We start from the raw sequence: 72,089 nt of genomic DNA, 5'->3' as shown, positions 1-72,089 counted from the left end.
CGCCAACAACTGACCTGTGTGTACGTCTCCGTATATTCCAAACATATTCTGTTTATTATATTTATTGTAATAAAGATAATATCTCTAAGAATGGCGTGCTGTTCCATTCGGTGATGTGGAGAAAAACAGCAAAACATCTAATTACAGAAGAAACGGAATGAAATTTCATCGTTAATGAAATATTAAATTGTAATTTTCGTCCATTATGGCAGAGCTCAAGTTAACTGGTTGATTTGAAGTGAAACAATTGACGAAACCCGTCAATGTTTCGAATTCGGGTACGGCAGAATAGTTTTCAAACAAATTAAACAACATTTCTCCCTCTCTATTTCTCGTTATATACTCGATGGGTACATGCAAGCGAATCCTTAAAAAAATAACAATAATAATCCCATGGTGAAAACCTATATAATAATATGTATATGAAATAGTGGGTCAAGTCGAGTCAAGTCGTCTCCTTGGTATAATAAAGCCACATGTGCCCTACGTCAAAACTGCTTTTAACACATAAAAGTCGGAAAAATAATACGAAGAATAGAAACAAATTGCGTATATGAGAAAATAGAAATTGTATAACTACTCTTTGAGTACAAAAAACTTGTTGACTAATTTCGTTCGTAGAATTTTGAAATCTCTCTTTGAAATCGCAGAAAAGTTGCAATTTTGCTGATGTGGTCTTATTACACCAAAGGTGCGATTTATTACTTAAGCATTACTAAACTGTTTATGGTACAATAAATTGTTTACATGTCTCATACACAGTTCTCTTTAGGTGACTACAAATTTGCAAAAATTTTGACGATCGTTATATTCACTCGATAATTTGCTGTATTTTAACAATCAATAAGATCTGTCTGCTAACAGATTAGCTCTATTTTATCGATGGTTACTGTCGTCGGTCTGTCGGTCGGTCGATGGTCTGTTAATCATCTATAAAATATATGAAGGTAAAAACCGAACAAATTTATAGGTACATACATTGACCTACCAACAAATGGACGTCGGGTCTAATACAAAAACAACGAAAAAAATGTCCGAAGTTAACCTATACAAACGTAGTGACATGTAACGAAATTTAAAAAAACTAAAACATTTAATTTAAATTGTAAAGTCATTGAAGTACTGCCTAATTTTCCTTGCAACAATTTAAGGGCCCAAAAACACTATATTCAGCTTCTACTGGAAACTTAACAAAATGCACCATATTTAGCTTCGACTAAAAGTTACTTGAACACAAGAGTAATGGAGCAGCCTTTATTGTAAATATTAATTAATATTTATATCGACCAGCAGATCGGACGCGACGTGCATCCATCGGTTACCCGCCGCCCTTACCAGGTCATCCGTCCATCTAGTAGGGGGCCGTCCCACTGAATGCCTTCCGGTTAGTGGTTTCGATTCAAGAATCTTTCTGCCCCAACGGCCGTCAGTTCTACGAGCTATGTACTCTGCCCACTGCCACTTCAACTTGCTAATCCTTCGAGCTATGTCGGTGACTTTCGTTCTTCTACGGATCTCCTCTTTTCTGATTCGATCACGTACAGAAATGCCGAGCATTGCTCGCTCCATCGCTCGTTGAGTGACTTTGAGCTTTTTTATGAGGTCCATAGTAAGTGACATAGGTCACGTAGGTGAAGTAGGTCATCGCTGGCAACACGCACAGCTCGAAGACTATTTTCTTCAAGTACTGCGGTATTGCGGACGAGAAGACGTCCCGGAGCTTCCCGAAATCTGCCCAACCGAATCGGATTCGACTTCGATTGACCTCGTTCTCAAAAGTTGGCAATGCCTAATTGGACGGTTTGTCCGAGGTAGACATACTTGTCAACAGCTTCAAAAGTAGAGGTTCCCACTGTTATAGGGGTGGGTACGACATGGACATTCAACATAAGTTTCGTCTTGTCCATGTTAATTTTTAGACCCACCTGCTGGAAAACTCCATTGAGGTCACCATGCATTGTGCCAAGCTCTTTCAACGGAAAGAAGAATCGTTATTCTGCCATGTCCACGACATCGTCTGCAAATCAAAGGTGAGTGATGTACTCGCCATTAATGTTGATGCCGAGTCCTTTACAGTTCAGTAACTTGAAGGCATCTTCCAATGCAGTGGTGTGGCAAATAAAATACATTTGACACAATGAAAATCCAACCTGACGTTATTTGGGGCAAATGTATTTTATGACTTCTGATAGATAATCACAAGCCGTAAAACAAGTACACCAATATTTCGTTAATTAGTGCTAATGTTTTATAAAAAATCATTTTAAAAATAAGTTCAAAATCAAAGCGACTCTACAGTTTCTTTGTCCTAAATATTTCAATCGTTTGTAGTTAGAACAATTGAAACTAACCAAGAAGTTCATATAAGCTTCTTGAAATTGACACCATGGTTCTCTTTCCATTTTCAATGTGTAGAAAAAGGACAGTTAGCTATATAATTATTTTGTTTGCTTTTGTAGTTTATATTTACAATTCATTTATATATAAATTAAATACTATACAACTGTACAAACTATGATAATACAATATATTTGTTTGGTGAAAATATGACACAAAATCCTGTTTGTACACTTTACTGCAGTAATTTTTACAAGTTATTATTACGTGTGGCGCACTATAAGTTTCCGGAATGAATAAGAAAAAAATACTATAAATGGACAAAAATGAATTTATTGTTTCTCAAAATATTTCCCGTTAGCGTCAATGCACTTTTTCATATGAATGAATCAATTTTTAAAATATTTATGCCACTCCTCCGTGACAATCTCTGAAACATATTTTTCATACTCTTCGACAGCCTCTTAGGTGATGAAAATCGTTGACCGCGTAACTGGTTCTTAATTTTTGAAAATAAATAAAAGTCACAAGGTGCTAGGTCGGGACTGTACGCGGGATGGCTCATAAGGTCAACGTTGTTCACTTTTAAAAATTCATTTGTCTGTCTGGCCGTGTGAGAACTGGCATTATTGTGGTGCAAGATGATACGGCGTTTACGGTTATTGTTACGGTGTTTGTCAATAACTTCCGGCAAACAAATGGCCGTGTACCAATCACTATTCACTCCAAAACAACAGTAGCCACGTGTACAGTTTTTTTTAAAAAAGAAGCAGTTATCGGGTTAGAGGCACTTTCCACGCGCGTCACTATGGTTTGTTTCGGCTCATCTTGAAAGACCCATGCTCGGTTGATGCTTTGTTTTGGGATTGTAACTATAAATCCATGTTTCGTCACCTGTTACTATGTCCCACACCAAATTTGACGCCCCTTCGTTGAATCTGGTAAGCATGGCGTTGCACTAAGGGACGCGATCCGTTTTTTGAGCCTGAGTTAAATTGTGTGAGATCCACTGAGAGCACGGCTTTTTTACACCCAAGTGTTTGTGTTTAGTACTAATTGCATTTGACTCATGTCTATGCCTAAAGATGCCAATCTCATGATATGTCTCATGCCTTTCTGTTTTGATCATACGGCCCACAGCATCGATGTTTTTGTTGTTCACAACAATGGACGGACGACCATCACGAAATTCGTCACTGAGATTCACACGACCGCGTTTTAATTCTGCAAACCAACTATAAATAGTCGTCTTACATGGTGCTACAAAATTTTTCGCTAGCTAAATCCATGGTGGTGTAGACAACCAATTTCTAAAATGACGCCACAATGTAAAAACAAGTGACATTCAGATGAAACAAACTGTATTCTATAGCCAAAGAGTTCCATTTTCAAATCTTGTCATTTTTAAACATTGTTTATGTAAGTGGCCAGTTCCGGAAACTTATAGTACGCCCTATGTATATAGTATTGCATGATTGACAACCGCGCTGTCGGTCGAACAAACGAAGACTGTTGTACGATTGACGCTCTGTATGCGATTTTAACGCCCTATAACTGTGGACACTTTTAGCGCGAACCCGATGTCCATTTGTTGGTAGGTCAATGGGTACATACGCCTAATTTATATTCCACAGTTTCGATCCACAAAAAACACGTGTTGCTTACATTACTTACATCAAAGGTTCGGGACGGGATTCATTGTTAATATCGTTACATACAAAAACATCGTCGTCGACGATATTTTGCCCGTCCCGTTCCCGTCCCGTATACTGCGGCCTTAATTCGTCGATCGCCAAAAAATATGATGTCGATCACCTGTTGCTTACACATTTAGTCATTTGTTTGATCAAATTTATCAAAATCTGTAGACATTTTTTCACGGGCAATCCCCAGTGGCAGGGACCTCATTCTTGAAGAAGAGCTATATTGAAATTCTTAATATAAGTTTATATAGAAAGATCAGTAGAGGTACTGATAACTTACCGTCGTTGCAGCTTGCAGAGCAGCGAAGCCACGTTTTCACAGTTCCGCTTAGTTGGGCAAAAAACGAGGCAGGAGCCCTTTGGGACTACTTCAGCTACCAAGCCCCCCAGCCAGTCGGGGTCCAACCTCGCGCCCGCCGCAGAGTACTAAATACAAATGGTAGGTTTTTAAAGTTTATGCTGTAACGGTCCTAGAGTTGTACTGTAGTCACTTATAATTATTACATCTTCATTGACAATTAATTATACATCGCACTGCGGTCTACTCTACTCCGAGTATAGCCGCCAGACCCAGAAGATGTAGAAGATCTCGATGAGCTCGTTGAGTCAGACGGTCTATAGTTTGCTATAGTATATTAGGAATAGATAGCTAGTTTACAGACACAGTGCTGGTGATCGTTAAGAGCAGCGGTTTCTTTGGGAAGAACAAATTAAAATAGGACGGTGTTTTTTACCTTTGTTAATTTGTACAAAAATTCGTTATGTATGTAGTAAGAACAACATTTATAATTATGGTGTTAGTTTATTGGAGCAAAGCAGTACCTCCCGACATGCATGATGTGCCCTTGACGCGCGTTTTGTCACTGCTTCGAGCAGGAGTTAAAATTACAAAAATTCTGTTGCGTTCGCAACAGTACGGGCTTCGCTATGTCGTGAAGTCTCGGGCACTTAAATTTAGGGGTTTTAACACCCCTAAATTCCGTGTTTGACGACCCAATATTTACATTTACCGAAAAAATGTACCTCTCATAAAATATTCGGGAGACATGTTGTTTCTAAACTATGCGTTGTCATAAACTACCTACAGCAACTTAAGAAAAGTAAAGTTTTCTAAATAACCCTGTCAGGAGTACAACTAATATTGTCTGTCTCATAAGATAAGACTAACTTAAATAAACATAACTAAATTAAGTAAACACGTTCTACAACATGCGTCAAATAGTTAAATTACAATAGTCTCGTAACCCTTAATCCGGCCCTAACGTAAAATAGTAAATTAAGGCACTCAATCACGTCCCTTATCACCGCTTAGAGATGCACACTTGATACCTGTTAACTGTTTTTGATAGCATAATCAGAAGATCGTTTTTTTACTAGTCTATTTTTCAATGCATTTGGAAATACTTTTAATTTATTTTACAAGAATTTACTAACTTTTAAACGAAGAGTACATTTTAATGAGATCAACATTTAAAATGAAACTTTCTGTTAACTTGAGCTGAGTAGTTGAAATTTTAATAAATGTAATGTAAAAATATATAAATCGGTTCTCAGAGGGCTGCAGAACACCTCCACGGTTCGTTTTCTTATTCTTGAGTATCGATTATCACATTGCTAAATTTGATTATTTATTACAATTTATTAAACGACCTGTATTTAATTTACTTTTACTTTTGAATTGCTCATGGTACTTATATCAGACAAGACGATTATAGCGAAACCTATTTCTTTATCATAATTGTCTTTTTAAAATTAACATTTAGATATTTAATAATCAACGATTTCCGACGCGTACGTCGCCGCCGCGCGCATCTCTATGCAGAGTTGCCAACTAAGCGGCTTTATGTGACATTTTGACATTAAAAGCGTCTTTTATTTCTAGAGACAAAAAATTTGCTATTTTTTGGCACGTATTTAATTAGGTTTAATCGTTTAAAATTTAATATTATTTTAATCTTAGTATTCAGGAGTCTTTCGCCTGTACTGTGACCATAAAGTTCTGACCAATTAAATGGACCTTCTGTTTAGTGATATTTGCTTTAGTCTAGTTGGCAACACTTTTTCATTCATAAATTAGTTCAAAATGCCTGGTTGTATGGTAACTCGTGGACTCATGTTTTTTTCGTGTTTACAACACAAAACAACGTTTACTTATTAATTTTCGGGTTATTGAAATAGTGCCGTTATTAAGCAGTGTTTGTGTTAAGCATGGAATTAATAAGTACTTCGTACAACTGGAAGGCTTACTGTGTATTGAAGCGTGCGCCGAGCGAGATGTCATAAATCTTGGTCCGTCTCTTTCTGACTAACAAACAGAGATGACGCCATATTATTTTAGTGTTGCCTAATGTAAAACAAATAAAACTTTCCAATAATATTTAAATATCGTGAAATAATATAAAGACTTTGATTTATTTGCGACCTATTGCATTCATAGTTGGTATGGTATTATTTACAAACATCTTATAATATTCATGGACAAAATGACGTATTGTTTTTATGCCAATTTTTTTTTATAGTCAACTACCGTATTGTATCAAATATCTCACATGGCAATTGTGCGAAAGGGACACACCAAGAAAGAAGATGTCTCACTTGAGCTCAGATCTCTAAGGAGATATTGGTTATTTAAAAAGTATTTTATTGCTATTCATTTAACGTTCATTTTGATATGTCAAAATAATTGCAGTGAGCTTTCCAGTTGTACGAAGTACTTATTAATTCCATGGTGTTAAGCAAGTAAAGTGTATTAGCGTGTTTGTGTGGAAAATCAGCATGTGACCGGCACACCCAGGAATGTGTCTGGAATGTCTGCAAGAGTAAAGGGAACGTGGACATATAAAACATCCTTTTAATTTAAAGTAAGTTCAATGTTTTTTAATTGCCTATTCAAGTGAGAACACGTATTTCTTCTGCGAGTGCCAATGACACGAACGCCGCCTGTGCGGCAGTAGATGTACTAACACGATTGATTCGCTTATTATACTGTTGTTGTACCGCGAAAGATTTAAATCTGGACGAACATTTTTCAACTGCTCTGATTTTACATTTAAAGTAAATAAAACTCCTATATGTAGGGTTCTTAACGTGATATTTTCAGCTATATCGGTCGTTCCGTTCCACCCTATATGTATGTACATATACAGGGTGTCTCACGGCTATGCCACATGGAGGGAAAGTATCTTAAATACCATTGATACAACATTTTACTGAAAGAAGACTTCATTGTGATTTTAAAAACAATTCGAACTGCATTCAAAGATTGTTAAATAATCGCTTATCTGAACCGGGAATCGAACCCGCAAAATGTGAAAAAAAAACCACCTGTAATTTTATTATACTGATCGAAAGACTCAATCATAAGGATTGCTTTCTTCTAAATAACATAACATCTTAAATAAAAGGAAAACTATGAAATTTCACTATAATTTGAAATTTTGTTCAGGACAATGGACAACTTTTTCTCTGACTATGCCGCGCTCATAACAACATACATTATCATTTCAAAGTATTACTAATGAGTTGAAACTTGAAAAATACATATCATTTCCATATTATAAATGCATGATAAAATAATAAGGAAATTCACAAAGAAGTTCACAATCACAAAGCGGCTGGCTGATTATAAAATAATAATTTGAAAATGTGTTCCATTTTCAAACGTCTAATATTATTCTTTTGTTTTTTTTTTAGTGAATTTCTTTTTCGATTTCTTGCATTGCAATTGTTGTGTGAATTTACTTACCATGGCGTATCAACATAATTTGGATTTAATGGAAGCATACTATATGAACCACAAAAACATATCACTAGCTTTGCAGTGGTACCGCGAACGGTATCCCGATAGAGAAACACCATCTCGATTTATTTTGAAAAGGTTGATGGATAATTTGAAAAAATTAGGACGATTTCATCGTTGCGTACCGCAGCCACAGCACCAAATGATAAACGTTAACAATGACGAACTCGACATTTTGATTTACTTTGAGGCGAACCCGAAGAATTCAGTGAGGGAAGGTGAAGAAGAAATTGGAATTTCAAAAAGCAAAATACACCGCATATTGAAAAAATACAAATTCAAATTTATGTTGAAAGGCGATTACTTCAAAAATTACGACCGGGTGATGCCGAAAAACGACTTATTTTCGGCCACCAAATCGAGAGGCTCATCGGTCAGAATCAAAATTTCCTGACTAACGTTATTTGGTCAGACGAGTCAAACTTCAGTAACAATGGTATGTACAACCGGCGTAATAATCGTGCCCAGACAGAATCCCTTACGAATCCGCGAGACTAATGATCAAGTGCGTTTTTCGTTCAACTGTTGGTGTGGGATTGTGAAAAACCGGGTTCTCTTAATACATTTTTATGAAGGACATCTGAACACTGAAAAATATTTAGAAATACTTGAGATTTTAAGGAGCGAGATAATAATCTTCCCGATGCAGAACGACGAAGTCTCATTTTATCAGCAAGATGGGACTCCGGCTCATAATAGTCGGAGAACAGCGGACTTTCTTAATGAACATTTTCCTTCCTGGATCGGTACTCATGGACAAATGAAATGGCCTCCGAGATCCCCGGATCTAACCCCGTTAGATTTTTTTTATAAGGATATGTAAAAGATTTAGTTTACAGGAGCCGGTATGAGAGTGTGCAGGAGTTACAAACTGAACTTAGACGTATTATTTTAGACATTCACCATGAAAAGATAAATAAATCAACAGGAAGCGAAATTATGAAAAGAGTGAGAATTTGTATACTACATAATGGGAGACATTTTGAACATTTGATAACTTAAATTGATTGATTGTAAGTTGCAATGAAATGTACCTAATTATTTTAATTAAATTTCAATTTCATGGTCTTCCTTTTATTTAAGACGTTATGTTATTTAGAAGAAAACAATCCTTATGATTGAGGCTTTCGATCAGTATAACAAAATTACAGGTTTTTTTTAAACATTTTGCGGGTTTGATTCCCGGTTCAGACAAGCGATTATTTAAAAATCTTTGAATGCAGTTCGAATTTTAAAATCAAAATGAAGTCTTCTTTCAGTAAAATGTTCTAACAATTGTATTTAAGGTACTTTCCCTCCATGTGGCATAGCCGTGGGACACCCTGTATAGCCAAGCTGTAGCTGTTACCATTTCTTTATCACAATAGTTAACTAATTAATGTTAGTGATTTTGAGATGGATGTCTTATGGCCTCTCCATACCCGCGCGCGATTCACGCGCGAAGCCGCAAACTACCTGTGAAGCGTGAGTGTGGAACTCATTCGCATAATCTTCGCGGCTCGTTCCCGCTTGTTGTAGGTATTTTGTACCGCGACAGGTTAGCGAAGCGAGAATTTGACGTGAACGCGACAAGGCTCCACATTCGCGTCGGCACAGTTATCTGTAAGTAAATGCCGCGGACTGTTGTGTTTGTTTGTATTTTTATTGTTGACTTGAACGTGCTTAAAATAGCCGTGGATTGGACAAATGATCTAGAACTGATATTTTTATATAGTTGTGGCATTTCTTTTTTCTTTAAAAAAGCGTTATTGCAAATCGCCAAAACGCAAAGTTGTCCCGCAGCAACGACAGCAACTTCGGCGTCCATCTTCGTCAAGCGCCCGAACTATACTGTAAACCAGACGCGCACCTCTGCGAGTGTGGAACAGTGGCAGTTCTTGCCGCGATCCGCACCGCGATTCGCGCCGTGAATTCGCGCGTGGATCGCTCGCGAGTGTGGAGAGGCCTTTAAAAAATGCCTCATAATATTATGATAATAGTCATTACTCACATTAAATGCCAGTTGTCTATCAGGTACAATTTCCATTCCCTCACTACTCCACAGGATCTTGTGCAGTACATCGCCTAACTTGACGTACTCCTTCAGTTGCACTGGTCTAAAGTCTTGCTGGTACACTTCCGCCTTGAGAAAGCGAGCCAGTTCGGGTAGGTTGCCGATTGTCGCGCTCATACCCACGATTTGGATAGCCTCTGTCACAGTGACATAATATAACATAGTTTAATAGCATTACAGAAATCCTAAATCTCAATACTAAAATTTCAAACTGTGACTAAACGGCATGGGAAAGATGTCAAGATAATATTTGAAAATATTTTCGATGCAAACGATATTTCTTTTTATGATACCAAGTGACGGGACGAATAAGTCGTGCGCCTGGTGATAAGCGACACGCCTGTCCATAACAGTTGCAGTACCATTCAAAGCTTTAAATCACAACGATCTGAGGGGCTCCGCCACTGCACCCGTCGCAATGAGACGTAAATTGACAAATCTCATGTGCCAATTTCGCCAGCAGCCAGAATTATTATTGACCGACTTTAAAGAACGGAGGACGTTCTCAATTCAACTGTAATTTCTTTTTTCTATACATGTTACGCGATAACTCCGCATTTGTGAACCGATTTTGATGACTCTTTTTTGTTTGGAAAGAGGGTACCTCAGTAATGGTCCCATTTAAATTTGAAAAAAAAATATTCCACCTCTAAGGGTGGCAAACTGGGGAATGAGTGACTTTTGAGGTCTGTTTTTTAGTACTGTGTACTGAGTTTATTTTATTTTATTTTTTTATTTATTGAGGGACAAACAGTTACATATATATAAAAAAATACATATTTTAAAATTAACTTATAAATAAACCTATAGTCCCCTAAATATATATTAAATAAAACAAAAAATAGGTAAACAGACGATCTGATAGACAATACACAACTACCAGTTATTAATAGATATAGCCATAAACATATAGATATAACACATGCAACAACATCATAACTAATATAAGAAATACAACTCATAATAGAAAAATCATTAAACTATTAACAAAGCTTTGAGTGAAAAAAAAAATTTAAATAAAAAGAAGTAACGTTTTTGCAATCCATCAGTGAACCAATTATACTATTTCTAATTTGTGTTGTAAACAATTTATAATAATAATATTGCTATCACGGCATGCGAGAACCCGGCATTATTGTAAATAACAAAACCAATACAACTTACTGGTAGCAAAAATAACAGTTGATAAGAGAGTTTCTAGAGTACCTCCTCTACCCGGTTCTCCTATCAGATGTAGTTCATCCACCTGCAATAAAATCCACAAAGAAATATCAATTTTACGTCTATATGGTGGGAAGAAAACAAAGGTAGCGAAAGTCGCGATGTGCACAGAGAACGATTCTGACTACTGTTCAAGCAGGCACCCAAGACTGATCAACTGAGGTCTAAAAGTTAATTTAAATTGACTTCTTTAAACATTAAATTAGAAAAGAAAACACGTATTTAATATTACAGTCCAGTCTATTCTTGAATTTGTTCATATTTATAACTATAAGTTAGAAACAAAGATGTATCAAGAACTTTGAACAATGTGTCCACCATTCAATTAAACAATGCTTGTAGGAATTGCTTTACCATGACATAGGAGTTTAAATTTATGTCCTCTTGTGTGCATGTTTCATTGATCAGTTTAAAATTCCTACTGTATTTTGAATATATATTTTTTATGATACCAAGTGGTGGGACTAACAAGTCGTACGCCTGACGGTAAGCGACACTGCAGTGCCGCTCAGAGCTCTAAATCGCAAAAATCTGAGGGAAACTGCCACTGCGTGTGTCACCCTGAGACATAAGTTGAAAAGTCCCATGTAATGCTTCTATTACTGCTTGGCGGCAGAAATAGGTAAGGTGGCAGTGCTTCCCTTGACGAACTCTTTCACAAGGAGCTTTACTGCTACTAAAATATAGCAACAAAAAATAAAAATAAAATATAACACAACTTACCACAATAAGGCCAATTTCATCCAGTCGATTAAATTCAATCAAGCTTCGAACTAACGCCAATCCTTTTTCTATAGTAGCTATGTAAATGCTGTTTTTCTTGCGTCGCTTTTTAGGCGGAATATGACCTTTGCCTCCGGCATATTCTTCAACTAGGAACTCTAGTTGAACGGCGAATGGAGATAGGGACCAGATCTAGATGAAATTCAGAAATGTGGTTATTTTAGACTCTGTATGATTGTACTAAAGGGACTGAAAGATGTGCCAGCAGATTCATGAGTATATTGTAGCTGTAGCTGTGATTAGTGACCAAGAGCCTGCCAAAAACAATTTTTTTTCTCAGACATTCCGTTTTTACCTGTCAGCAGCAGAATAGCAACATTATTTTATATGTGATTTGAATTGTAAATGCACCAAAAACATTAAAGCCAGCATTAATAAATGGCTTCTAAGTATGGTATATTTTATCCCATTATGTTACCATAGGTATATTGGCTGAGATGGCACTCAGATTTCGAGATATATCCTAAAATCTTGTGATTTAGTGATCATTGGAAACCTACGTTTCATTCTATACAACTTAATAACAATCACGAGCCATAGATGTGTGACATTTATTAATTAATAATTAATATGCGCAAGTCGAAGACATTTTAATTAATAAAGTGTATTTTACAATTTAATAAAAAGTTGTGTTAAGATATTTATATTACACCTACACTTAAGATCGATCTATTAATAAAGGCTCAAAAGTCAAGAATGTGATTTGATGTTAATTGAAACAAAAACCACTATCTATGGCATATGTAAGTATATCAAAAATATGGTATAAGGAAAAGATAAAACAATCTGTACTGTGGCACCTTGGAACATAATTTAAACCTAAAATAAAAAATAGGATAAATGTTATTATACCTTCTCCTGTACAATGGCAACAAAAGGCAGTATAAATAGTGCATTCTGTTTCCTATTTAGCACTTCTCGGAGCATAAGCACCTCGGCTACAAGTGTCTTCCCGCCACTAGTTGGTAACGCATAGATAAGGTTATGCCGATTTCTGATTGCATCTAGATTTAAGCACTCTTCTTGCCAATCTGAAACATAAATGTGACTTTGATAAGGTTCATGTATTACTTGTAGCCAAAAAATTTGTCACTAATATTGACATTCCTTAAAATTCTGTGATACAGTGTTGACATTGAAAAAAGTAGTCATTGATTCCCAGATCATAAAGTAATAAAAGATCTAGAATGAATGCTAATATCTATTTATTTTGTTACCTGATGTAGCTAGTCAGCTGCCTGAGTCTGTGGACAACTATTTATTTTTATACAATACTAAGTGTTAGGACTAATAAGTTGTGCGCCTGGTGGTAGGCAACACACCTATCCATAACAGTTGCAGTGTCACTGAGTGCTTTAAATCGGAAAGATCTTAGGCACACTACCACTACGCCCGTCACCCTAAGACTCAGTTCACAAATCCCATGAGCCTGTAATTTCACCAGCACCCTTACCCTTCCAAAACGGAATGCATTACTGCTTGGCAGCAGAAATAGGTAAGGTGACAGTACTTTCCTGGATGAACTCTTTAACTCTTTCACAACAATCATTTATTTATTTTGCTATGGACACTGACTCGCTATAGAATCTACTAAAATCGGAACTTTAAAAAATCCTTATTTCATAGTTATGCAAATTACACTTCAAATCATCATGTTGATTAATTTCTACTACTCATTTATTAAGAGTCTCCATTGAGACGAATGGTTAAGAAACTCCAGGAGTTGTTCTTTGTAAATAAACATTTCTATACATTGATCATTTACATTACTTATTTCAAATTCCATATGTTGAAACAACCTGTAAGAGATAAATGGGTCACCATGGATTTTTTGAAAAATTACTAGATGGTAGGATAAATCTTTCCGATGTTGTGACTTGGCCATCCAATTGGCCATCCCTGACACAATTATGTTTTATAATGTAAATGTTGTACAGTATTGATATTAAATAACTTACCATAAAACTTTTCTATATTCCTATAAGTTTTAAATAAACTTTTTGTTATAATAGGTAATCCATAAAAGCTCTTGTTATCACATAATTTACTTTCCACAATTTTAAGGTTACTTGTCTTTGGTTGATTATCTTTTTCTTCTAATACAATACTGCTTTCTTTGATGTCTAGCAGAAAAGAATCTTTGGTCTCAAATAAACTACTTCTGGCCTGATTTTCTTTACTTTCTAAACCACATATAGATTGATTTACTACTTCAAAAGTGTGTTCAACTTTTTCTTTAAAAGTTTTTTCACATTCTGAAGTCAATAAAGCATTGTTACCACAATTTATTTGACTACATTCCTGGTTCAACTTCGAGTAGAAAATGTCATCTGATATACTCTCTATTTCATTAAATTCTCTACATACAGTTGATGAAACTTCATTTAAAACAGTATTTAAATCTCTACTAACAAAAGACTCCCATTTCTCTATATTCCTTATCACGGAACAGTCCAAAACACCAGGCGAACAAGGGATATTACTGGATATAGAACTCGTGTTCCCGGAGTCACATAAATACTCGATTTGATTACACGGCAGGGGCGGGTCGTCAGGTTTATCAAGTGGTGACATCGGTCTACTATTTGAACTGGCCAAATCATGGTTTTCTATATCTAAAATATGAATATTACGCTGTAACGATCTGTCTATACCAAACCGTCGTTTTTTAGTCATTGACGTATTCTCTTGAAATGTCTTGTTTACAGGCAACATTTTATAGGTTATGCTTAATATTTAAAGAGCAACATTAAAGAAAATACAGAGGATAATAAAAATATTAACTAAAATAAACAAATATACAACACACTTGTTTCACACGCGCCATCTTCAAATTTCCAATTAGAAAATTGACAATCAGATCTTCGTTCCAAAACGCCTTACTTCATAAATCAGCATCCGACTCAGACCTAATTTTTATTCATAATTTTGGCCTGGATACAAGTCTTTTGAGCCATGTCTTCGTTTAATTATGCTTCTGTAAATATGGCCGCCACAAAGAGAATAGGCAATTTGAGGCGGTGTGCTTGGATTGACTCGGGATTCCTTAGAACGGGCCTATACGGGTATTTTGGTCCGAGATTCGTCTATTGTCGCGTTTTATTCTTCGATTAAGGCACAATAGCACTTTCCTATTCCACTTTAAACTAGATTTCACAAAATAATTGAAAGTCAAAATAAAAACGAAACTTTTCCCTCCAAAAGGCCCAGAGCGAATGGACGCAGACCTAAACAAACGTATCCCAAGTAGTGTTGGGTGGGTCATGTCTATAAGTCTTTTCCGTTATAATATAAAAGTAACGGGATTTACTCGTGTAGTATTTTAGTCGGAAGCGGTCCGACTAGTTTCGACCATAATCGATGGTCTTCTTCAGGGGTTGAGTGCAAAGTTCGCGACCGCGTCACGTCTAGCACTGCGCGCTGCGGCTCTCTGCGCGCGCGCCGATGACGCAGTCCGCAGTGGGGAACTCGGGAGGCTGATACGTTGCGTCAGCACGTCCTGGAACTCTTCTTCGCTACTGCTGTCCGTAGGATTGTTGTCGGGAACAGTCCAGCACACAGAGCTCACCACATCGTTACCACTAACATCTGCAGCTGCATACCGAGCGCCATGAAGACACGGCTTCCAGGTCGATGGCAAGCTCCAGCCTCCGTCTCTATTAAAATTTGGTCGCCTACTTATTTCAATAGCCTCTCGGATTTTGCGGGGCACAAAATACTTCTCCCGCGCTAAAACCTTAGCTTTATCAAATCTAATGTAGTGACCAGCACCGGAGCTCAGAAAGTGGTCTGCCACCGCAGATCCATTGACATCTTGGTTCTTCATGGATCGGATATGCTGAGCTAGCCTAGTAGCCACGTTCCGACTCGTTTCGCCGACGTAACACTTGCCGCAGTCATAGGGAACCATATAGACACCGGGAACCCCCAGAGGGTCTTTGTCCTTTGGAGAGCGAAGCAATTGTCGCAGCTGTGTGAGAGGAATATTTAATAATAATAATGAAATAATAAAAACCTCGTAGTGAATTGTTTTAATAACAGGATATCGATAATATGTCTGTTTACAAGAATAACACTATCTGAAAATAATCGTTATCAACAATCATCAAAATATACTAACAACCAGGCAATCTAAAGTAACCAAAGCAAAATTCGACAAGACTTATGAATAAACTACTTAAATGAGTCTAATTACATGAGATATTTGGGCTATTGTATGATTTATAGGCAGAAAAATAACACATATGTTCTACTGCCGCACCCCTTAATGCTGCAGCGACGCATTTTTATCAATACTTAATTGTTCTCACTGTCAATATTTTTGTCAGTTTCATTACAATTAATGCGAATAATTCACTAAAAACATTTGGCCAAACATTGGTTTTGACATTTGATGTACTACAAAAATGGCAAAATGAGTACAGTTGGCATTTAAGACGACGTTACGTATCTTCGATTCCCGTGTTTGGCGCAGACCAATGTATTGCTATCTCTTTTGGCTTACGACGGCACGCAGAAGTTAAACAAAGATAATAACATGTTCATGTTTCAATGTTGAAATGCATCATATACATATAACCTTAGAATAATAACGCATAGAAACCTAGTCCGCACACTCTAAATGAGGCAAATTGAAGCGCGCCCAAAGGGCCTACACGAGCAGGCGGGCCTTCAATGCTCAAGGTCGACTTGCACCGCGAACAGATCAAGAATTTTAGCTAAAAATGACGAAATGTGCGGTAAATGAGTGTAAAAATACGTCAGACAAACATAAAATAGATACTAACATCACATTCCACAAGGAAGTAACGCGTTTCAACTTGTATTTTTATATAAATATTCACTAAAACCGAAAATTAACCTACTACTAAAACTAGCCTACATGAATTTGATTTTTGCCTCACTTGTGACAGATCGTTTGATATGAAACTATCATTCTATGCGTTATTATTCTAAGCATATAACGTCTGATTCAAAAGTTGAAGATACTGAACGAAAACGTTGGAGTTTTTTTTAGATTTATCTTATTTTAAAGCTTCAAACGATATTTCTAAACTAAAAATGCAAAAAGTAAAAACTCGCCGTATATTAGACTTGTGCCTGAACCATAATGGCCTGATCGGTCCTTAGCGGGAGCGATCCTAGTTAGTTCAATCGGTCAACTGAACTAGGTCGGTCTTCTAGTTCATTTAGTTCATCTAGTTCTTTAGTTAGTTAGTTCATCTTGTCCTTACTCGGACATTGAACGAACGCTCCAAACTAGTAATTTTATTCCCATGAACTACTACGGACTTCCAGTATTATGAGGTCAATACTACACTGTACTGTCTGTACTAAATATTTAAAAACACAATTTGTATGCAATCGGTACTATTTGATTTTCCTTCATATTTTAATTAAATATCCAATTTTTTAAATAAGAATTTTAGTTTAGAATGGTGTGTTTAAAAATCAATATTTAGGTACAAATATTTCATATACTGGTATATGTAGGTTGATATTATACATACAGATACCTACCAAAAAATGTTACTTTTTTGCACGCTTGTATTCTAGAACTCTACTCAATGCTCAAGTCAGGATTTGAGTATGGTTTAAAGCACTCGAAATCATACTCAAGTCCCTGCCATTAGGGTCGTAGTTCCAGTGCTTGTGTTTCCAGTACAATCCTGTCTTGAGCATTAATTAAAGTTCTAGAATTACGACTCTTAGGGTCGTATTCCAGGTAATACTCAAGTCAGGACTTGAGTATTGCAGTGAGCACTGAAAATCATACTCAAGTCCTTGCCATTAGGGCTGTATTTCCAGTGCTTGAAATCATATTCAAGTCTGCTCAAATCCTGACTTGAGCACTGAGTAGAACTAGAACTCTACTCAATGCTTAAGTCAGAACTTGAGTATGATTTATAGCACTAGAAATCATACTCAAGTCCTTGCCTTTAGGGTCGTATTTCCATTGCTTGAAATCATACTTAAATCCCGACTTGAGCATTGAGTAGAGTTCTGGAATAGGACCTTTACAACGAGTTGGGAACTTTCAATCGTGCATCCCACTCAAACTTGTACTAAAAGTAGTGAAAGATCGCTATTTGTCCCGCTCGCACCGTTCCTGCTGTATAAAAGACAGGTGAACTATCAACGCAGACAGTTCCTAGTTCGTACTGAATTAAAAATAACGATGAACTATTATAACCGTGCAAGACGAACTAGTTCATGTCTGTCAGTGCAGGGCGGGCATATATTCCTAATAGTTCGTAGTTCATGAACTATACAAGCCTGTAGTATATCTCTCCAATAACATTGGGTCATGAACGACGTCCTTGATATTTCAGTCTTGTGAGACTGTAGAAGTGTTGAGGTATAAAAAGTTATTATGAGCATCCACCACAATACCATACAATGCTTTGTAGTTATTAATAAATAAATAAATAAAATGTTTATTTCAGTAATACAATTAACTTTACATTAACAGTGGATGGTACCTCCTATTAAGCTTATCAAGTCTGAGTCAGGAGGCACCGCTCTTCCATAGCTATAAATGCACACTTAGCATTTTTAACTTATACTTAATTTAGTATTTAATTTTTACATTCCAAACGACGTCAAACGTTAGTTATTCATGTTAAGACAAATAAAATAATGTTTCCTTTAAATAAAATTAGTTATCTTAAGTATTTAAGTCCCATTGATTTTTTCCAACCTTTATAAGTACCTACCTGCAAATTGAAAAATTTGAGGGAATGCTTCGGCTGCAGTACCACCATACTCGTTAGAGCGGCATTGTTTAAAGTCAGGATTGCCATGATGTTGTCCAACCTCTGATAGAAGAGGAACCCTAAGAAGAAGATACCTACAAATGGAGATGTACGTTGTTCGTAAAGCCATCGGCAGCAGCGGTGGAGTGTGATGGTTTTTCGACCGGCGGCGGCGGCGGTATGACCGGAGTGGCATACATTTTTCAGGTACTTAAAAAAACAATAAAACATGTACACAATTTCAACTCTTTTTTACATTTTAACTTGTACTTACCAAGTACTTAACTATGTAGATTGAGTTCGTAGAGTTACTAAAATATGTACACAGAAATAATTTTAATTGTTTGGAAATATTCTATTGAAATATAGTAAATAATTAAGAAAGAAGCTGGTACTTCATTAAAATAAAACAATATTTCGTCACGCCGATTTTACGCCGGTGAAGTGTGGAGAAATAGTCAGCGACCAAACCAAAACATCGGAATTTAGTAGAAGCAGAGCTCCTTGTGAAAGAGTTCGTCCAGGGAAGTAGATACTGGCACCTTACCTATGATCTCCCGCCAAACAGAAATGTGAGCATTAATGAAGAGCATTTTTGAAGGGTATTGCTGGTGGAATTACAGGCACATGGGATTTGTCAACTTATGTCTCAGGGTGACTGGCGCAGTAGTGGTGCCCCTCAGATCTTTGCGATTTAAAAGTATGAGCGACAGGAATGTCGCTTGCTTAGACTATGGAAAAAGTAGGTAGACGCTTGCCACCAGGCGCACAACTTTTTCTTCACGCCACTTGGTATTTTGTTGGTAAATCAATGTTTGGTAACATAAAAAAATGAATTCCGTTTATATAAAAAATGGGGTACCTACCTATATTTTTTCTTGTAACTTTTATTTACTTGATCAAATGAAGATGCGAATGAAGCTTCATACTTGGTACTAGTCTTTTAATTTTGTCGAATATTACTTATTTGACAGTAATTGTTTCGAACGGATGTCGGACGGAAATCGAGAGTAGACCCCCAGGGCCGGAACTGTTTGAGGAGAGTGAACATCCAGGTGACGTGTGGTAATGATGAATGAAAGACGAAATCATACGTATAACAATGATGAATATCTAAGGCCATATATGTATTAAGTGTCATGGAATTATTTCTATCAACTTCAACGTTCTAATTTGCTATCCAAACTTGTATAGCTTAACCTGTGGACGAGTGTACCTACTATGGTTTCCTAAAGTATTGTTAAGGTCAGTAAAGTAGTAAAGCTTTGCCCACTATTTCCACATCTTGTTAAAGGTCATGTACTGAGTAGTTCTCAGATGATCTGTTAGAGTCATATACCAGTGTTTAAATCTCATGACGTGGATTAGCGTGTTCGGAAAGATTAGCAGTTGGTTAATAGGATAGGTACACACGCAAAATAGGCGCTTTGTCGTCGAGTTGCGGATACCAGCCCGTTGCACCAAGTACCAAGTACCAAGTAGGATAGGTAAACCACGAAAGCCCGTCGCATCGGCAGCCACTGCGACTGGTTGCCGCGACACGCGGATTACACGACGACGTCGCCGGTCGCTGCGTCCCTGAGCAGGTCTCTAGAAACCGGAGCTGGCTCGCGATCTTCTCAAAAATGACCGGCGCTAAATATAGGCCCGGGGCAAGACGCGCGGGCGGCATGGCGGGGCGCGGCCGCGGGCTCTTCCCGCGATGTGCTACGCCAGAGCCGCCCCGGTCGCCGCGGACTCCACATTCCAACGTCGCTGTGCTGCCGGTTGAGAAACCAGTGACTGAGTGACCGTCTTCTTCCCGTGCGACGTAAGTGCAGTGACCAGTGCGAGTGCAACCTCTGTGCTTTTGGACTTGCAGTGGTAGTTACGGAAGTTGAAGATGAGATTTTATCTGTGAGATAGGTGGTCTATAAATACGCGCGCGCGGTGTGCCAAATCCGGGCGGTTGCGCGGGCGCCGCGGAAATAGCAGCGCCTTGTATAGTGCGGGATTATGTTACCGGCCACGTAACTCCCGTAAGGGCTGCAACACCGTCGGGCCAGCGGGGATATGTGAACATCATCGAAAACCTTAAAATACACAATATTACATTTTGTTGACCACATTCACACTCTCCTCACAGTTACTTACTTTGAACGTTCATACAAAACTTTTAGACTGATAAAATCGTAAAATGTATTTACTCTTAAGGTTCAGATACACGTTGGAATACACAATTAAAGAATAGACAAGTTTTCAAAAGATTTTTGAAATTTATTTTTTATTTTAACTACGGATAAAAATATTTATGAAACTCCATATTTTGATACCTACTGAGTGGATACACCTATCGACAGATTAATACTAAACAAATAATTTCGCGCTTGTTACATCATCAACATGCTTCACCGAACTTCGTCTTACACAAACACCGGATTCATTATCCAAAAATAAGGAAGGTCATAGAGACCGACTTTGTATTCAGGTGATATGAAGCAACTTTAGTTCTAGTTCTACAAACATACGAAAGTAGTACGGAGAGAAGAAAAACAAAGCAAAGAATATTTAAGAAGATAGATAAATGTATAACGAATAAATCAAAATTTAACGAATTAATGGGACTAAAGGCAAACTGAAACGTGTTCGTGTTGAAATTAAATGTTTAAGTTGGCTAATAAATCTACAGATAAATAAAGTGGTCCATTGAAAATCTAAGTAGAATCTAAAAAAAAATCGTAAATTAACGCTTTTTTTTTCAATTGATGGATTTCTAGCGAGTTAAAACATAAATATTCGAAAGTTAAAAAAGAGTTTGTTGAAAGTTACATAAAAATTAATTGTTGTAAGACCATTTCAAATGGATATAGACTGTATCAACTGGACTTTCACGATTGTTGATCCAGAAAGTATTTGAGTAGGACTAAAATAAATAATTCCCAGATTTGACTATTATTATACCAGTTAATGCAAAATGTTTGTTAAGTAGGTAGGACTTCTTAAGGTAGGAGTCTTAATTAAACTTAACTTAGAACAACTTAGTATTGCAACACTTTCACTCAAATACAAAATCCGTTGAGTCTGTACACGCGTGCCGATCCTTACATAGTAAGCCTCTGTCTAAATTCAAGGCTCAACGAAATTCGAATACTGGGCAACATTAAGTCGGATGCGGCATCCAATTTTACACCTTTCTTTGAATCAGTGCCAGCTTGTTGCGAGGTACGTCCCACAAGAGATATCGGGCTAAATAAATCACCTCATAAACAATAAGCACATTTCCATGTCACGTTCACTGCACCTACGCGAATTTTTCAACATCTGGCAAACGTATTTGGCTGTGTAAAATGATGCTTTCGACGTTTTAATCGCTAACGAAAGATGTGTGAAACTGCATAATACATTTATGCCAATTGTTTACTTATCTACTTATGACATGAAAATGATGAAATACAGAAATACGAATTCATTGTTGGGTACAATGACCTAATAAAAATTTAAGAATTCGTTGCATAATTACCAAGTGTTACAAACACCCTATATATCAAACTGCAATAAAAGTTAACTCCTTCAAAAGTAACAAAATACAAACGCCACATATTTGTTAAATCCGAACAAAAGTGTATTTACGATGTTAAATAAAAAGGACTATTAATTAACAATTGGCAACTAGATTAATCACTCGATTGGCCCGAATGTAAACAAAGTTGGTTGATACAAAAGTCAAAATGGATATAAATAAGAAAACACGTCTATATATAAGACACTCAACCATTTCTATAACAGACGCCACCAAAACCGCGGACAGTTATCATCGTAGGAGATTGGGTTAATTCAATACATTTTCTTTTGCAGACTAACAAACCAACAACATGTCTGACGAGGAAGAATACTCGTAAGTACAATTCTATATTAAAACCGAACTACAACTTTCAAATACGCTATTTACACAAAGCTGTCAACACAAACCATATTCTATTTTATTATTTTCGTCTATATCTTACATATACGAGTCCACTCCCAAGTGTTAATTTACCTTTATGTGCTAACATTTCGCCGACCCTGTCTTGTATATTCTGTCAACCCTCTTTGACCCCTGAGTGTCCTTACTGGTATACGATTAACGGTTTACGATCACCCGTCCAATGTAGTTTTGTGTTAAACCCTCATCTCTATTACAGTGGGTCTGAGGAGGAGGAAGTAGAAGAAGTCCCGGAGACGTAAGTACATCATTACGGCACCAATCGTCTTTCTCAAAATTTAGCTCAACTTAGAAACTGGTTTGGTTTTTGAACACTGCAGCTTATCTGGGGCTGTTACAAACTTTGCCTTGGCAAAACTATCATTTTAAAAATTCTATTAGAGTAAACTGTACATGCTATTAGACCATCAGAGTGAGATTTTTTGAACAAAGTGTGAAGGATTGAGACATTGCAGTTTTCCCGTTCAAAGGCTCCAATTCTTGGGCTTATTGCACGCCCTCACCGAACCCTATTATCTCTTTTGTTGCAGGAAGTAAGTGGCGTGCTACCCGGCACACACACTCACTTCGCTCACTAGGCTAAGTGTAGAGCGTCCCTAACGCTTTTAGTGCTTAAGTCGTCGCTTCTCTTGCTTTCAGACCCTCACCAATCGATAGGTGCAGCTTTATCGCAAAATACGCTTATCTAACATCGTATTCTCGCTCTTAACAATGTAGGGTCGATGTATCTGACTCTATATTAAAGATCAGTCCATATTCATAAGCGTAAGTAAAACTGATCTTCATGTAATTTTGTGAATGAATAATGGTGTGACTGACTTTGGTTGTACTTCAGTTTTCATGTTTTAACACATATAGGGAGTGGGGCACAGTGGATGTTTTTATTTGGTGAGTATTACTGACAAAGGTTTTCGAATTTAATTGTAAAACAATTAATAAGTACACAGTGTAAGGGGGGAGTTTATTTAGGTTTATAAATTAAAGAAATAATATCTACACAACTTTAAAGATAAAAAGCATAACTTGAGCAATACTGGCGTATTGTTTCCGAAATAGGGAAATAATAAACTGTACCATTTTGAAATTTTACAAAATGTTCTGTAACATTATCGAAGAGTATAAATTATTTCAACCCGAATATGTACATAAGCCAAAAGGAACATCAACTAGCAAATTAGGTATCACAGTGTAACAAAAAATACTAACGGTTCTTCTAGAACGTGATTAAAAAAGCTCGTTTTATTATGATTCAACAAAAAATAAATAATAATAATAATAATATGTTTATTTCTCCACAAAAACACGTTCAGAAGGTTCTCAGTAATTTAAGAAACATTAACAGATTTTGTAGGAGCTGGGGCCTGTTAAAGGCTTAACTACATTACAAAAATATGTACATGAACCGCCTTTGACACTGCGGCCGGTCATTACCTGTACACACCAAGTTGAGGCCTAGTAACCTTTGGCAGACGAAACGATAAACTAATATAGGTGCCCTGCGTTCCTCACCTATCGGATTGACCTGCTCAGTTTTACAACTACTAGGCTGTTTAAATGCACAAGGGGAAAGGTCACTGCAGGGTTTAAAGCGGCATATATAAAGGCATCAAAAGTGTTGCCATTATAGAGACTATCGGAATTGCGCTGGCTGCAGAGTATTAGTAATTATTCTACGAGAGACTTCTAGTGTGCTTTCGTAAATCCTCCTTCAAATTTTGTAGGGATACGTCGTAAATCCAGTAACAGCGGTGTTTTTCTTGCAACACCTGTGTTGTATAGTTATTATAATATTTTGACAATTTCTTTTATCTTTCTCACTTCTATCAACATTACGAGTACATTTATTTCGTCCAAATTTCCGTCCTTACAGTCGTTTACATGGCCTTTGTATATTATTGAATAGACAAATAATTTAACATTTGATCCATTGCACCCCAATCGTAACTAATCCACTATGTCCTAATAAATATTTTAAATCTAATCTGAATTTTAAAAAAAGGCATTTGTCACTAAAACTATACTGTTTAGATATTAGATTACTTACAACATGCGCCAACAAGACAAAACGAATCATGAGAAATACTTTTAAAAATCAATAAGAAAAACATTTTGGTACTTGTGTACTTTTTCAAGAGACGACTGCAGCGCATTCTTGAGTGCCTAGAGCTCAACTAGCAAGCAGGGGAATAAATAACCCAAAATTATTTAATTTCAGGCTACCCGTGTGTGTTTATAACGCTACTATTAGCAATATTGCTTTCGATCTGTTCATAAATATTCTATTTATTTGTCGCTATACGAATCATGTTTTAATTATGAATTTATTTCTTTTTCATCGATGCTGCCGCCGATGTGTGTAGACCTGCTCCTAAACAAGAGTAAGTAAAATTTCAAATGGAATACAATTTACGCTTAGCTTTCCGACAATATTTTGGTGGCATAAGCTGTGATTGGCATCTTGATTAACATTATCTAGAATACGATTAACTGAGGTTTCAAAATTCTAAATTTAAATCGCTTATAATGCAGAGTTTGTGTTGTGGATGTGCGAATAATCATCACATCAGCTTACGTCTATGGAACTTGCCTTAGAAGTAGTTCAAGTATGTATATGATAAGCGAAGTAGAGGCTGACTGTTGTTTTCTGTTTCTAGGGGTAGACCGTCGATCGTGTAAGTTGCACCGCTGTTCGTGGTGTCACTAACTGTGATCCTCTCATTAACCCATATGGTGCGGGCACACGGCTTTCCAACTCATTCCTCAAATTCCGAATTTATCGCACCAGATGACTGCTTGGTAAACTAATAACCGAGCATCGTCGTCGGTTGCTATTTTTAACGGTAGTTACGCGTTCTATTTTCGAAACTGTACTCCGCTGCGCCCGCGCCGCTCCGAAAAGAACCAAGATATCGGTCAGCGGGCGACTACATGTCATTCCGCGTTCCTATTCCTGATTTTTTGCTTGAGAGGAATGGCATGATATCAACGCATGATTATTTACCAATTATATTATTGTGGCCGTCCGTACATCATATGCACAGTAATTACATCATTAAGTAAAACCAACAGCAATATAGAACATGACAAGAAACCCTATCCATTTAACGCTAAAATATTTTTCCTACACGATACAGGTCAAGTATACAAAGCTAAACTTAGCTATAGTAACAGAAAATACAATTTTAACAGCGCTGATAAATAATATAATGTGCGTTTACCATAAAAATACTAGATTACTTTAACAAAATGTACAGAGTCACTTGTCTAAGTCCCTGCTTGTACGCTGCTGAAAAAGCGTACCAGCAGACAGTACATTTATTAACGAAAATAATACAACATCAGACAACATATAATAAACAATAGAAACAATCACCGTAACAGAAACAATATAGCCTCTGTATGTTTAACCGTTATAACAACGGTTGTCTAACATTAACAAAAATATTCTTTGAGATTCAACAATAACTGATGAGCTTATGTTTGCAGGGGCGAGGGAGATCCAGAATTCATCAAGGTAAGTTAATTTCGACTCGAAAACAATAATACTCAAGACGTTTTTGCGTTATTTATCTACAGTTCATCAACTATAATTGCAAATATTCATTTATCCATTAGGTTAAACGCAGACTTGCACCTGGACAGCAAACCCTGGGTCCGATTCTTAGTGATATTCTTGATCTTTTGTGTTCTAAACTTACTTCTTACTTACTAAACCTCTAAACTCTATTAAACTCTCGTACAAACTTATAAATTTCTGTGTCTGTATGTATTGCAGCGTCAAGACCAGAAGCGGTCGGACTTGGACGAGCAGCTGAAGGAATACATCAACGAATGGCGCAAACAGAGAGCCAAGGAGGAGGAGGAGCTCAAACGCCTCAAGGAGAAGCAGGCTAAGCGTAAGGTATGGTAGTTCACCAATAACATCTTCTTGTTCTACTACTAAGGGTAAAAGTTATATCATAGGTATTACTTAAACGAAGTCACTTATAATGGAAATTTTTGTCACCATCTATTTGCGAGTGTCAGAGAACCATCGAAAACGGAAACAAATTTTAGGTATATGAAAAGAATAATATTTTGATTATTGGGCACTGGCAGACTCTAAATTATTACTGGACTTGTAACATACTGTTGTAGGTTTTTTTAGATTTTGTTTGTGAGGAAAAATCGGAAACTAGTAGAAATTACAGCGTTACACTTATCAGCTTTCCTTTACTGGTGCTGTCTCTACGGGGATGTAGTGACGAGGTAAAAAAATTACATTTATATATGTGTAGGTATCTCGCGCTGAAGAAGAAAAGCGTCTTGCCCAGAAGAAGAAGGAGGAAGAGGAGAGGAGAATCCGCGAAATTGAGGAAAAGAAACAGCGTGACATCGAGGAGAAGAGGCAACGGCTTGAGGAAGCAGAAAAGAAGCGCCAGGCTATGCTTCAGGCGATGAAGGAATCCAGCAAGACGGGACCCAACTTCACCATTCAGAAGAAGAGTGACAACGTGAGTATGTGGAACAACATAAGGGCATAAACGAAAAAGTATCTACAAACAGACGAAAATAATATACATTTTCTTCTGGTTTTGTAAGACAAGATTACCAAAGCGCCTGAATTTAATACAATGATATATAAATAATATATAATATAGAATAAATAACACTGCGTCATCGTATTAAATACTACATTGATTAATGTTTCTTTATTATTCAGTTCGGCCTCAGCAATGCTCAACTAGAGCGTAACAAGACCAAGGAACAGCTGGAGGAGGAGAAGAAGATCTCTCTGTCAATCCGCATCAAGCCCCTTAACATCGAGAACTTGGGAGTGGAGAAACTGCGAGCGAAAGCACAAGAGCTCTGGGAGTGCATCGTTAAACTCGAGACCGAGAAATACGATCTCGAGGAGAGGCAAAAGAGACAGGACTATGACGTGAGTATTACTCACATAAGTAGGTACGCATCTTGCTAATGATATCCGTGCTTCTGCTTTGTAGTCCACACTAAAAGCTACATTAGTGAGTCACTTATATTACTTTCTTGCTCCCACAGAATCCATAATTATTTTCTTGATTTGACTAATATGATGTTTTGTCAACAGTTAAAAGAACTTAAAGAAAGACAAAAGCAGCAGCTGAGACACAAGGCCCTCAAAAAGGGCTTGGACCCTGAAGCACTCACAGGCAAGCACCCGGTAAGTCTGATTCAACATAAATAACATATTCGTGATCATATTCATATAAGCGATGACAATATAAATTAATGTATGTATATTTTCAGCCCAAGATCCAGGTAGCGTCCAAGTACGAGCGGCGTGTAGACACACGGTCGTACGACGACAAAAAGAAACTATTCGAGGGTGTAAGTATTTTAGAAACTGTACGTACACGACCGCGATGGTGTTTTATGGAAAACTTGAAAGTATAAAATTTGCAAGATGACAAACGGCATATTTTGATTGAATCGCATACATCTACAAGAAAGTAAAAAGGGAAATGGCACTGAATAATTGTAAGAGAAACATAAACTCTATACGAACCTTAATGCAAATAAATAAAATGCACACTTAAATACAGGGCTTGGACACTGCATTGGCCGAGCTTATGGATAAGATGTGGAATGATAGAATGACAGACTTCATGAACCGCACGAAAAGTAAGCCGTACCGAGAGTAAACGTGTGTGACGACATTTTGTTTCCTTACGACGCATGTCATCACGGCATGGTTAAACCTCGATCCTTGTACAAACCACTGCTAGAGATACTTCTTGCTGGCGAAAAAAAATGACCAACCATTATTTTTTTTTTATACTAAATGGCACAGTAAACATGCTGTTTTACCTAAGATTTGGGCTTTCGGTATTTTTTAATCTATTTATCAAAATGTTCATAAATCATCAAACAAATGTCGTTTTTATTCTTTCGTCATCAAAGTACTCTTTAGCAGCGGAAAAGAGCCACGTACTATCCAAGCTCGAATCCCGGTTATATATGTATCCACTGTACCTACACCTATACCATGTATTGACCCCTGTGTTCCATCCTAGGATCTAGAGAAACTGAACAAGGACTTCCTCGAGAAGATGTGGGCTGAGAAGGATACCCAGTTTAAGGGCAGGCAAGCAGGTAAGCTCATAAAATTGGTGCAAATCGAGGAATCTTTATTTTAAACGGATTAATTTCTAATTTATGAGAAAGAACATTTTTATTCCAGATTTTGTATTAAAATGGCATAGGTGGCTTTTGGACTTAATAACTTAAGGGTATAAGCCGTTGTAGCCTCATGTTTTGATCTATCGCTTCTTAAGCAGAGGGCGAGTGTTCGAGTCCGAGCATTCACCTCTGAGTTTTAAAATTTATGTGTGGAATTTAATTCGAAATTTACCATGAGCTTTTAAGTGAAAAAAAAAACATCTTAAGGTAACCAACATACATCTGAGAAGCAATTTTATGATACGTGTGAAGTTCCCAGTCCCATCTCATTGTGAGAGGAGGCCTATGTCCAGCATTGGAACTATATATAGGCTAACTATAATTATTATTAATGGTGTGTAGATAGTTTTGTATTTTCTAGCTAAAATTCTATACTACGTAAGAGTATTTGATGTGATTTTTTTTATATACTTCTGTTAATAACGAATCCATTTTAAAACACTCCTTTTTACATCAAAACCATTTACTTGTGTTCTCCCTGTGGTTATAACTGAAAAATGGTATTTGTGTATACAAAACGTGACTTTGTATATCGTTAGTATGAATTGTGAATTTGACTTCACACGATTTTTTGAGGTTACTTTTTTAGCATGTTTACAACCACATACTGCGGTTGCAGGAAGAGTTTGTTTGATGATAATAAAGATATAAAATATTTCTAAGATAAATAGAATTTTGTAAATTCGTATAGTCATTACCTTTACTGTTTGTTAAGTACAATAGAACCTAAGTTTTAAATTCTTGAGGACTGGAAATATCAAAGGACTTTACTTCACTGAGGAAATTGAAGTAAGTCCTTAGGGAAAATACCGTCTAAAAAGCATAATGCCTAGCCAAATTTCAATAGTCACTTCTGTGGCTGACGAAGTTCGTTCGTTTAAAATAATAAATGACTAACTTTTATCCTTGCGAAAATGGCTCGCCTAATGAAATGACTGTAATAATAGCAAAACTGCCGAAATGGTACGGCGAGCGGCCCGGCAAGAAGAAGGGCGACCCCGAGTCCCCTGAAGGCGAGGAGGAGCTTAAGGCCGAGCCCGAGGATGAGGAACCTGCCTTCGAACCCGAGCCCGAGGAAGAAGAGGAGGTCGTAGAGGAGGAAGAGGAGGAAGAGGAAGAGGAGGAAGAAGAGGAAGAGGAGGAAGAGGAATAAGTAAGCACTTCCAAGCAAATTTTCAAACCTTACATTTGGGTAGAAATGTCAAATAAATCAAATCCATAGCCTCATTTTTCGAAGTTTCTCTACAATTATATTAACAGACGTTTAAACTGTTGAAATATTGAATAAAAGTGCGAATGCTTTTGGCTTTAACATAACGTACATATCGATTAAACAGTTACTAGGGAAATTACAACATTATCACAGCTTACGAGAAAAATGTGTTCTAATTGACAGCCAGCAATGAAAAATAATTAGATATTAAATACAAACTTTAATAAGACCTGATCACGTTCATGATTTGAATATGGACCGAGAAGGAGGAGGAGGTCGTCAACGAGAAGTAGAAATAACTGTGCTAGATAGATACATATATCACTAATTTCAGGATGACTTAGTAGATTTGTGGTGATTGTTAAGAATGACAAATAAAAGTAGATCAAGACGTACAATTACTATTTTAAATCTCACATGGTACATGACCCACAATCTTGTGATTGACATTAACAGCCATAGCGAGCTCGCGCGAAACCGTGCGAGCACTTGTGAGCTTGCGCGAGATGTTGTGTTTCCGTTACTGAGTTATTAAATACTGTATGTAGGTAGTAATGCGCTTCAATGTTACATCAACAAATATTTCAATTCTCGCCTCGCACATCCTCGTCTAGCCAGATCACTTCCACCGAAAATGTACTAGGAGAAATTGAAATTGTCACACAAATTTCAATTCTCATCTCGTTTCGCCTCGCCGGTGGAAAAGCACCATTAGAGTAGTACTCTAAAGTAGTATTTATTTATAAATTAGTGCAGAGAACATCTCTATGCTGTTGGCACTATATCTACCATTACATAATTAGAATCGTGAAGTAGAATCGTATTGATCTATTTATTATCAAAAACAAATGTTAGATAAAACGACGTGCCAAATTAGGAAGCCATACCACTAATTACCGTTTGTCAACGAAACATATTTGGCATCAGACATACACGTGGTTCAATATTGGCAATCGATAGGTGAAAGACCACGCAGTCTTGGTTACAGTGTAATATTGTTTTTAAAACATTAAGCAGAAGTTTGTATGCTCCTGGTTTCTTTATCTCGTATCAGATTTAGACATGTGAGAAAGAGACAACATTAACATACCTGAGAATGTTATTTCATGGAACAAAAGTTGTGGTTTATGATGTTAGTAATTTACTCCAACGAGGATGTCGGTATTTTACAAATAATCCTGTACATCCCGTAACTCAAAATTCTGGAATTGAAAAAACACGATTTGAAAATTTAAAAAAGATACTTAATGAGACCAATAATGTATGTATTCTCGTTTATAAATGGATAATTGAGTATTATGAATAAATAAAATTACGTATTTCATTTTTATATTCAAATTGTCTTTTCTCAAATCCACAATTTTGGATTATGACAGCATTTTAGTTTCATGTGCGATATGTGCTAGTAATATAGCTGCGTTATCTTATACTAAGTATGAAAAACATGTAATTTAGACGCTGTTAAAATAAATTATGTGTATTGGATACTCGTTTCAGATCAGACACCACCACTACGTTGGAAAGAGAGCGCCACGCCGCCTGCACGCGCGCGGATGTACTGTTTTATAACCAATCCATTGACTAATTATAATTTATTTTTATTATTTATACGATACATATGCATCACTAGTTACGGAACATGGACTGTAATCGTCGGCACACCATGACGACGCAATAAACTAATTTATTTCATACATTTCTGGATTTTTAATTTATTTGCAAGCTATATTTTTGGCAGCTTTTTTTACTTCATTCTCCCATGTTACAGTTATAAAACTAAGAGCATTTAATCAACCGGAGGCGCCACGGGTTCTTTCAGAGATTTCTAAAACCAAAACGTCCTGCCACTTTTGCGGAGGACGAGGCAAGCACACAAACAACATCATAATTACTAATGCATTTCTTGGTCATGCCGCTACACTACGAAATTAGGTAACACTAGCGTGACTTTACGCACACAGTCTCTTACACATAGGGACGTCATAAAAAAAACAGTTTGACCGCCCCGGTCTTATGCCTTTGACAGAGGGGTTAGCCTGCCGATGGCGCCTCCGGTTGGATATAAGACGTAGCGAAATGTGTTGTTATAATTTTGGACAGAAAAGTTTCCAATTAATCTGAAATAATTTTAGTCAGAATTTAAACTTTTATTATTATTTTTTTGTAACACATCTTTTTCTAGCTAGTCTCATTCTCAGCGTTTTGTTATCTCTAAATATGACTACACCAAAAGTTCCCAAACTTATTTGTTACGTAGACCACGTGTAGTTTTTTCTGTTTTGATACACTTCCTACCTTTCTTATACAGAATGTTTAGAAATTCATTAACTTGAAATGTGTATTTGATAGCTGACGGACACGGTGCTGCTCATAACTGTAAAGTGAAAAAATTAAAATACATAGCAAGGTACTTTTATTTGTTGGGTTTATTATTCCATTTATCGATCTGCCTAAATAGTATCTACTCTTGTAGACATCCATTTCGCTGCCATGGATCCCGTGCAGATTTTTTCGTAGCAGTAGAGTCCTTGTGAAAGAGTTCGTCCAGGGTAGTACTGTAACCGTACCTATTTCTGCCAAGCAGTAATGTTAGCATTACTGTGTTCCAGTTTTGAAGGGTAAGGGTGCTGTTGAAATTACAGGCACACGGGACTTGTGAATTTATGTCTCAGGGTGACGGGCGCAGTGGCAGTGCCCCTCAGATCTTTGTGATTTAAAACTCTGAGTGGCGCTGATCTGTTATAGATAGGCATGTAGCTTAAAATCAGACGCACGACCTGTTCGTCCCATCACTTAATATTATAAAAAAAAGATTGGAGTCGACTCCTGTGGGTCCGTCTAAAACACTTTGGGAATCATCGGACTATATACTCTATTATACCTTATATAAAATAATAATAAAAAGCACTCAAATTTGTTATCAAACAAGGTTATAATATGTAATTAGCTAACGACAATGACAACGAAAATAATTCTCGTTGTAATTGTTAATACAAAGATCGAACACTCAGGAAAAAATTCCTTCGTTCCGGCCGGATTCAAACCGACGTCTTCTAGCTTACTGTGCCAGACGCTATACCAACTAAGCCACGGAACGAACCAGCGGACCGAATGAATTTTTCTATGTGCTTGCGTCGTACCTTTGTATTTGGTTTTTTCAACCACTTTTTAGTGGTAGCGCCATCTATGAGAAATCTAAGAAAGTTTTATCACCCAGTTAGATATCTTTACAGTTACCAGCCCTGGCGAGAAATGTCGCTATTCACTGTATTTTAAATTTTAATTGAATTGATATTCAATTATTTTTTGTGAAATTATTCCACTAGTTTGTTATAATTATATATTATATTAATACAAAGATCGAACACTCAGAAAAAAATTCCTTCGATCCGGCCGGATAATAATTATAACAAACTAGTGGATTAATTTCACAAAAAATAATTGAATATCAATTCAATTAAAATTTATAATTCTATATATAATTCTATTATAACAGAACTTGTTATTAAATTTTGATATCTATTTTTTGATTCGCCAGGTATGGTACCGAATATCTTTCAGTGTCTTAATACTGGGCTGCCTCCAGAGTTGGTTCATAAATCAAAATATATTTCAAAGTAAATAACTTGTATATTAAGTAATTCAATAATAATAATGCACAAACGACATTTTATTACGTCTAATATATTAATAATTACTAATAATTACTACGCAAATATGTATATTGTTGCAAATAATGAATTACATAATCGAATATTTAAAATTATGGAAGGTTTCAGCGATAAGACATATTTAAAACTCGCTTTTATCGGCCATTTTCAATTTGCAGTATTGTCAAGTTATAGATATACTAAAATTAAAACATAATTTATTATACATTTTTCTTTTAATTTATAAGTTCTCGCACATTGTTGGCTAATGAATTTCATATATATTTTTTTTAATATATAATAGACACACGCTTGGCCACAATCTCACCTGATGTTAAGCGACGATGTGACTGACGAGACGCGCGATATTTGCGTAGTTAAAATGATAGTATAATATTCAGCGGCTCACGCGGCGGGAATGGGATTACTTGGCTTCGGTTGTGGCGCCTTGTGCATCATGTTGATTTTGTCGCCCAAACTCAGCGCCATGCCCTGCGGGTGGATAACAAACACTTTAGATGTAAAATACTCGTGCGTAATTAGTTTAGTCCGGGAAAAAAAACAGTTTTTTGGTTATCGTAATATTTTTTTGTTACAAGAAACGAACGTAAACCTTACACCGATGGAATAGGGTCCGCTTCTTTTTTGGAGAACTAAGTACACACCTCGAATTCGTTGTCGTTTAGCTATTGATCACTAGATGGCAGCACATCGATTAAAATTTCAATATTAAATCAAAACATCATAAACTCCAATAATAGATATTGAACTTTCAACGATATGGTAACAGAGTAAAGTTTAAATTATATTAACAGTCCAGAATTTGTTACTCTTAACTGTGTTCTTTTTCAATTAGAAACTACGACCAATCATTATCAAGATTTCAAAGTGTTTCAAATTATGAATTTGTGGCTTTTGGCGACAGCGGTTCTGATATCGAGGCTAAAGGCACTTGAATTGTTTTTTTATTCCGTGGAGTTACCCATCACTTTCTTGTACTATTTATTCTCTAGTTTAACGTGCACCTTGCACGTGACCTTGTAAAAGCAAAGGAATATATTGTATATGTAAAGAATATGATCCCCATCTTTATCCCATTCTGATATGGATAAAGAGCCGTACATGGCACAATTACATTATGTAGTACCGTACGTTCGTACTAAATAAATTTCATCTCTTGAAATATCAAAATCGTCCTTAGCGAACTGCTCGCTGACAGCCTTTGTTGCCGTTCCGTCAATGTCTCAATAATATGCCGAACGCGGTTTGGTATCTAAAGCTAGGGAGGAATGGAGAGTGACCTCTTTCGTTACTTTTTTATTCTCTGAAATTAATTTAAAAATCGCAGTAAATACTAACATAGATAATTACTATTATGACTTTGTGTTTACCTGACTCTTGGCGCGTATGCGCACATGTCCCACGACAGGTGCACCAGGCTTGTGCAATGGGGTCTCGATGCTGAGGTTGGCCAGGGCATCCTCGCCGAAGATCGATCGCGCATACAGGTTCGCCGCCATGAACCCACATTGCCCTGACAATGCCTGCGAATAATCAATATAGCATCACACACTCGTTCTAGCTAAAACAGTTTTGTACTTCGTGAATGTGTTTGATGTAATTCAATATTCTTAAACAACCCTATCATTTGTATATAGCTAAAGAGTGGTCACTAGAAAAATTGAAGACCCGTATATCTTTTCGTATCGCACATTGGCTTCAACGGTGTGACAAGTGAAAAAAATCACTCTTTTTAGGGTATGTTATCGGCGCATGCAGAAATTTCCCTGATTTTCGGTAAAATATAGAAAAAATATGGCAATATGGTACTACGACTGAAATTACCTAATGTGACTTTTGACAATTGAAATGTGTCATTTTTGCGATGTGTAAATTTTTGAAGCCGGTGTACGACATGTCTAAATAATGTTAAAGATATTCGCATTTCCATCTAGACATTTTAAATGCTTATTGACTTGGCTAGTAATTAAAAAAATATGTATCATCCATACATAGTACGAGTTGACTGCTTCATTTAATTACAGTCTCTCCTAAAGCAGCATAATATACAATAATAGCCACGCTTAATAGTCGGCTTGACGATCGACATAAAACTAATTAGTAGCCAGGAAGCAGAATGCTACATTCCCATTTGCATTTGTTTTAACTTCTTTCATAATAACACGGATACCGTAATAGGATGTTAGCATACCTTATCCGGCGTAAGGCATTTCATATTGGTAGAAGCTAATAGATGATCAAGGTACTCTCGTAGATCTGTGATATTCGTGTTCACCGACACCTGGAAAATGGAACATTGTTTACATCTTATTTACTTTAAAACAAATACGGATTATTTCAATTGATAAAAAACAGTGTTTCATATGTTTGACGTTATAACTAGTTTGCCTATGGCAGTGTTACTTTTCCGTGATAGAATGTCCCTAAGCTATAACACAACACATTCATGGTCCCGCACTAGGCAAGCCTGCGGGTGCTATGGACACACACATTGGCAACCACAAAATGTAGGCCATACAAATATAATAGATGATACGAACGCATGGTGTACTTCTAGATATTGAATGTTTGTGATTATACAAAAAAAAAACATTCTTCTCAGTTGAAATTGATCTGCTAGGGACTGGTGGTTTTTGATTCAATGTAACGGTTTGAAGTGTAATTTGGTTACCTACGAAATAAAGACACTTGATTTGATTTGATATTTGAGAGTCTGGCGACCCGTAACACAGCTTGTCAAACCTACCACGGGCGCCAGCCACTCATTTAAGTAGTCGATATCACGAAATTGCATTATGTCCCATAGATTTAATTAGCTCTTAAGCTGCTTTTATGAGTGAACAAAATATTTCTCCCGGCCCGGGAATCGAACCCGGGACCTCTGCGTGGCAGATAGCATGTTAACCGAAATCATTTACAGTTAGGGAAGATCTAGAATTCTTCAAAGTGATACCTTGTTCTCCCATTCGAATTCCGCCCACATTTGTCTGAAATCAGTGTCGACACAGTGGGCTGGCTGGATGTAGTCGACGATGTCTATGTGAATGTCGTTCAGAACCACGACGCCACGGTCCAAGCCCGCACCCGAGACCTCGTACACTATTCAAACCATTTGCATCAATAGGTTATAAGAAATTATCATGTTAATTTGAACGCATGCATGCTCGCAAGGTCGAACGCGGTTACGCATATTCATAGCGTTAGCGGCCAGTTACACGAGAAGAAAGTTTTCCGCTCAGTTACCATGCCTTCAAGTACATTAATGGCGAATCTGAATTCTATTTACTAGGCAACAACATTTAAATTTCTCTGAATAACACAACCGCGCGGTCGCCGCGTAGGCTAAATTCAAACCAGTCCCGCCCGCGTGCCCGGGACGCTCATTTAAGTTAAAACGTAAAAGCTAAATAAATAGAGCGCATTTTGCCATGACAGATAGACGCACGCGGTCGCTGCGCGGCGGCAACGCGGACTCCGCTCGGCGACCGCGCGGCGGCCGAGCGGGGTGCGCGTGATGAATTCGCGTCGAATAAATGCGCCCTAAGGGTTCTTAACCCGTAAGGTTTCAGTTTGGAGTACAAAGAACCCCATTTGTTAGCACGCTTCAGCACTGCATACCTAGTAAAAGGCGTTTTATATGAAGGTCAATTGCACACCCGACACTAAATAGAGCTGTATCGACTCCATTGAACTAAGCGGGGTCCAATATTAATTACTTAGCACACTGAAATCAACGTACTCTATATGAGTATGCTAATGTTTCCTCTCCTGATTGCATCCGTAACATGTATAAAATATCCAGAGTAAATGTTAGTGTTACCGACAAGTTTCTTATGATGGAAGTGAATCTACCGATCATCTCGAATGAACTGTATGAATTAAATCGAATTATCCCTATACAGCAAATAGAGGGAGATATGACAAGGACAGTCATTCCTACATCCGAATACATGGCAGTCAACATAAGAAAGGATTTATTAATAACATTAGACAGTGACGACATGAGGTCATGTGTACATTTAAATGAGAAACAAATAATTTGCTCATTAAACTTGCCCATTTACGATATAAAGGCGGCATCAATTTGCGAAGCTCAAATCATAAACAATAGGAACATATCAAATTGCCGCATAGCGTTATCACAGTGCCGGCACGAGTGGATCCAGTTGCACAGCCGTGGCGCGTGGCTATTCTCATGTTGCGAAGAATGCAGCGCGCGCATTTTTTGCCCAGCTGGAACACTGACCCAGATATTACATCACACAGGTGTCATAACATTATCGGAAGGATGCATATTGAAAGAAAACAACGTAATTATCCATTCACAGAACAACTTTCAAAGTGAAATGAAAAGAAATGGATATGAGGCAATGGAGCTACCGCAAGAATCCGAAGTCAACCAAATCATTGATGGATTGAATATAACACTTTTTCCTGAAAATCATGAGGAACCTTTGAAGATATTGAAAAGGAAAATTGACGTCGTCAAGACCCAGCAAGAAGCAGTAAACACCCAAATCGACAGTCACGATACCCAACATTATATTACCTACATTATTTTAATAACAATTATCGTGACACTAATATCTGTTTGGGGCGTAAGAACAATAAAGAAACGCCGCCAGACACGTGAGGTGGAGATGCCGAGACCAGCTCTCCGAGCCGGGCCCGAGGCAGGTCCTCGAAAGCTAAGCCGTCACCTGTCATTACCACGTGCCAGGACAGATATTGAAGAGGACATTAATAGATCATCGGAGTCGGCACCAGCTGTTATTTTCCATAAACATGTGCAAGACAAGGCGACGTCTCCTATGTGAACCTAGCTCTTAAGAAACATGCTTTTTTTGTATTGCTTTACATTAACAAATTTTACTTTACTTTTACCTTAATTTTTACATGTTTTTATATCTTTACCTTTTTATATCTTAAGTCGGGAGCATGTACGAGCAGTACATTACATATGTCGTAACTTAACCTAAATATGTTGCTGATCGCGCGCATTGTCGCGCTTACATTTTATGTACAATTACGTGTAATTTTAGTACAATAAAGACCTTCGGACAGTACAGTGCCTTACATATTTTGCATCAACCTACCTCAACCGAACGGTGTACTCAGGGAAACATACAATTCCCATCAACATACATTCTTACGATCATTTTACATTACATACGTTGGGCACGAGCCCCAACAAGAGCGTTGATTCAGCGATCAGAATAATTAATTTCGCTGTAACTTATTCAACGAATGCGTATTAGATAAGCGTTACTACGCGTCTCTATAATAACTGAATGCTGATAAGCAATAACGTGTCAACCAACTACCTAGATCATAGTTTTGGCAAAATGGCACCATATAAAAAAAGGTGTGAGCGTGTGTGTGTGTGTGCGTGTATGTGCGAGTGTGCGAGTGTGCGTGCGTGCGTGAGCGTGTCGCTCACTATGCAAAGCTACTATTTGCTGCTCTTAACATAAATGCTTCCCCAGTTTAATTAGTATTTTTATTTATTTAATTATATGACACAGTTAAGCTACGATAAGGTACTCACCGATGTTACCAAAGATAATGCCGTTCTCCGTAGAGGCTACTTTAACATGAGCCTTAATTGTTGCAAAGTCCCTCGGCGCCAGTACCACGGCGGCGGGTCGTTCCACCAGACGCAAATCACCGAGTGTCGCTAGCTCTACTGTGCAGTTTTGGAGTGTATCATCTGAAAGAAACGATTTGTTTAATTTGCATTTTACCCAAACGTTTCATCGAGTTCAGAGCGCGATTTATTTCGTGCTCTTGGTATAATAAAGTCACATATGTGATCATACATTTATAGTACTTTTATCGCATTAAAGTCATAAACATAACACGAATTATATGAAACAAATTATGTATATGCCCAGGAATGGAATTCCCTGCCTGCGACTTTGTTTCCGAGCACATACAACCCGAGTATCTTTAAGATGCGACTGAATAGGCATCTTCTGGGCGAGCTCGTTCCATCGGAGATCCTATCTTTGTTCCAGAGCTAGGTAGGGTCAAGAGCAAGTTCATTTAATTTTAAAAAGGTGAAATATTATAGCTCTCCTACTTAAGCATAAAAAACGCATTGACTAATTTAGTTCGCAGAATTACTAAACTTCTCTCCTGAAAAGTTGTCATTTTGTAGATGTGGCCTTGATATACCAAGGGTGGAATGTATTGATTAGGGTTTAACAGCTGAAGTTGTTACTATTGGGAATAAAAATAAGATATGTGGACCTTTATTGAATATTCGGAAAAATGCAATAATAATCATAATGTCATGAAAACTTGTAAACATATGAAACGCGCAATTAAGGTGAGGCATTTGAACGCGGGCCCAGATTTTAGGTGAGGTGTGGTTGGTCGCCTCTCGCATCTCGCGCGCTTAAAATTAATGTAAATAAAATAAGCACTGGCGGAGAAAATTTGACACAGATCCGACATTGGCCCAAGCGCCCAATGGCGACTGACGGGGAAGCGGGCGGCGCAGCATGTCGTTAAACCGCTGGGCAATTTTAAAATTTTGGTATAAATTTGAATTTAGTAATTACATAGGGCTTTAGTTGACAACCAAAAGTTAGCAGGTTCTCTGTCGCACTTCAACGAGAAATATCTCCGTATAAAATTTTAATATAATTTTTTCCCAAATTTAGCCTAAGACTTATTATGTGTTATTTATTAATATGATAAAATATATCCTATCGTATTAATAAATTAGCATATTCTTTACATGAGATTACCTGAGCAAGAGAAAGAGATAAAGAAACTGAAAGGTAAGCTCACCGGTCTGGTTCACGACAAGTACATCGAGGACAATATCATACTGATTGACGGCCACGATGGCTTCGGCGTACACGGGATCGGAGAAACCTGTCAGTTGCGTCACCTTCGACAGCTTTCCGCGGTCCTCGCCAGATCCGCTACCGCGACCTGCAAAGATTTAGCTTAGTTAAAATACGCAGTCTCAAAGCAGGTTCCTAACTCTACCGATATTTTTAACGAAGTTAATGCTATAGCAGCATTATAAATGTATCTCTCGTGGCGTGTAACTATCATGTTGGAGTATATACTATATATAACTCTCGTGGTTACTTGTTATGGGTGACGTAGGAGCGGAATGGCTGTCGTGAAAACGCTGGACACATAATCATATTATTTATAAATCAATCTGCAATGTATACCTTATTTCATTGAGGTCGCATTACGTCACTGGTTCTTAAAAGCGTACAAGTTTAAATAATAAAATATTTTATTTTATTGAATATCATGTTTTTACTACCATGCTGGCCTCGAAATGAAAAAAGACACAACTGCTGTATAAAGTACGCATAGTTGTGCCTTTTTTCATTACGAGGGAAGCATGATATTCATATTATATTTTTTACGAAAATACTCCACTACTTTGTTATTATTATTGATACAAAAATCGAACATTCACAAAGAAATAATCCTTCGATCTGACTGTATCAATAATAATAATAATGAAATACTGTATAGTTGTGATACTTGAAAAGGTATCCCTGCGGTGAGAAGATTATTCAAAAATCTCTCATTAGATGTCACTAGTGGTGACGTATGCCGAAACGTCAGTATAAAGATCTATAACAAAAACACTTAAAGAAAATTTCGACGACTCGGTAACTGGACTTGTGGCTCAGTTGGTTAGAGCAATGCTATGGTGCAACATGGACGTGGGTTCAAGTCCCACCACGTGGAAGACAAATTTTTCTGTGTTCGATCTTTTTAACGATTATAAATCGTAACAAAACTAGTGGAGTTATTTCTTAAAAAATCTCAATAAATAAAATATTACTCAATTTCCTTACATATGTACAAAGATCAGGCGCTTACCTAAAAATACCATAAGTCAAAAGGAAAAGGCTACCTTGTAAAGCTTTAGAAAGTGACAATTCAAAGATATCGTGATGAGAGACGGCGGCGCCGCCGCCGGCCAGCGCTGCGAACTGGATGCCCGTCTCGATCTCCACCTTGCGCTCTGTGCGCTTCGATTCACGATCCTGAAAAGACACAAAATGAGATTTTCAGAATCTGACCAAAGCATTCGACACAGTTGCTATCACAATTTTATGTGACAACAGAATTTGTACGGAAGTTGATTTTATTAAATGAGTTCAGTGATACGCGTTCTTTAGACACACGGTATCCCTAACGGTTTTGGTATTGTAGCGTCCTAACTTCACATGGTATCTCTAACACACAGCTGTGTTTTTGAACACTATTTTTTTGAAGTACATATTTTTTTATCAGAATCGTTAGGGGCACCGTATGTCTGTAGAATGCGTGACGAGTTAAAAAAACGTTGTTCAGTACAACATGAAATTACAGACGTACTTTTTTAATAATTCATTTCACTAGCAGCAGACCTTCTTCTGAAAGAGTTCGTCCTGGGAAGTACTGCCACCTTACCTATTTCTGCCGCCAAGCAGTAATGTGAGCATTACTGTGTTTCGGTTTTGAAGGGTGCAGGTGAAATTACAGGCACACGAGACTTGTCCACTTATGTCTCAGGGTGACAGGCGAAATGGCAGTGTCCCACAGATCTTTGAGATTTAAAACTCTACTGATTTATTTATTTATTAATGTTACCAGTAGGTACTAGAAAGTACTTTCGTTTTCAATTTTGTTACCTTATCGATATCATCAAGCAATTGACGGTCAGGTAGTTGTAATAAAGCAGCAAGGGCATCACGAGAGCCACCGAGAAGTGCCGAGCTGATGACAGCAGGTTTGGCTGCAGCGGCGAGAAGGCAGATTGATGCGTGTTCTATATCGTCGGCTGTTAAGCCGCTTTGAGTGTTGGCAGCTGTTGGACACATCAGAGTACGATCGTAACACTTTTTTGAAAGAAGCATTCGACATTCATAGTTGTGTGAAGAAAAACTTTCATTGATTTCTAACAGGTGCCGATAGGGCAAAAAAGCCGTTATAACGAAAAAAAGATCTGTAACAAACACAGGGAAAAATTCCTAAGGTTCGTGTCATAGCTCGTTTGGTTCGTTTCGTAGCTCAATTGGGAGTGCGCTGAAGGTGCTGGTTCGAATCATGATGGATTGAAAGAATTTTTTTAAGTAATTTTTGTAAGTTTTTTTTTTAATAAATGAACACTTAGTAGTTTTTTTGTTATGCAAGAACAAACACTTCTTGTATGCAAAAAAGTAAAGAAAAAAACACTCCCATTAGACGATCACTTTCCAAATCTCAAATTTAAATCCTAAGCTTGCCTTGAAGAAATTGCTACTTAGCAACGAGGCTGCCTGTTGTACGTTAAGTTTATTCCGTGATACTTGACATTACTGTTTTGTGTTGTCATTGTTATTTTTAAAAGAATATATCATTCATTCATTCGCTCATTTTTCAAAAAAGTGTATTCATATTGTATTTGAATGATCTTACCAGCATTCTGCTTGTGGTAGGCCAGCAGTGCAGCGGCTAAATGAAGCGCCTTGGTACTGTCCCGCGTGGTGGGCAGCTTGAGTGCTAGCTTGGCGAGACACGAGCAGGCGCAGGCCGCCGTGAAGCTCTCGCCCTCGCGCAGGGCCTGCCACAGCGCCGGACCCGAACTGGCCTGCGTCGTTCCCGGACTGCGCAACCCAAATATTTTTTTTTTCTACTACTACTACTATATATAGAACAAATGGGAAATGTGACATTAGACAGAGGAACTTTTAGAGTGGAAATTGATTACGAGCGACGCATAATTAGCAAAAATTTAGCAACAATAAAAGATGTAACAGGACAATTTAAGACACTTTGTGAGTACGCAATAACAGTTGACAGCCAGACGCATTGTTCTCAATACTATGATCACCTGCGAGAAGAAGAGAACACATTTCAAAGAACATACGATTACCTGGCTGAAATTAATCACACTAGAAAAAGAAGAGGTTTATTAGGACATCTCTTGACTTCCATATTTGGTGTGAACGATGAAGTGTATAGAGACATTAACTCACTGCAACAAAACCAGCAAAATCTCATAGATACAGCAAATCATCAAACCAAATTCATGATTTCCACCATATCAGCAGTGAACCAGACAGAACAGAGAATACAAGAAAAGCTAGAAAGATTTCGAACAAAGCTAAATCAAGCTATAAGTTACATTAATGATAACAATAGATGGTATAAGTCAATCAACGCGGATCACATACAAATTCAAGTAATGCAGTCATACCAATTAGCTTATAATTACATTAAAGAAATTATGGACTACTACTCAGGACTGATGGAGATATATCTAGCAAAAGCTACTGTATATAGTGTAATATCTCCAAAAGACATAGCTGATATAATAGAAGACGCAAATAGCAAATTACCCTCCAATCTCCACATCATACAGACGCAGCTGATTGACACCAAATTAGCAGAAAATGAGACGCATATCAGAGTACTATCTTACTTCCCGATAGCAGAGAAAGCAAAATACACATTGTTACACGTGACGCCCGTACCAGTGAAACATCCAGATGGAACATTCCAGAGCATAGACCTTTCTCAGCCTTTTATAGGAATAGACTACAATAATGAACGCTACTTTGGACTTACTCATGAAGAATTCAAAAGTTGTTTGCACAGATACAACAACTTCATCTGTTTCCCTGTGGCGGTGAAAAACATGCAATTGAATAAAAATTGCATTGTTAAACTTATAACTAAAAATGAAAACAATACAGACTGACCGACAAAAAGTTACAATTTGACAAGTGACGTAGTATGGAAACGAGTTCAAATGACAAATACTTGGTTATATTTGACAAAGAAATCAAAAACTGTGTCCATTGTGTGTGACGGGCAAAGAGAAGAAGTCTCCATCCACGATGTTGGAATAATACAAATTTCAGAAAACTGCATAATAAAAACAATGACTACCACATTAGCTGCGAAAAGAATTATTTCAACTAATGTTTTAGCTTCTTATAGTAGGACTAGTCAGTTTAAATTAGACTATAACAGATCTCTATTAATTACTAATGACTTTCTAAGGAACAGGTTTTAGATAGCTCTAAAGATATTTTTAATAATTTAGTAAATAAAGAAAATACATTACAAACAACCCTAGACAATACTGTTTGGCGTAGCATAAGTACCCAAACATACGTAGCTAGTTTTACTTCCTTAATAATATTTTCCCTTTTTGCCTTATTAATATACTGTTGTGGTCCACAGATAGCACAAAGACTACGAGCCATGGTAGCAGCCAGACGGTTGGTGACACAAAATAGCAGCAGCGGCCAGACTGCCGACGACAGCACCGAGCAGCAACCCTCCAGCAGGCCTGCAACTCCAATTCAGCCAAAGACACAGCTACATATCTAATCACGGCCAGCTGTGAGGAAGAAGTCACCTGCACCTCAACTTTACGAACTGAAAGCCTTTTCGTGAGAGGCGCCAAAATGTTCACGTGCACGCGACGTAAACAGACAACCTGTCCGGACATTTGCTAAGTGATGACAATAGACTACTCAGCAGTGCAATGACCGTTCTAAACTAGGCTGCTGAGTAGAGTATTTAACTTTATGTATACATTTAAAAATAATATTGTTTATAGTCACACACACTTAAATACCGTTTTGTATAAATAGCTTAAGTTTTGTAAATAAAACTCTCTTTGAATTCAGACATCAACGCTGTCTTATTGACAACGGAGCACTCCTGACTACAGCATCCTCTCACTGCGGCCAAGACACCTTTAGCCGTTAGCTTATCTGATCAGTCTTGTGAGTCTGTGAGACTGGCAGTGAGAAAACCATTTCCTAAAGCACCCTTATCCTTCCCCCTTTCCGTCTGTTGCCTTAGGTCGCACGGTGACAGGCTTCCCCTACTATTTATATAAGTATATATTCCGTAGCGTATGGTTAGGGCTAGGCTGTTAGGTAGGCAACTAGGGTTGTTAGTTATAGTACAGCTTTCCCTGACCACTCATGTATAGCCAGCTAGCTACAGCTAGGTAGTTGACTGTACAACCTAACTACTGTTGATGAAGACATGATATCCAAAATTATGGTTGGGATTAAATCTAATGCTGAGGGATGTGATGAGATTACCGCTGACATGGTTCTGTTAACTCTACCTCACACAATTAAAATTATTGAGGATATTATTAATACCTCCATATGAACCTCCAAATTTCCATCAGTCTGGAAATCTGCATTGGTATGTCCAATTCCCAAAAACAATAACCCACAAGATGTAATGGATTTGAGGCCAATAAGCATTTTGCCATATCTTTCTAAAATATTAGTGAAGGTGATGAGTTTACAATTATATAGTTACCTGGAGTCTAACAATATACTTCCCAAGTACCAATCTGGTTTTAGAAAGGGACATAGCACTAATACGGCACTTCTCGATGTTATGGGTGAAGTGCTCGCGGCCCAGGATTCTGGTAGAGGTACAGTTCTTGTTCTTCTGGACTATTCTAGGGCTTTTGACACAATTAATATCAACTTACTGCTATCAAAATTAAGCTACTATGGTTTTAAGTGTACTGCCCGGGAATGGTTCCGAAGCTATCTTTCTACTCGCACACAGCAAGTAAAGTTGCCTAGACCGGACGGTAGCTGTTTGAGGTCAGGTGGACAGGGGAGTACCCCAGGGATCTATTTTGGGCCCTCTCTTGTTCATTCTGTATACATCTGACATTGTTAACTGTTTTAGTTACTGCCGGTATCATCTTTATACTGACGACTTACAGTTGTACTTTTCTTTCTTTCCAAAGAATACTGCTGAGGCCATTGCTAAGGTCAATGATGATTTAAATCGTCTTACCGTATGGTCAGGTAATAACTCTCTTGTGCTGAACCCTACTAAGTCCAAATTCATGATAATGGGATCCAGAAAACAGATTCAGGATATAGAGTCACGTTCACCCTAGGTAAAGGTGTTGAATAGATCTATTGAGTTAGTGTCGGAGGTTCAAAATTTGGGTGTCACTATGGACAATCGTCTGCGCTTTGAGCGGCACGTAGCCAAAGTTGTACAGAATTGTCTTTATAGATTAAAGGTCATGTATAACATTCGTAACTTGATAAGTCTGGACTTGCGGGTTCACTTATGCGAATCTCTTATACTTTCTAAACTTAATTACTGTCTCACTGCCTTTGGTCCGTGTCTGTTGGCAAGAACGCACAGACTACTGCAACGAGTGCAAAATTCATGTGCACGATTTTGCTTCTTAATACCACCTCGGAGCCACGTGACATCCTTCCTGAATAAGTCGAACATGCTGGCAATAGGTGGACGCCTTAAATTGTATTTGGCTGGGCTGTTGTTTGATGTTGTTCAGTCTCACGTACCTGACTATTTGTACGAGAAACTCACTTGGTCATCCACGACAAACTCTCGCCTTAGGTCAAGGTCGACAAGGCTATTTCTGCTTGCAACCCCCCGGCATGGTACCGCTGCATTTAGAGGGAGCTTCCGTTACTTAGCCACTAGTTGTTGGAACAATATTCCTCCTCCTATCCGTAACAGTGCCTCAAAAAAAACGTTTAAGCTAAAGCTGCGGGAGCATCTGTTAAATTTGTAAAAATTGGGGATATGAGTGGCTAGGGTATTTGCGGTTGTCTCTTGTTTGTCCACGTGCAGAGTCGGGAGCGCGTCATGCTTGATATTTAAGATTTAATTTCAACTCTGTGCCGCTTGCGATAGGAACGGTCCAAGGTCCAAGGTGGCTTGTTATGCTCTTGGCTGTACCTCGTTTCAGGACTGCAAATAGTGTATTATGTGTGGAGGTTGGGAGAAGATTGAAAATTGAAAATTAATAATTTAAAAATGATATCAGATTTTTGTTGGATTGCGAATGGCGTCTCTATCCTATAGGGTCCTGGCAGAATACCAGCGTCGCGGGCAGCCGCGTCATTTATGCTGAGCCAGCGCCTTTTTCACTGCCATGACTTCCAAGTGTAATATTAGTAGATAAGAATATCATTATTGTTATATATAAGTTAATGCCTATATCATGTATCTGATGTCATGGTGGTGAATAAAGCTTTTATCTATCTATCTATCTATCTAAATATGCTCATAAATCAACCCAACTATTCAAAGGTACAATCATCGGCTGCAAGATCTACAGCATCTGCGTTCGGGATCGAGTCGTCTACAGGGTAATAGTTTATTCACGACAGCAATAGCTAGCTAGAGCTAGATAGAATTATAGCCAGTGATGCAACGGAAGTGTCAAAACGGAAACAGATGTAAAAAAGAAATTTTACTAGAAACGGATGCGGAAGCGAAAGTGTAAATACTATAAAGATTCTAATGAAATAGTTACAAACAGAACCTATTTTTTGTTTTTTCGGATAAGATTTTTTTTATTCCATTGAATGTACAATCGCAAAATATTATTGTTTTTGTAGAGCTTTAAGTGCTTTTTGTGTTATAAAATATATTTATTAAAACTTTAAACAGAAAATTTAATTGCATGTACTAACCTAACCTAAGCCTACAGGAGGACGTCGAACCAACTAGCAAATGCAAACAAATTCGATTCTGGCAGCTTTGTCATATACTAAACTTACCTAAACCCACAGGAGGAAGTCGAACCAACTAGTAAATGCAAACAAATTCGATTCTGGCAGCTTTGTTATATACTAACCTAACCTAAACCCACAGGAGGAGATCGAACCAACTAGCTAATGCAAACAAATTCGATTCTGGCATCTTTGTCATATACTAACCTAACCTAAACCCACATGAGGAGGTCGAACCAACTAGAAAATGTAAACAAATTCGATTCATTCACCGTTGCACCTAAACACCACTGGAATTATATTTTTTTTTTACAAATACACATTCAACATTACACTCAGTGAATGTTATATCTGAAGTGTATATATGTATATAATGAACATTATGATGACATAATTTTCATTTTATATGTATATATTAAATTGAAAGTTGTCATATCAATCGTCTATTATACCCAGTGACCTTTATATCATGCAAGTATATGTCAAATGTCTGTATATCATAAATTAATTATTTACACAACAACATTACACTCAGTGAATGTTATATCTGAAGTGTATATATGTATATAATGAACATTATGATGACATAATTTTCATTTTATATATATTAAATTGAAAGTTGTCATATCAATCGTCTATTATACCCAGTGACCTTTATATCATGCAAGTATATGTCAAATGTCTGTATATCATAAATTAATTATATCTGTTGAGTTATATCGACTAAAAATATGTCATTTGTTGTTATATATTACGAATCGCACCCCTTTCTATCATATAAACCAACAGCCCTGATCCATATTTAAGAGTTTAGTAACCAAATGCGACTTAGTACTACAAGTCACACGAATGTTTTTTTAGAGACTGAACGTGGTTAAGCCAGAATTGGGCTCAGTGGCGAGCCTTGTCGGAAGTCTATAGAAATGGAGTACTGTCCTATTATTTTCCTCTATAGTCTGTCCTTTTTTGAAGATGGCGTAAAATGACAGTTCATTGTGCAAAAGTGTTGCCCGCTTGCATGCGGCTAGTGATTGCAGTCAACAAATATGCTATCGACTATCGACTGAATAAATAGCAGAACTTAGTTTATTTTAATCATCATCGACCCATTATTCGTCCAACTCCTGTGCACAGATTCATTTGAATTATCAATTTTTGTAAATTCATACATACATGTACTGCAAACTATATGTATTAAAAATTCAAAGAGAAAACATGTTTTAAAGTTTTTCATTTTAATTCAATACAGATAATTAAATCCGCGGATTCTTATTAAAATGTATATGGGTAAAAATTGATTTCGATACTCGTAGGCCAACTGTCAAAATAAGAATAAAGAAGGCAATAACGCAATTACTAATCATTACCATGTCGTAATATTCACAATTCAGACATTTTTGACAAAATTTTTCCTTCTTTCATAAACCAATAAAACTGTCGACAACACGGCTACTTAAAATTTTATGAAAACTGGCAACCCTACGAATGTCATTTTAGTCCGTCTTTAAAAAATATAGACTATAAAAAATTTACGTATACTTACGGCGGCAGGTTGAACGCCGACTGGGTGGCGTATGTTCCATCACTGGTGACCAGCTGACGTGGTGCTGACGTATCAGGTTTCGCTGCTTCTTTTTCCTCCTGATAATCAATATTATTTACCGTAAACCGTAATTTAACTATTGTTTTGTTCTGTATCAATAAAATAGGTTGATTGTTCTGGTGAATTATAATTTTTTCATAAAAAAAAACTGACCTCAAAAGTTTCCTTGTCCGCTTTCACAGTGCTAATTGCCAAGTTTTAATGCTATCGGTTAACGGAAAGTGAATGACATCTAATATACCAAAAAAATTACAGAATTATCGAAACCTCTGGTCCTTAAATGTCGGAGTAATCACGTAACATATATATACTAAAATGCAATTGAATTGAGTACCTCCTCGTTTCTGAAGTTATAAATGATATATCTTTCTGTGATACCGATACACGTGACACCAACCATATATTTTTTGTAAAGTTAATTCAATTAAACCTTTTGTGCAAGTAGTAAATTGTAATGATTCATTTTCGAGTTGCAGTCATACCTTGTCCTCGTCACTGTTGCCGCTGAGATCGGGGATGACTGCCTGCAGCGCATTCAAGGCGGCCTGCGCACGCGCAGGGCTGTCGGCGAATTCGGCCAGTAGCCACAACGCCGAACGAGCCACTTTGCCCACGCGAATGCCTGACACTGCCTCCAGCAGGCGCTACCAAACATTCGCATTCGTTAGCAGGTCCACAAGAGTAAAGCTATGTATTGTAAAGCATTAATCAGTACCAGCTCTAAGATGACGTCTGCACTTAATTGCGACTTTTTTATATTCTTGTAGTAACCAATAAAAGTAAGCCCCAACTCCTGGGACCTAACTATCACTTTGGAAGTCAGTCTGACATTATGTCAATTATATGTTCAATTATTCAGTTTAAAGGCCTCAATACATACCTGGTATATCTGATCTCGAAGATCGACGAAGGTATGTAGCGCAGATCTGAGGAACAGCATGACGTCAGCAGCCGCCGGCTCACTTCCGTCTCCGAGGAGTTCTAGTAGAGCTGGAGCCACGCTGCCTGCTACTTCGGGAAACTGTATACGTAATCAACATTATTATCATTGCTAAGGGGGCACTCTGCTAAACATGAAGGAAGGCGACAATAGGTAATGTTTAGGCCATCACTGCGAAATGGCTACTTTGATATAATCTCGCAATATCTTTTCTACAATCACGAAGTCGTATTCGACAACATAGGTTGTCCAACAGCTGGCACTGGATGAAGAGGTCCCGGTTGCGTTTTCCAGTAGGATCAATTCAGGAAACGAACTTTTCTAAATTGGTTCAGTTCTGGATATTCCGGGATTGCCCAGAATAAATCATTGTACAGGGAATTCCTTAGTTTGAGACCAGCCAATTGGTGAAGTTGTCTGGCACATTATTATTATTATTATTTATCTAAAATTGTTTATTTTAGATTCGTTCTTACACACTTCCCACTACTGTTTAAACATTCCAGGACAAGGAGAGTATAGTCATCGACAGGATAAGATATGACTATCAATTATAAGGAGTTCGGCTGGCGGTCACCTTGTGTGCGGCCTTATGCAGTGCCCGGACGAGAAGCTGGCGGTACTTGGCGGCGTCGTCGTGGTCGGCGCCATGCGCACGCGCTGCCTCCTTGCGCAGCACCTGCACCAGCTGTTCCGCGTGTGACGATGTCACCAGTTCCAAAGCTGTTCAAACGATCGATGAAATCAATCAATTAAACTGATCTTTAGAGCGATGCCACAAGATACGTTGCGTCGGCGTGGCGACGCCTGTGTTGTACTACTAATAAGTTAGGATAACATTTTGTTTTGTTGTGACGGGCTGAATGCTTGAATATTTCGTATACTATATGTGCGGAAGGGTGTGACGCCTGAGTGACATAACGTATTATGTCAGTTTACACTAGAATTTTCTTGAATTACTTCACCTAAATACATTTTCAAATATAAACAAATGTTAAACGAAATAATAAAATGTGAAGTTGGCCGTAAACTGACCACCTAATACAGGCAGTTCAAAGGCTTGCCTCGCCAACGACAATATAAGGCTATAGAGGCGGTTACGTTTCAATAAGGCTATACCTTGTGTAATTTGACAGTAAGGAACGCTCTATAGTCTGTTCCAATCCATTTTCAACGCTCTATAGTCTGTTGCAATCCATCCATTTACATTTGTAAACAAAACGTTTTGGTTGAATTTCTAAAGCAATCACTCAATAAATCGAATAAGTAACATTTTCACGCATATTTCGAAGATTTTGACTTGATATCTCATGACTTTTTCTAGCAATACTCATTTGAATAAAACCGTAAAATCGTATTTGTAACATGGTAGTCAAAAAGCGAGTTTATTATAAATTGAAAGATGTATCAATAGTCTTGAGTCGGTTGCATAAGGGCTGCATGGAAAAAACATTCAATTAAAGTTTTTGTAACTGATTAATAAATCGAAAATTTCAATCGCAATCGATCAAGTATGTAAGTGTAAGGATTTGAAGGAGGATTTCAAATTAAGATTTCGGAAATTTTAAATATGCTTTATAGGTTATGTAATGAAATGAAATGAATGAAATGAAATGAAATAAGTTTTATTTGCATTGAATAGGTTTTTTACAGGATGGTAGTTGTTACATTTGAGTAGGTACTGCTATTCAGCCATTATACAAAAGCATGCAAAATTTAGTCTTTTAGGTAGTCATTTACACTATAATAACCTTTTTTAATTAAATATTTATACAATTCAGATGTCATTCTTTTATATGTCAAGTTTTTTATTTCTATTGGCAACTTATTATAAATTCTCATGCACATATAATATGAACTTTTTAAGTACAGTGTAGTCTTAGGTATATTTTCAACGACAAGTCTATTTGGGTGTCTTTTCGCGCGTGGATTAACATCTATCGATTTTTTAAACAGTTGTGAATGCTCTTTAACAAATTTGCAAACTTCATATATATACATGGAAGGTAAGGTCAAAATATTTAAATCCTTAAACAGCGGCTTGCAAGATTCCCGTGGGCCAATGCCGCACATTGCTCGAATACACTTTTTTTGAGTTACAAAAGCTCGCTCTACATATGTTCCATTACCCCATATAATCAATCCGTAACGTAGTACCGACGCAATGTAGCCGTGATAGGCAAACAAGCATATTCTTTTAGAGGCAACTCGTCTCAATCCACGAAGGACGTACACAAATCTGTTTATTTTGCTGCAGATGCTGTCAATATGATTGGTAAAGCTCAGTTTTTTATCTATTAGAATACCCAAAAATTTTACTGTCTCTAAACTTTGTATGATCTTTCCATCATATTTTATAGTAATATTCATTGGTGTACGTCTCTTAACAGCAAATTGGACATATTTAGTTTTATCCAAATTCACATGTAGATTGTTTCTATTTAACCAAACTATTACAGATTTCATTGTGTCATTAATTTCGGCTTCATAATGATTGACGTCGTTATTATTTGAGTTGATGACTATTGCAATGTCATCTGCAAACATGACAATTTTGTGCTGAGTTATCAGGGGCAGGTCATTAATGTACAACAAAAATAGTAATGGGCCAAGTATGCTTCCCTGAGGAACACCAAACTTATTGAAATCATTAGTCGAACAGCATGTGGTAATATTTTTATTTTGATCCAGGTAGCTTAACTCCACCCGTTGCTGTCTGCTATATAGGTACGACCTAAACCAACTCAGTGCTATGCCCCTAATACCATATTTTTCTAATTTGGTCAGCAGTCTCTCATGTGCTACAAAATCGAAAGCTTGAGACATGTCTAGGAACAATACTGTGCTGTGTTTTTGTGTATCAAGAGCTTTGGTCACCATTCCGGCAATATTGAAAACCGCCTCAGCTGTTGATTTTCCCTTTTGGAAGCCTAATGAAAACCGCTAATATGACTCAATAAAAAAAATTAATTCATTCAATAAATTAATTGGTTTATAGTTGGCAGTAAACTTGGCCATCACTAAAACGTCTATGGTCAGGTCAGTGGCTTGCTTGTTTCTTTTTGCCTAAAATTTATTGAGAGGAAGTATAGTAGCCGCCATTAAGTTCTTACTTAATAACTGTTTACTAACCCAATTGTAATGTGCGCTTGCGCACGTCCAAGTCGGAGGACGCTAGCACTCTAAGAACATCCATGGCCAAATCGGGCAGCGCTCTTGTAGCCGCCTCGCCACCTTCTTCGCGTAACGCAGCTAGTCGCCCGACTACTATCAGCTTCACATTGTTATCGCTTTCCTTTACTATTAAATCGATGTAGCAAGCTGCAGCTGCCTGTGTACGAAACGCGTAGATGTGATATAATATACGAGTTAACCATGTTTGATGAAAAGGTTAATAATTATACATAAGAATCATTACACACAAGAAACACTGACTCGTTCCGTAACTCAGTTTGGTGAGCAGTAGTCCCGGGTTGGCGAAGTCGAGTAGCAGTGGAGCTCCGTGTAAAAGAGTTCGTTAAGGGAATTACTGCCACCAAGCCGTATTGTAAGCATTATTACTGGCACATGGGATTCGTTAACTATGCATCAAGGTGACGCGGGCGTACTGACAGTGCCCTTAAGACCATTTTAAACACAGTTTAAAGCTCTGTACGGCACCGCAACTGTTATGGACAGGCGTGTTTATTAACATCAGGCGACTTGTTAGTCCTGTCACTTGATATTATAAAAAAAAATGCTGATTCGAGTCCAGGGGATCAAAGGAATTTTGTTTGTGTTTGTTTGATCTTTCTTACAGTAAAAACTGAATGGATACATTCATAAAAATCGAATGACCTATAATATCATTGTCATTTATATTATAATTGTATTTCATTTCAAGAATTAACGATTCACTTAATTTTTTTTATGTACAATAGACTTCGCGTTTGTCTAAAAAAGTCTATCCATTCTAGCTTGGTTTAATGCTCTATTTGCTAAGTTGCAATTGAAGTTAATACAAAAATAAAAATGAAGTGTAAGGTACTCACTTTGATTGCAGCGGGCGCGTTCGATAGTGTGACGAGCGTGCCCGCGGCCTCGTACCGCACAGCGGCCGATGGCGCATTCAGCAGTCCATACACGGTGCGGATGAAGCGAGACCGTTCGCTAGGGTTCGCGTGGCAAACCTACAAATTATACATGTCTGATGTCATAGGTACAAGAAACATTATCCAAGAAATTTGACTCTTTAATTAAGATACTCAATCGGGATACACTTTACTAGCTGTTACCGGTGACTTGCTCTTTGTAGAATAAGAACTTCAAGTAGTCTACTGTACTATAATAACTTTCATAGTTTCATTGGTTCTCCAAACAAATTTTTATTCCTTATTTCACCCCCTTTAAGATTTATTGTTGTGACAAAAATTAGCCGTAGTAAGTAGTAATGTCCTTTTCCTAGATCCCTTATAACTCTATACAAAGTTCGTGAATATTGTTTCAACATACAAACATACAGTTGGGTTTGGGTGAACAACATGTAGAGTTACTTTCGGCATTTATCATATTAGTTTGGATGGAATTGACAGATATTCGATATAGTGTATGCATCAATTCACGTCCTTTTATTACGATTTATTTTAATGCAGGCAAACAAAAACAACAACGATCAAAATGCACAAGTATGACGTGCAATTATAATACTTACCTTGTAAATTAGTTCAACAATAACAAGTTGCAAGATATCCCCAAAACCATGGACTTGATCAAGCCGGGCCGAGAGATAGGAGAGGGCACGCTCTTGCTCTGCGTGTAGTAGCATGAGGAAAGCGTTTCGCTTGCACGACATGTCCTGCTCTTGTTCCAGGAAGTTCGCGATTAGCTCTGGCGCGTCCGGAATTAGGAACTCAAAGTTGCTGAAAATATTTAAGAATATTAAGAAGTAGAACAGTAATTTATTGCCACTAATTACGTTCATGGGGGCATGGACAGACAAATACCACCTTCTGTAAGTTTGCACATACATACATATACTTCAAGCCCTTTTCTTATCAGAGTAAACGGACACAACAGCCTTCCACTTGCCACACATCTTTTGCCTCATCAATACGCAGCAGGGGTTTCATACTTGCTATTCAGTCAGGGTACTCTTGACCTGGTCTTCCTAGTGACGTCCTCAATTGGTCATGAAAAGCTCGCCTTGATCAGCCATTATAAAATTGCCCACTCACACACTTCCTTTGTAAATCTGTTTTGTCAATCTTCTTTCATTCATTCTCTAAGCATCACTTTCTCGCACATTGTCACATTATCTTCTTTCACTATCTTATCACACTGTTCAGTAATTTGTCCAGGTTAGCAGAAATAGAATAAACTTTAACAAACAATAATTGGGACATAATACGACTATCAACTTGAAAATGTATATTTTAGGAATAAATAACATTTATAACATTGTCTAATATATAAAATAGGGCAGCACCAAAAACTCAAATTAAAAAGAAGAAGAAATATATACAATACGAGAGTGAAATAAAAGCTATTTTTAGTTATAGCATCAATAATATGATTAAGTAATTGTACTCACCGATAGATAGTAAAAATGGCAAGCACAGCATTTCTTCTCACATAAGAGTGACGGTGCTCAAGACAGGCACGAATTGCGGGCATTAAAGGCTCCAGCAATTCCGGCTCCTTCAACTTACAGAGGAACCGCAAGGTTGACCCACGAAGAAACTCATTGGGGTGTTGCAGATCCTGAAATATTATATTGTTTAAAAAAAATACGGGAGGATGAATGATGATGTTGAAAAATACAACTAATAATTTGATCTCTTATAATGTATGTTATAGGCCAAATCACACAAGGACTTAACACAACTAAAAGAGCAAAGAGATTAAAAAACTTATATCAAGGGTTGAATGTGAGCAGAGGAAATAAATAAAGGTATACTAGTCAGAGAACACAAAAGTTGAAAGCCTGTGTATACAAGTTATTTATTAAAATATATATCACATACAGTAATATAACATAAGAACAAATGTGGGATGTTTATGTAGTAAACACACAAACATAGATATACAGGAGTCTCCCTAGTGCCTTGCTATGATAGTGACTACTGGAGACATCAGATGCTGTTATAGACATTTAGCTGCAACAACTTGTCATTCAAGTTAACAGCCTTATTAGGCATCATTATATTGCTTGTCTATTTGCGATTCAAGTAAACATTATAACAATAATAGTGATTTATTAGGGGATTGTCATGGAAATCTAAAAATGCTTCAAATAACAGCCATTGACCTTTAATATTTAGCGTTGTTGTAGTAATTGATTCTTTGCTCTCAATATATTTGAGTTGCTTTAACAATCATACAAAGTTGTTCACAAGTTTTGTATTGTATCTACTGACCTTCCTGTAAGCATCGCAAACTAGGATCATCTCCTGCATCAGCTTTCCATCAGGCGTAGTCTTGGGGACAATTTCCCAAAAGATAAGCAGCAGTTTCTTAATTGTATGATCTTGCAACGGCAGCACAAAGCGAATTATGATCATAAGAAGCCCAGGGATTTTGTCTCCAGAGAGGATGATGCTAATTGCCTTTTTTAAGGCTTCTGTCTTCTTTTTTATGTCACCTTTTTCTGTTAACATAATATAACAGTGGAGATAGTTAAAGTACATAGAAAAAATATATCTGCCATCAATATACAGTTATTTATATACAATCAATGTGTTGCTCTAAATTTCTATGCACAAATGTATATGTGATGATGTGTTCATTGATATTTACAAATATAATATAGCTCATGTGCATGAGATAAAAAGAAATTATTTAAATGGCTACAAACACAAACTTATGATGAGACCAAAAAAATTTTGTTAATATAATTATGCTGTTTGACGCTTTCGCCTTCCCCTTAATTTACTTAGTATTAGTATTTGTATGTATCAGTGTTTGCATAAAGTACAATACATAAATAGAAATACAAAAAAAATAAAATTCTCACTGTAAAACAGCACCATCTATACACTTACATTACATTAACATATTCTACACACATCCTCATAACCGATTGTAAAAGATTTGCAATTTTGTTTACTGGCAGAGGATCATCATTAGCTCCCAAAGCACAGAGTTATCCTAGTTTGAGAACTGATTGGTGGCCTGTCCACTGCTTTTTGTCAATTTATGTACAACCATAATTTGTATGTTTTTTGTCACCTATGATGTTACTGTTGTACTGAATAAATTATTATCATTATACAATAAAAAGGCTTATTTAATATTATTAACATTGGTATGTCCACCACCTTCAAAAGTAGAATATTCAGAGTTAAATGTATAAGAATAAGTTTTAAAAGTACGACACTAATTAATCATTAATTTAAACATATTAATAACATACTATAATAATATAATCTCAATACAGAGTACTAAAAAACTGAACTTAAATGTCATTCATTCACTAGTTTGTCACTCTTAAAGGTGGAATATTTACTTCAAATTTAAAGTGACCACTACTGAGGTACCCTCTTTCCAACAAAAAAAAGAATCATCAATAGCTGGAGTTATCACGTAACACACACACAAAAAAAACATACTGTCGAATTGAGAACCTCCTCCTTTTTATGAACTAGGTTAAAAATAAGTAACTATGTTATTATACCTGTCACACATCCTGCAGTCATACATGTGTACATAATGATTATAAAAAATTTCAATGAAAAGGCAGATAGGTGAGTAAAAACACTGTGACTTTAGAGTACTATAGTATCAAAATCTTTAGGAATTTGTCTCTAATGATTGTACATAGACTTGCAACTGGTTTAAGAGCATTATTGACATTCCAATAGAGTTAACTACATTAAAAAGAGCTTAGCTGAGACATTATCATTTCAAATTGAAATAATTCTGCACTTCAAGTCTTACCCAAATCATGTTTAAGCTGTAATTCATTGTAGGGCTCTGAATCTGTTGGGAAGTTGATGAGAGTGTAGCACGGCTGCTCTACTCCCGCCATGCTGGAAGTATTATGTACACATTAAACTATAATATCTTACTTTCTTAAACATTAAGTGCAAAGGAATACAATAAGAGAACTTTTATCACTAAAATTGCTTGGCAGATGCACATTCCAAAAAGAGCTTGTTGTTGGTCTAATCCACACAAGTCTCGAAGACAGGTAGATGTTTCTTTCACTGACAATAGTTTTAAATCATGTTTCCAAACAGTTTTTGAAGTGTAAATGCAATAAAACCTGTGTAGACCACGGTATCCGGCCTAAAACACAATGAACATAGTCTCACCTGATTTCGGCGAACTTTTAATGGATCACCGAATGGTAAATATGTTTATTAGATTTGCCGACACTGGCACTAGTGTATGGCTAATTAGTGAACACACATTCACGTAAATTTATGAGAAATTAACCCAAATTGCTAAACTGTGAAGCGATAATACGTGTCCACATCCACACACGCCAAATGTCAAATTGACGTTTATATTGTATTCAGTAGGGTTCGCGGTTGTTACGGTGCATCTGGAGATAATCGGACCGATTTGTTAGCCGACTCAGCGATGCATTATGATGTCGGCATTTTCTAAGTTTCCTATGGAGTGTTGGTGGAGTTGCGTTTTTGCATAATAATCTTTGAAATCTTTTATTTTTACCTATTTTCTTAAAGCCGTGTGCGCCGAAGTCTTGCAGCTTTAATAATATAAGTCAAGAGCACATCAAGCTTGACACTTTGTACTTTTGTACTTTGGACTGTTCTTATCGTAAACGGCGTAGAGATTGATAGATTTAAGCTTAGGATTTAAGTCTTAAGTGTCAAGCTTGACGTGATCTTAACTCTGTATAACAAACAAAATGTTAAAATATACAGGGTAAGATTACTGACTGACACAGGGTTATTTTTAAAACACAACGCAGGACTATATTCCTGACAATTTATACAAGAACTTTTGTTCTACGACTTTTCACAAAACCTAATAAATCTATCAATAATCAACCTTTAAGTTTTTTTTGAATGGATAACGCGGCGGCGCATGCCGATTCATAACAATGTTTTCGTGACAGGTTTTATTTCGCAACGAGTTGCCGGGAGTTAAATTTATTTATCAATTATTCTCTCGAATAGCTGTGTAGTGGATTGTTTTATACGGTTTAGTGTAGGTATGTTGGGCAACCATCTGACATCAAAGCAAGCTTCGGGCACGTTATCATCACACCTAGCGAGTATTCGCATTCTTTCCGTGTACTCAACGGACTGATCGTACAGGTTTTTAATAACAGTGAACTCCTTGTGAAAGAGATCGTTCATGGAAATACTGCTACCTTACCTATTTCTGCCGCCAAGCAGTAAGGTGAACATTATTGCGTTCTGGTTTCGAAGGGTAAGCGTGATGATGAAATTGCAGGCACACGGGACTTGTCAACTTATGCCTCTGGGTGTCGGGCGCAGTTTCAGTGCCCCTCGATCTTTGTAATTAAAGCTCCGAGTGGCACTGTAATTGTTAGGTTCTGCAGGCGTGTCGTTTACCACCAGCACACGACTTGTTCGTCCCGTCACTTAGTATTATATAAATAAAATAAAAATAAGGTAAATAGGTCAACCGCCCTCTCCTTGTAGCCTATTTACTTACGCTATCGCTTGCGCTTTCTTTTGATAATGCCTTTGACCTTGTGGGCCAATAACGCAGAGTCGTGGTTATTTAGAGCTACCGGTTTAAATACTTTTATTTTTATATGAAAGTAAATTCTGATGAATTACAAAGTCATGGAACAAAAGCAGTTGTTTATGATGTTAGTAATATGTCCAGGGAGGTTATTCGTATCTTGAAAGTAACCCTGTATAGTATCAGTGATATATCAACAGTACGGTAGGTACTTTGCTTTGCTTGAGTAAATGAGTAATACATACACATTGTATACCGTCACGCCTCTCTCTCAATATGGTTGACAGAGACCACGAGCCTCAACGTGCTACGCTCCAGACAAAACTCTTTCGCTTTCAGACTTCCACTACTAGGATTATTTTTAAACTCCAAGTTTTGAAATTATCCAACTTTACAGAAGTTGACGATTGCCTTATTATAATTATACTTTTGAACTCACTAGTTCGGAAAGGCTTTCTTTCTCATTAGAAACCAGCGTGCTAAAACGTTTTATCCGTAATCGTTTTAGCGCGGAAAAGGTTTTTGACATTCGAACTTGACGATGGGCTATATGGTGCACAGGGTGCACCTAACTTTCTCTTTCAATGAAAAAAAAAAACATAATGACACGTTCAACAATGCGACTTGTCGTACATTATCTAAGTAACATAAATCTGTTGGTATATTTGATTTTTGTTATAGTTAGTTTACATTAAACTAACAATGATAACTAAATTTTGTTTATAAAAACCTTAGAGTATGTTATCTTTTTTCCATCCTCTAAGCTAAAAACTGATTTAATATAGTTAAACTGTCGAGCGAATGTTCGCCTCGTCTCGTGATGGTGAGGTGAAAAGTTGTGTGTTTCGCTCGGCAGAAAAGTTGTTTTGCATCTCGTGTCTTGAAACACTTACAGATTCAGTTTTTCTGAAAAATATAATTAATTCGAAATGGAAATTTTCCCATGACCCATGACATGATCCAGCATTAGTCGCACGCACCTGTCGTGTCGTACTCACAGAACACTATACATACATACTCGGACGTACTAGCGTTGCTGAAGTGCTAACACTAGCATTAAGACACCGAGATGAGGTGGAAATAAAACGTGCAACAAAGATAACAGTATAAGAGCAGAAAATGTCTTTGTCCTTTTTTACAGCTTCTTACACAAACATGCAGTAAAGCCACATAATTTGTGCATTTTTGACATATTCAAATTAGTTTTCGCTTTGGGTTTTTGCGAGAGATTTTTTTTTATGAATTTTCTCGTGTTTCTTCGTCAAAAGTTAATTAGCCGGCACTTTCGTCATTTCTTTGCAAGTAAATGTCCTAATTTCGAAATGGATGTGTTGGTTACTTTATTTTACATTTTGTTTTGTATTTGCGTTGTTTATCCCCCCACTGAATTCGTTTCTGCCGGTTTTACAATCGCTCAGCTGTTTGAGAATTACTTGGGGTCCGAGAATGTCAACTTTATGGGGTATCACATGAAACGGATGTCGATTACAGTGGTGATTCACTCAGCATTGCCTCTGGGTTACATCTTTTGCTTGTGGTGCGGCGGCGAGAGAGGGCAATGGATGCTGGCGGCGGCGGCGGGCATGGCAATCATTGCGCTACTAGCTATTTACAAGATGGTGTGCTGGTGGGAGCAGGACAAGAGCAAACACCCAGCAGTCAAGGCATTGCTGCCATATGTGACACCAGGCAGTGATTGGAGAGTTGTTGCTGCTAATTTGAATACTGAATTCAGAAGGTATCATTTTCTATACAGTGACTACCCATAAAGGAATAGCTCCATTATAAATAACAAAAAAAAGTGTGGCTAGCATTGAACAAAGAAAAGGAAAGAACTAGCAGAACATAGTTTATTATTTGGAAAGAAATTCAAACTGACCTATCACATTTTAATCACAGTGCAATTTAGTAGTGGTTTCCCCATCGAATAAACATTTATAGTGTAAGCGTTTACTATGTGTTTACATGTTTATTTGGTGGGATACAAAATTCTTACTAGAGGTGGTCATTATTATAACAACAGATTACGCAATGCATTATTCTTACACAATGTACAACTCATTATCTGTCTAAAACAACAACAACAACTGTCTAAAGTTGCTGTTGTTATGCTGCTACTTATTACACAAGAAGATCATAAGTTATGAAAAATGTAAGAAATGTAATCCTCTGGCCACACTACACAATATTAACTTGCTACCATTGTCATATTACTTGTATACAAAACAGCATAATAACAGGTTTTCTGACAACAGTTACAATAACAATTGTTGAAAAGTGTATTAACAGTATAATTAATTATTGATTAATAGCTGTTTTTGCCTTCCCTAGTTCTTAATAATTGTGATTATAATACAATTGATCAGTTGATTCTTTATGCAAATCAACTATAGTATTGTTTGTGTTTATGGGATTTTAAGATAATTTATTATAATTTCTTGTGACTTATTTTAGTGTGGATAAGGTGTCAGTGCCCCTGACAGCAACAAGCAAGTTTGTAGCGACAGAGACATGGCTCATCAAAGTGACACAGTACAACTTGAATGTGGTGAAACAGAGTGATTGCGCTTTGGTAGCAACAGCTGTAAGTAATTCTAAAATTTACCTGTAATATATGTGTGTTGCAACTTCTAAATAGTACAATTTAGATACATTGGTTTGGTATTGAATTTGTCAGTATTAGTTAAGTTCACAGACATATATCTAGATAGACACTGCAAGTACAGCAATTGGTATAAAAACCAAGTTTGCCATATTTTTTGTAACCACTATGATGTCACGAGATCTATTTAGTAATGGAAACCTCCTTCCGCTCACTCTAAAGTGATTGATTGAACGGAATATGCATAAACATGCATAATCCATTCAATTAATCAATTCTAAATAGAATAAAGAAAAATGTAAAGGGCCCCAAACGTCAGTTTGTTTGAAAAAACAAATATTTAAACGACACGATTTAAATCTGGAAAAATAGTTTCATTTCCTAGAATGATTTTTGTTCAAGTATTTATTGATTACAAGTAGTCATAATATTAATATAATAGAAAAATACTAGTAGTTAAGTCCTTTATTTTACTTGATTTTAAAAATGTTGATTAGTTAAAAAAATTAAGACTTAAATTTTTTTAAACTTCAAATATTAAAATTATTGTCCTTCCAATAAAATGAGCTTATTATATATCATCTTTTTGTTATAGATCTTATCAATTAACTTACATAATGAAAACGCTTGTCAATATTTGAACTTGCGACTGCCTTAATTAATTTTACTAGATGGTTTTCTGTTGGTAATTGATCAAATTGATGAATGGCAAGACAAATGAAAATGTTACTGCTGACAAAATATGGTAAAATCTCATTAATCAGAAGAGGTTTACTTAATGATGGCCTTGTGTGAAATTTTTGTGATTTGTTTATTATTTCTCGGATTTCTGACTCTGCTACTCTGCATATTTGGCTTCTCTTCTGCATATCTGCATACATAATTAACCTAATTATGTTCTCATACAGACTGATAGCCACAACTTGACTCCATCGGGCGAAGACGAAGTTCAGTACGTCAACATAGAAGTCATCCCATCACGCGATGATATCCTCCGTTTTTCATTCCGTATTTCGACAACTGCTTTACGCGACTTGCAACCGAGATTGGCACAGCCAGTGAGGGTTCCAGAACATATATCACTGTTGCCTACACTGATTGAGAGATTTGTTACTGTTTTTAAGCAACATGTTGAACAAAATCCAGTTTTCATGGTTGATCAGGTTAGTATTGTTATTGAAATTATTGCACTGAAAATCCCTTGAAAAAATTACATCAACGATGTAATAATAGGTACAATTTCTACTGGCAAACCCACCAAACTTAGATAACCTGAAAACTATAAACTAAATATACATATAAGTAAGTATTCAACATAGTAAAATAAGAGAAGTATGGTAATTCCGTACAAAATAATAGCGCGGCTTGTGTGTGCGCGACCGCCACGCGCACTATACGCACGCACACATAATAATGAAACGCACGTTGGGACGATGAATGTTAAGCAACGCTAGTGTATCGCGAGATTATTCGAATGTGTGTGTCATATACAACCCGCTCTGCTGCGTTTATATGGAGTTACCATACTTTTCTTATTATGCTATACATTCAAAACTTAACAACATTTGATGTGCAGATATTTTCGGTTAGTTTGCAATCGTCAAACTATTACAGACACTATGAAGCTGATTGTAGAGATGGCGGCACATCACTACTACACATTGACAAATCTTGTTCCATTGTACTGGAGGCGAAGTTCGAACAAAAGTGTATAACTTGACGTGCTGTTGACTGGACAAAAGTTGTTGAGTAAACAGTTTTGCATACTAAGGGTGTATCACAATAGATCAGTTGATGGTTGCAGTGATGAGGGTATGGAAGATTCTTCACGCAAGGGCAGATGCGAACGGATGGGTAGTCGCGTTCGCTTTTGATGACCCATCTGTGGAGAATCTCCGTGCCTCAAATTGCCGTGTATCACAATAGATCAGTTGATGGTCGCAGTGATGAGGGGCCTCATAGACCCCGAATGAAGCCACCTTAATAATAATACTAAGTGTATACACAGCACATTGTCGCCTTACTTTCTGAAATTCATATCTTATAAAGCACAATATTACTGAAATGCAAAAAATGGATTGTATATACAAATTTTGCAGGTTGATTTCACATCACATTTCCTTCATATTCACATACTGGCTTTTACCTATAATATGAAGTAGTGCGTCCAAATTAACAACTTTATTATTATTATTAGGGTGGCTGCATTTGGGGCCTATGAGGCCCCTCATCACTGCGACCATCAACTGATCTATTGTGATACACGGCAATTTGAGGCACGGAGATTCTCCACAGATGGGTCCTCAAGAGCGAACGCGACTACCCATCCGTTCGCATCTGCCCTTGCGTGAAGAATCTTCCATACCTCAGTGCGGAGACCTCTATTTTGGGCCCCCAACAGGCTGATGGTCATCTGCACCGACTCACATCCCTTCTTGGGAATGTAAGTGGTGGCGGTGGTGGACTTCGGAAGCTCGCTTTCCTTATTCAAGGACAGCTGGGCTTCCGACCACGGCTTCAAATTTGTCGATCTTTCCCACAAGCCAGTCTGCACTTGCTTGGTCCTTGCTGGTCACAAGAATCTAGCCTGGTTTGTGAGAGAGGCCCGAACTTTGGTCCCTCGCCATGCGCTGTTGTGCTCGCTATGGTGCGGACCAGAAACAGTTCCACCAGCTCCATTTGCTCCTCTGACATGGGTTCCGAATTCCGGATACCCACGCGCAGGGAGCCCGCCATTTCGCTGAAAGTTGGTCTATTCCTGCTTTCAGCTGAATTAACACCCTTGTTAAGAAATTAAAAATAAATGGAAAGTTTTGCCATTTCCTGAATAAACACTCTTTATAAGATATAAGTTTGAGAGTATAAGGCATCGATATTCCATATTCGTGACGTCATAAACAATGATAGATGTTTTACCACAAGCACACACAATATAAAACAATAAAGAAAAACACACACAACATCGAAATTTAGTGTCTACATTGATGATAATACAGAACTAATGAAAATAAAAAATAAAGAAATAGAAAAAAAAATTAAATATACATAAATATAACACAGCAGCAATCTGAATAGATCAAAGCTTAGTACAAGAAGCAAAGCAGTGATTTTTTTGTAATAGAATTGAATAGAAATACGTGTATTGCTACGCCACAATATAAAGATATAAAAAAGAGATTAATGATATGTAAACATACGAAATAAAAATAATTTAAAAAAATTGAAACAACAAAACAAATTAAAAAAAAAAACAGAAAGCAATATACTAATTATAATGAATATTACAATTCACATTGTCATGTGCCTGTGGGGTGTGCAACAAAACCTTATTTAACTATAACTTATTTTCAGCATTTCCTTCAAATGAATTGTAGATAGTTTTAACGTTTCAAGTGCTCCACGACCCGTATCCATACGATGCTACAAAGCGTTAATGCAAGATATTACTGTCGCAGGAGCCCGAACTATGCATTGGTTGTATGCAGGCGCCAGCCGATGTGAAAATTAACCGGCGTTGTCTGCCGCCACCGGCGCATCTGCAAGGCGGCCCACCGCAATGCCAGCAGTGCAACTGCAGGTGACGTATTTTCAAAAAAATTACTGTTTATGGTACCTTGTAATGAGAGGGTAGGGTGTCTTTGCCAATGCATAGTGCTCAAATGTCCCGTCATATAAAACATTTCGAGTGAAGCTTAGCATGTCATGCATTTTAATTGACCAAGACTGTGCCAACTTTGTATAATTTTGGAAAAAAATTCTTAAAGTTCTTAGTCCTTCTATTCTCAAAAAACACATTAATAGACTCAAACAGTAATTATAGTACTAATTATTTTTTATTTTAATATGATTTTAACAGGAATGTACAGGAATGTTTATGTAGCTTTTCCAAAATGTTAAGAAAACGAATTTTTCCTAGAAACGGATATATTATTTCGCGTTAGCAGAAGACAAAAATCGTTTTTATATGTAGTTAACATACCTACTATTCTCACAATGAATACAGAGCGGTTATTTGCCATATGGTTGTTGTAAATCAGAGTGCCTGAAATTTTGTTAGAAGCAAAATTTTTGGAGCGTTCAATTTAAATAATAAAATTTTGAATCAAAGTTTCAGGCGTTCTGAATTTAAAAAGGATTAACCCTGATCTGTCCGTTACATTAGATGTCTGTTACATTTACCAGATAACTGCAATCAACTACTTAGTCCGATACGTCACTCATTATTCCATTACAATACTCTTCTCGATTCAGGGTAGGTATATTTGTTATATGCATATAGAGGATTGCATCACACTCAACGACGGGAACTCATAAATGATGAACTCACACCAAGTCGTCAGGCGACTTTTGCTTGCTCGCCGAAGGCGGCAAGCTACCCTGTGCAAATAGTGAGCCTTCTGACGAATGTAGTTTACAGCCGGAGTCGACGGCAACGACACAGTGCATCGCCTTCGGCAAGGCGAAATATTCTGCCCAATACCCGGTGGACGACCTAGTTTAAATGCGCCATGAGATGAAAAATGCGTTAGAAGATCATTCATTCATTCAATTACAGGGTTATTTTTAATATACTAACAATCTCGCAGTATTTACTTTTAATAATTCATTACAAGTTTAATAGATCATTAAATAGATCGCTCTATACGGTAATAACTCTGTAAAGGACGGGGATGGGAGACGTCGCGGAGGACGTTTGCAAGTTTGAACTTACCTTACTACAATCAATAAGGTGTCAGATAGTACAACAAAAACTAAAAAAATATTTTTGGTAAATTTATTATGTTTTGTAAAAAGTCATGGAACAAAAGTTGTTGTTTATGATGTTATATACTAATATAGCCCAGTGAGGTTTTTAGTATTTAAAAAATAACCCTGTATATAGCATACATAATCACATACGACCTATATAGTAATTTATTATAATTTTTTTTCTCTTTGTTTTTACTAACTTAGCGCATAAAATTGTTATTAACAAATATGGACTAAGAATTTGAAACTGATAATATATAATTATAAATTTCTGTTATACATGAAAATAGCATCCAAATATAAAATTATTATGTACTTTACATAAAATTGATATGGGTTTCACCACTTGTTCCTCTGATAGCCTCAAATATTCGGCACTTCCATTCAAGTTCCAATAAAGTACGGTGTGTTATAGGGTATTGTGGTGCTGCGCTTGCATGGCGCGTTGGTGGGCGGCGCGGGCGGCGGGTGCGGCCAGTGAGTGGCTCAGCGGACGCTGCACCTGTCCTGTCTGCCGCTCCGTATTCTGCTTACTCGACGTCTGTCCGGCAAGGCAGAGTGCATCGTAAATAAATAACACTTATTTTTCAAACGTTCCGTTCTTGGATTCTTGCTAGATTGCATTATTCCAATGTCATAACTGTAGTCCTGATTTTCTATGCAAAGTAGCACTTTGAACATCATGCCGGTAAGCGGTTGCCGAAATCTTCTCATAGCTACTAACCATAATTAACTTTTAATATCCGCATCATTTTGACTTCCTTATAAATAGACAAAATTTGTATGAAATGATTTATGAAAGCGGCATTAAAAAATTTCTTTATACATACAGTGGTGGTCGTATAATTAGAAACACTACAAACGGTCCTTGACATTATGTAAGAAACTTCACTGCAATCGTTTTTATTTTGAAATTAAACAATAAATAGGACAACATTAGGTTCAACGATTTATTATTTATTAGAAAAACTATAATTAAAAGCACTGTTTACAGGACGTCTAACATAGCGCTTTCCATCTGAATTTACCATGTTTATTTTCGTTTCATCTGAAAATAAAACTTTTTTCCAGGCTCGTACCGTCGAATTAACATATTTTTTTCGAATAATAATCGCTTCCAATTTAGCTTCCACTAATCTTCGGCGTATCAGTCTTGATGAAACGTTTCTGGGGTCATCGGGCGAAAAAACTTCATTTTTAATCTGGTTTGAGCCTTTAATTGGGTCTTTTTTAGCAGCACGAACGATTAACTTACCTTCTCTGGGAGAGGTTTTTCTTGGCCGAGCCTTTCTAAGAACATTTTCAACAGTTCCATGTGTTTTATAGTGATCAATTGCATTAAAAACTTTCTTCACAGAACAATTTAAATGCTCAGCTATTCTTCTGTACGTCCACTTTTGATCTAAATGTAAATTAACAATTATTTGCCTAGTTGACGCGTCACAACTTTTATTTTTGCCCATTTTGAACAAAATTAAATTGAGATCAAATTTTGAATTGCCGCCAAATTAATAGAAAACATCAAGGAAGAAATGTTATTCTTCGATTTCAAAAAAAGAACGAGCTATAGATGCTTTTTTCAAATGTTTCTAATTAGACGTCCAAGCGGCCAGGAACAGAAAATATACTCGTACATTGTGTAAGACTCATTTTATAATTAAAAGTAAGATGTTTTATTTTTTATGCATTTAATGATTTTTTATTTGAGTGGGTATATTATTGCCTGATTATTTATTATTGAATTTATATATTTTTCACGAACATTTGTACGTTGAAGTTAAACTTCCTTCAATCATAAGAAGTGTTTCTAATTAAACGATACTTAATTCCACTTGCGCTTGCGCTCAATATTCTGGCATTTGCACGTCTTTAGAATGGAACACTGAACCTCATACTTAAGTGCAATTTGACCTTTTGTTCGAATTATATTATATCTTCTGCAATATTTACTTAGGTCATTTAATATTCAGTAAAGAGCAGAAGTCGTCGTAGCATAATAGTTTGACCTACCGCTTCTCAAGCAAAGGCCGTGGTTTAGAATCTTGGCTCGCACTTCCGGGATTTATGTGCAAAATTCAAATTGAAATTTACCATTAGTTTTTCGGTGAAAGACAATATCGTGTTGAAAACTGCACATTGAAGAAGATTCACAACCCTTGGAAAACGTATTAAGACCCCAAGACCTCATTGGACCAACGTGGCGGACTATGTCCTGTGACCAGAAGTGAAACATAAACGAGTTGATGCCGAAAGAGAACGTAGTAGTAAAAATTTTATATGTCAATTGTGAAAAAAATAAAGGTTACTTTGAAAGAGTGAACGACTTAGGTATCATGGCAGACATCTAACGTTATGCAACTTATAAAAATTCATGCAAAGCTATTCAACTTTCTATACAAATCCATGAAACAATCAGAAGAAATAAAATTACGCCATAACACATAGACTAAATAAGTTAAGTTACTTACCTACTATGTTTATCGAACTAAAGCAATCCTTCGAGTGCCACTTCACTGTTTTTACTTTCTATAATATACGCTTCAATCGATATTAAGATGTGAGTTGCCGATAGGTTCGTATTAACGCGGTGAGTATCGTATGACGCCATCAAAAATTAAATATCGTCCACCACTGTATGTACTATATTATAATTGTATTTATTATACATGAACATGTTGGTTCGCCAATAACGTTTTGCTCATTAGAAGTAGGGAATTTCGTTGCCAAAGTTGAAAATGTTGTAGGTGTTTATGTTACGCTGATATTTGTGTTAGAATTAAAAGTAGCATTTATTATTATAGTAAAATGCTCAAAGTGGAAAAAAAAGTAATAAAAAAAAATACCTTTGTCATTTGAGTGATTTGTGGCTGCAATATGACAAAAGTTAGACGTTATCTACTGTTGTATGTTGTATGTTATATACTGTTGTATAATTGGCAATGTTGATAGCAAACAAGTGGATTTTCATATTTATTGTTAAGTGTTTCCAGCAATCGTGGAATATTGCAAATCATTTTCCTGCACAAAATATGTTTATGAATTTGAGTTTTAATAAGAATTTTACTGCAGAGAAATCTATCGACAGCTGAAATATTAAGTTTTAAGAATATGTAGTATAAAAACTGTACATGACATTACCAGAGCATACAGACAATAAGCTTCCCAAAGCTAACTTTAAAAATTGTTTTACTAATATTTTTTTGCTTTAGAAAAAATAAAATTTGTTGAAAATTTACTGGACTGGAGAGTAGGGTATTTGAGTAGCGTAGTAATAAATCCTTTTCGTTATAATAATATAAATTGTGAAAAAAAAAAAAACAAAATTAAAATAGGTTGAAAAAGAAAATCAGTCATACCGTAATTAGGAAAGAATTCACTATTTTTGTTTGAGATGTCACAACCTTAATGGCGCCATACAGGTTCCATACTAATGGTTGACTTCAATAATGAATTACTCTGGTGTTAATTCAGATATTAAAAAATGGATTTTGACATAAAGTTTCAGCATGTTAGTTTGTTTTATGATATCCAGTGACGGAACGAACAAGTCGTAGAAAGAAATAATAATTATGGTGACAGTCACAGAACAATTGTTTTTTTTTCTTACGTTGTGGCAGTACTTTTCCGGGCGAACTTTTTCATAAGAAACACGAGGACTTACCATGAACTGTTATTACGATTTAGTTTAGGACCTAAAATCCTAAAAAAAGGACCTAAATCGTTGTGAGACAGCGCTACATGAAGTGTATATCACCATCCCGCTTTTTTGTCGTTACAAACCTATACTGAACTGTAATAAGAGTTCATGGTAAGGCCCCAGGGGCCTGCTATTAATTAGAATTAGAGTTCAATGTAGCGATAAAAATAATTCGAGTCCAATACCCTATCCTGTACGTATTTTCAATTATATCATTAAGACATTCTGTATTCTATTCTATTGCACCCTATTCTATTAGCTGAGGAATACATTGTCTGTGTGTATTTATTGTGATGTTGTAGTTCGTTTATTGGTGTTGTTACTTATTGCATACGTAAGTTCTAAATTTATTTTAACAGAATAAAATATTACTTACAAATAAAATAATAATAATTTTAATGTAATGTACGGGCAACAGCACATCAAACTACACATTTATGTTCGAAAATCGCCTCCAGTGCAACGAAACAAGATACGTCAATGTGTAGTTTGATGTGCTGTTGACTGTGTACGTATCGTTATGATTTCCTAAATTATGAATTTTATGGTGGGCATTTTTTAATGATTTTTTTAACCAAGTCGCGCCGTCGACTACTACCTCAATCATTGACCTAGTCAATAACCTCAG

At 36.9% G+C, this 72,089-nt stretch overlaps 4 protein-coding genes across 11 annotated transcripts in view; 2 read left to right on the top strand and 2 right to left on the bottom strand.

Annotated features, from left to right (window-relative positions):
• The window catches only part of LOC113235161 (helicase POLQ-like), a 27,325-nt gene extending 12,721 nt beyond the window's left edge, over positions 1–14,604 (bottom strand). Inside the window, exons 1-6 of the mRNA XM_026470762.1 lie at positions 13,855–14,604; positions 12,749–12,927; positions 11,837–12,028; positions 11,057–11,138; positions 9,830–10,029; positions 4,321–4,466 (exon numbers count right to left, since the gene is read on the bottom strand). Coding sequence (XP_026326547.1) covers positions 4,321–4,466; positions 9,830–10,029; positions 11,057–11,138; positions 11,837–12,028; positions 12,749–12,927; positions 13,855–14,572 — 1,517 coding nt within the window. The 5' untranslated portion in view covers positions 14,573–14,604. The remainder of the gene's footprint in view (positions 1–4,320; positions 4,467–9,829; positions 10,030–11,056; positions 11,139–11,836; positions 12,029–12,748; positions 12,928–13,854) is intronic.
• Positions 14,605–20,340: 5,736 nt separating this feature from the next.
• On the top strand, positions 20,341–31,639 carry LOC113235162 (troponin T, skeletal muscle). 8 transcript variants are annotated; one of them, XM_026470763.1, is made up of 14 exons: positions 20,341–20,461; positions 22,486–22,525; positions 22,812–22,850; positions 24,973–24,990; positions 25,267–25,284; positions 26,099–26,126; positions 26,388–26,513; positions 26,890–27,105; positions 27,315–27,533; positions 27,702–27,794; positions 27,881–27,961; positions 28,648–28,726; positions 29,761–29,966; positions 31,524–31,639. In XM_026470763.1, exons 2-13 carry the CDS (start codon positions 22,503–22,505, stop codon positions 29,964–29,966), a joined length of 1,146 nt encoding a protein of 381 aa, XP_026326548.1. In that variant the 5' UTR covers positions 20,341–20,461; positions 22,486–22,502; the 3' UTR covers positions 31,524–31,639. The 8 variants fall into 8 exon arrangements, with proteins under 8 accessions (XP_026326548.1, XP_026326549.1, XP_026326552.1 ...); XM_026470764.1 differs by lacking the exon at positions 28,648–28,726 and adding an exon at positions 28,177–28,255; XM_026470767.1 differs by lacking the exon at positions 22,812–22,850.
• Positions 31,640–33,677: 2,038 nt separating this feature from the next.
• LOC113235187 (coatomer subunit beta) lies at positions 33,678–59,177 on the bottom strand. The gene is made up of 20 exons (XM_026470800.1): positions 59,042–59,177; positions 58,665–58,756; positions 57,146–57,375; positions 56,320–56,489; positions 55,441–55,648; positions 54,782–54,919; positions 53,883–54,081; positions 51,328–51,473; positions 50,691–50,831; positions 50,293–50,454; positions 49,751–49,848; positions 43,127–43,314; positions 42,361–42,536; positions 41,598–41,730; positions 40,496–40,642; positions 39,246–39,407; positions 36,651–36,796; positions 35,889–35,978; positions 35,068–35,220; positions 33,678–34,168 (listed from the first exon to the last, which is right to left on the bottom strand). Exons 2-20 carry the CDS (start codon positions 58,753–58,755, stop codon positions 34,082–34,084), a joined length of 2,865 nt encoding a protein of 954 aa, XP_026326585.1. The 5' UTR covers position 58,756; positions 59,042–59,177; the 3' UTR covers positions 33,678–34,081.
• Positions 59,178–61,679: 2,502 nt separating this feature from the next.
• LOC113235235 (E3 ubiquitin-protein ligase TM129) lies at positions 61,680–68,862 on the top strand. The gene is made up of 5 exons (XM_026470867.1): positions 61,680–62,151; positions 62,868–62,997; positions 63,924–64,178; positions 66,471–66,592; positions 68,180–68,862. Exons 1-5 carry the CDS (start codon positions 61,736–61,738, stop codon positions 68,331–68,333), a joined length of 1,077 nt encoding a protein of 358 aa, XP_026326652.1. The 5' UTR covers positions 61,680–61,735; the 3' UTR covers positions 68,334–68,862.
• The last annotated feature ends 3,227 nt before the right edge of the window (positions 68,863–72,089 follow it).

This window comes from Hyposmocoma kahamanoa, unplaced genomic scaffold (assembly GCF_003589595.1).
Source record: "Hyposmocoma kahamanoa isolate Upper Pololo Valley unplaced genomic scaffold, ASM358959v1 87, whole genome shotgun sequence".
Classification (NCBI taxonomy): domain Eukaryota; kingdom Metazoa; phylum Arthropoda; class Insecta; order Lepidoptera; family Cosmopterigidae; genus Hyposmocoma; species Hyposmocoma kahamanoa.
Note: the sequence above shows the minus strand (reverse complement) of the source record. Positions and strands in the feature narration are given on the sequence as shown.

Excerpts from the sequence above, each read along its gene's own strand:
- LOC113235187 (XM_026470800.1), bottom strand. The coding sequence starts at position 58,755 with ATGGCGGGAGTAGAGCAGCCGTGCTACACTCTCATCAACTTCCCAACA. Across the intron at positions 56,490-57,145 it reads TTTGCGATGCTTACAGGAAG|GATCTGCAACACCCCAATGA; the intron begins GTCAGTAGATAC and ends ATAATATTTCAG. Across the intron at positions 51,474-53,882 it reads CAAGCGCACATTACAATTGG|CTTTGGAACTGGTGACATCG; the intron begins GTTAGTAAACAG and ends TCGTTTGAACAG.
- LOC113235162 (XM_026470763.1), top strand. The coding sequence starts at position 22,503 with ATGTCTGACGAGGAAGAATACTC. Across the intron at positions 22,526-22,811 it reads TCTGACGAGGAAGAATACTC|TGGGTCTGAGGAGGAGGAAG; the intron begins GTAAGTACAATT and ends TCTCTATTACAG. Across the intron at positions 26,514-26,889 it reads AGAAGCAGGCTAAGCGTAAG|GTATCTCGCGCTGAAGAAGA; the intron begins GTATGGTAGTTC and ends ATATATGTGTAG.
- LOC113235235 (XM_026470867.1), top strand. The coding sequence starts at position 61,736 with ATGGATGTGTTGGTTACTTTATTTTACATTTTGTTTTGTATTTGCGTT. Across the intron at positions 62,998-63,923 it reads GCGCTTTGGTAGCAACAGCT|ACTGATAGCCACAACTTGAC; the intron begins GTAAGTAATTCT and ends GTTCTCATACAG. Across the intron at positions 64,179-66,470 it reads CAGTTTTCATGGTTGATCAG|GAGCCCGAACTATGCATTGG; the intron begins GTTAGTATTGTT and ends TTACTGTCGCAG.